This window comes from Benincasa hispida, chromosome 6 (assembly GCF_009727055.1).
Source record: "Benincasa hispida cultivar B227 chromosome 6, ASM972705v1, whole genome shotgun sequence".
Lineage (NCBI taxonomy): Eukaryota > Viridiplantae > Streptophyta > Magnoliopsida > Cucurbitales > Cucurbitaceae > Benincasa > Benincasa hispida.
In genome coordinates, this window is record NC_052354.1 from 41,642,984 (window position 1) to 41,707,049 (window position 64,066).

Below are 64,066 nucleotides of genomic sequence, written 5' to 3' on the forward strand. Positions count from 1 at the left end.
CAAGTGAAGTATAATCAATTTATTAGTATATTCAATTCTTACCTATCCTAAGTTTGAGATTGAAGTGGAGAGTTTAAAAGCTTGCATTAGAAAATTGTATGCAATGAACATAATATAGCCTACTTTTCGAGCCATTTAGGGCCCATTTTGATAATGTTCTCGTTTTCTATTTTCTGTTTCTCGTTACTTATATAACATCCTGAATTTTTCAAATAATTTTCATTGAATTATCTTGAAATATTTGGGCGTTATTTTGATAAATTGGGGCTAAAAGTTCAATTTGGGAGGCAAGATAATTAATTTAAAAGATATTTGTAAATAATTGAAATTTTAATTCAATTTAAAGAAAATTTTGATTAATTTACTTGGGGAAAGTGTGATTTTAAATTCATTAAATATTTGGAATAGTGTAATTTATATAGACTATTGGATTGTATATTCCATTTAATTTTGGTTTGGAGCCAAAATTAAGTTAATTAGAGAAGTTAATTGGTTTGAGTTTATTTTGAGAAGAGATTTGGAATTTTTGAATTATTTTGGATAAAGATTTGAATTTTTTTAAAAAAGGGAGAGATTTGGAAAAGATTTGATAAGAGTTTCTAATTCAATTAGAATATGGATTCCTAAATTAATTAGATTATGAATTTTCTAATTAATTAAAATATGAATTTCCTAATCAGAGAAAATGTCTCATTCAAAAAGAAATCTTATCTATCTAGTATCTACTATTTCAAGTTATGGAATCCCAAATAATCTAGGATTAGGATTATTTTCCCTCTACTTCATTCAAAAGGGAGGTCAGTTATAGAGAAATTTTTTTGTTACTTTCATATTTTTTTTAGCTCTTCACTGTTTACGTTTGCCGGTCACTGTCGCTTGTTGGATTTTATTTGGTGTGGATTAGTTATTAAAGTTGAAAATTGGATTTTAAATCCTAAATTATGGTTTAGGTGTAGATTTAAATCTTTGAATGAAGTTTAAAATAAATTTGGAGCAAACAAAACGTTTGGAACGTTAATTCAAGTTTCAGTTGGAGATTGATTTTTTGGATTAATTTTGGAATTTCAATCCGAGGTAAGTGACTTTCTAGTGATTCGCCTTCGAACCAGTCGTCCATACCATTTGGACGATTTAAGACTATTTGGACGGTTTCTTGAGACTGTTAAGATTGATTTGACTGATTATTCTAGATTGTCTGGATTGATAATTTATGACTGAGTGAACTGCATAATTTAATGACATTGACTAATTGGACTGTACTATTTTGACCACGATGAATGTACTGTTGGCTGAGGGTATACTGAAAAATTTTACCCCTAAAATCAACGACCGTAAAATATAACACAAAGTTATATGAAAACTGATGCATGCTAAGTTATAGAGTTTTTGTTAGTTTTAATTATCTAGGTAGGTATACATATATGATTGTATATGTGCACATTTATGATTGACCATGGACTTTCAGGTTACATTCCAGATCACTACAACTGAAATGATATGGGTGTATACTGGTACCTAAATAAACTAGCTAACAGGTAACCTAGAGGGCCTAGTAGCGGGTCATTTACTGGGTATTGTTATACTCATCATGTCCTCTTTCATGTTTTCTTTTAGGCAATGACAGGAATGGACTGATAAAGGATAAATGAGATCCATGATAGAGCCATATGAGACATTAGAAAACGCTTTTGCACATTTTTTTTACATGATTTTTGTAACACCCCGCACATTTTTTTTTTAGTAATAATGTAATTTCAGTAACTTTATTATTTGGAATTTCAGTAATTGTTATTAGTTGGAGGGAATTTTTGGGATTTTGGACTTCAAGTGTAAGTGCGGGAATTTAATAATTTAATAGTATAAAATGGAATAATGAAAGGAATAAAATATAATTATACTTATTTCCTTTTTTGTTATTATTTATTATTTTATATAAAAATCAAGTCCCTTCTTCCTCACGCATCCGGCGCCCCCCCTCAATTTCTTCTTCTTCACCAAGCCCTACCTCCCGCCGCCGACCTCGACCAGCAGCCGATCTCCTCAGCCCGTCGTCCAGACGCCGCCGATCTGACCCTAGCCGCTTGCCGCCGAGGTTTTGCCCAGCCGATGCCCACCGTTCGACGAGGCCCAAAGGCGTTCAAAGCCCCCTCTCAGCGCGCTACGTTCTGCGCTCGCCGTTCGCTGCTGACTGTCAAGCCGTTTGTCCCGTCATCCAGCCCAATCCGTCCAGCCTAGGTTCGCTTCACCTCACTGTCAAATCCGCGTCATCACGCCGGATTTGCTGCCTAGCCGTCGGTTTCTTCTGTCGCCGCCACCGTTGCTTATGCCAGAATATCGAAGTCCTTTGGGTAAGATAAAGTTTTTAGAATTTTCTTGGGGATTTTAGAATACTCGATTGGTTTTGGCTAAAATTGTGAATGGCCATCATGTTTGGGCCATAGATTTGAGCGTTGGAAGAGTTTCAAGGTCGAAAGCGATCGTGCGGCGTTGCAAAAGTTTTTTCGGGTTGGTCAATCAAACATTTGGTTGTGGATTTGATCTTGGACCAAGCCACACTTTGCTAAGTTAAATTGGGGTTCATTGGATTAAATGTGTTATGTTTTAGTTTTGGCTCCAAAGATTGAATTCTAGTGTTTGTGTTTTGTGCTAGGGGAATTAATTCGAGAGTTACTTGTGGAGATTAATTGCTTGGGTTAATTTGGCATTTAACTTTGATGTAAAAATCTTACTACTGGAACTGCTCACGGGCTAGGCATTAGATGTATGCTAGCATGATAAATGTATGACTGACAGTATAATATATGATCAAAGTATGTTCTGGTACGAAATCTGAATTATTTATTTATGCACATAGACACTTGAATGCTAGTATGAGATGGTATGTGCTTCCATATGGTTGTATTTGATCTGATGATGTTAAGGTATACATGTATGTTGTAGAACCATGATGTTGAGGTATATGTGTATGTTGTAGAGCCATGATGTTGAGGTTATATGTATGTCATAGATTCGTACAGTGATGATTATGATGTTGAGACTGTGCAAATGTCTTTACTGATTAATTAGATGCCCATTAGATTTTGTGTTTCCTTTGGGATTCACCAGTTTGTGTTTCCTTTGGGATTCACCAGTTTGTGTTTCCTTTGGGATTCACCAGTTTGTGTTTCCTTCGGGATTCACCAGTTTGTGTCTCCTTCGGAATTCACTAGAGGTAGTGGGCATACTTAACTACAGTAGGATAAAACTCAGTCTCCTTCTTGTTTCATGTGTATATGTGTCCCATGAGAACTACAGCAGTGTATATGTGTCCCATGAGAACTACAGCAGTGTATATGTTTCACCAGAGGTGGGTATCTAGAAGACATAGATACCCAGTCTGACCCTAGTAGTGGGGTTACTTACTGAGTATTTTATACTCATTCTTTCTCATGTTGTTGTTTCAGGTAAAGGTGGAGATGCACCGGCGATGGACAAGTGGAATTCGTGATCGAGCCACTGGGACTAGTTTTTACGCTTCCGCATGGAAGCACCATCCGTATTGAATTTTAGTTTTGATGTTTAAAACTTACTTTTAAGAATCGTTTTTCAGACTTATTATTATCCTCTATGATTTCTAGGTACCCTACTATTGTTTTAATATTTGAATTTAATGAAAGTTTTTTGAACTTACCTTATTTAATTAGCATTTATTTCGCCATAATCGAGTGTCGTTTTGAGTCCCATGCATGCATGTATTTAGTAACGACCTAACTTAAGTCCTAGGGAGTCGGGTTGTTACAGTTGGTATCAGAGCCCATGTTTTGGGTTCTGTAGATTGACTTACTACGTAAGTCTAGATAGTCCCTGTGACCCAGTAACGGATCCCTCGTCATCGTCAGGTACGTTATACTAATGAAAGTTTCAATGCATATATGAGAACAGTGATGTAGTGTTTTAAATGCATGATGTTTGAGAAGGACCCAGAAATAGCTAGTTAAGTGTGAATTTATGACAGAACATGGCACCTAAACCTAGAACAAGAAAGACAGTTAAAGAAGAAATGCAAGCAGAGAGAGTTGAGAGTAGCCAGACTGTTCCGGCAGCTCCAAATCCGCCTGTGACCCAAATTGATGAAAAGGCGATGGAAGCTAGAATTAGTGAAGCCGTTGCATCCTCTCTAATGGGGAAGCTGTAGGAACTGATTCGTAGCATGATGACAGGACAGACTGCTCAGACCCAGGCTCAGGAGGAACCGGTGCCACCCGAGCAGTTGCAACAGACCCGACCGCAGGATAGAGACATGCAAGGCCTGTCTCTTGAGGCTAAACATCTGAGGGATTTTCGAAAGTATGACCCTTGCCCTTTGATGGATCTGTCTCTTATACACATCTAGATGTGTATAAGAGACAGATACAGGAGGTTGCTCGGGATTAGGACCTCCGCAGGTCAGAAAAGGAAGGCTGAACACAGGGTTTCTGAGCATCAGTAGAGGAGCCAGAACACAGTGAATGCTCCATGTCAGTGGGGACAGCAGGGTTCCCAGGTTGTGACTGGTAGGGAGGATAGGCCGATATGTACCACTTGTGGTAAGCCACACTTGGGACGTTGTCTAGCCGGCTCTGGGATCTGTTTTCGATGTGGCCAGAAGGGGCATATGTCAGATAGATGCCCGAGGAGGAACGCGCCTGAACACTCTTATACACATCTAGATGTGTATAAGAGACAGGGCCGATATGTACCACTTGTGGTAAGCGACACTGGGGACGTTGTCTAGCCGGCTCTGGGATCTGTTTTCGATGTGGCCAGAAGGGGCATATGTCAGATAGATGCCCGAGGAGGAACGCGCCTGAACACAGAGGCCAGCCCGTAAGTTCGTTTTAGGGAGGTTCGAGTCGTCAGCAACAGCAGGGTAGGGTGTTTTCTACTACTCGGCATGAGGCCGAGAAGTTAGACACAGTGGTGACAGGTACACTTCCCATTTTGGGGCACTATGCTTTAGTTTTATTTGACTCTTGCTTTTCGCATTTGTTTATATATGCTGTATTTGTGAGGCATGCCATGTTAGACTCAGAACCTTTGCCTTTTGCATTGTCCATTTTCACTCCACCAGGAGAGATCATGTTAGCTACAGAAAAGATTCATGTCAGGTAGAGGTAGCCAATCACGCATTAGATGTAACCTTGATAATTTTAGATATGCGCGATTTTACATTGGACATGGATTGGTTAGCTGCTAATCATGCCAGCATAGATTGCTCCCGTAAGGAGGTCATCTTGAACCCTCCTACAGGAGCTAGTTTTAAGTTTAAAGGGGTTGGGACTGTAGTCCTACCCAAAGTGATTTCTGCATTGAAGGCCAGTAGACTATTTGACCAAGGAGCCGGGGGCTTTATGGCCAGTGTGGTGGACACTAGAGAAACCGAAGTCACCTTGACTTCGGAGCCAGTAGTGAGGGATTTTTCAGACATTTTTCCAGAGGATCTTCCCCGACTGCCCCCGCAGCGGGAGATAGATTTTGTTATTGAGTTGGAGCCAGGCACAACCCCTATTTTGAAGGCTCCATACAGAATGGGCTCGGTAGAGCTGAAGGAACTGAAGGTCCAATTGCAGAAGTTGTTGGACAAGGGTTTCATACGCTCTTGGTGTCACCATGGGGTACACATGTTTTGTTTGTGAAAAAGAAGGACGAATCATTACTTCTGTGCATTGATTACAGAGAGCTGAACAAGATGACCGTAAAAAACAAGTATCCTTTTTCCAGGATTGATGATTTGTTTGACTAGTTGCTGGGAGCTACGGTATTCTATATGATTGATCTCTGGTCAGGATGCCACCAATTGAGAATAAAGGACAGTGACATACCCAAGACAGCTTTTCGTTCGAGGTATGGACATTATGAGTTCATAGTGATGTCATTCGGTCTAACGAATGCACCAGCAGTATTCATGGATTTGATGAATAGTGTGTTCTAGGAATTCCTCGACACCTTTGTGATTGTTTTTATTGATGACATCTTGGTTTATTCCAAGAAAGAGGCCGAGCATGAGGAGCATTTACGGAAAGTTTTGAAGACGTTGAGGGCCAATAAGTTGTATGCTAAGTTTTCTAAATGTGAATTTTGATTGAGGCAGGTGTTCTTTCTAGGTCATGTAGTATCGAAGGAAGGTGTCTCTGTGGATCCTGCAAAGATTGAGGCAGTTACGAGTTGGGTTCGTCTAACCACAGTCAGTGAGGTACGTAGTTTCTTGGGGTTAGCAGGCTACTATAGATGATTTGTAAAGGACTTTTCTCGCATAGCCGCCCCATTGACTCAGTTGACCCAGAAGAGAGCAGCATTTGTTTGGAATGAGGCTTGTGAAAATAGTTTCCAAGACCTCAAGCAGAGGTTGGTTTCAGCCCCAATTCTTACAGTACTGGATGGATCAGGTGGTTTTGTCATTTATAGTGATACGTCCAAAAAGGGGTTGGGATGCATAGTGATGCAGCAAGGCAGAATAGTTGTTTACGCTTCATATCGGCTAAAGAAGCATGAACAGAATTATCCCACTCACGACTTGGAGTTAGCAACAGTGGTTTTTGCCCTCAAGATCTTGAGGCATTACTTATATGGAGAGAAGATACAGATCTTCACTGACCATAATAGTTTGAAGTACTTTTTCACTCAGAAAGAGTTAACACATGAGGCAAAGAAAGTGGTTGGAGCTGATGAAAGATTATGACTGTGAAATTTTGTACCACCTGAGAAAAGCAAATGTAGTGGCAGATGCTCTAAGTAGAAAGGTGGCTCATTTAGCAGCCCTCATTACCAAACAGACTCACTTGTGTAGGGAACTGGAGAGGGCAGAGATTGCAGTGGCTGTGGGAAAGGTCACGGCATAGTTAGCACAGTTGTCGATGCGACCGAGTCTAAGGCAGAAGATTATTGATGCGCAGCGAGACGACCCTTATCTGGAAGAGAGAGTTCGTAGGGTGGAGTCAGGCTAGGATGGCGAATTCTCAGTTTCAGCGGAAGATGGCCTTCTTTATCAGGGACGTTTGTGTGTGCCATCAGTTAGTGATATTAAAGATGAGTTGTTGTCAGAGGCTCATAGTTCCTTATTTTCGCATTCTCACATCTATACCTAATATATACATATTTTAAAGATGAAATGTTAGAAAACTAGAAAAAAAAAATCTCTTTATTTCTATAATTAATTTCTAGAACTTATGAATTTATCTTTAAGTATATTTATTGATGAGATTTTAAATGTTTTATTTCTCTCTTCTACTTTCTGTGTTGCAATGTTAATATTTTGTAATTTTAAAAAATAATTGAAGATATGCAAATAGGTTGGAGTGCTTGAAAATGATATAACGTCAATTGAAGTCAAGTCAAAAAAATGTTTTGGGTTAAGTATATATATAAATAATCTCTCTGATGTATTTATTTTTTAAATAATAATAGTAAGTAATATAAAATAATGATTGTTATTATTACTATTATTATGAAATTGAATGAATTCTACTATTTTTAAATTTAATTTGTGGTAAAGATTGTCAAATTAGTTCTAAAACTTTTGATTTTATAATCAACCATTTTTCAAAACTAGAAAAAGGAGTTACATTGAAAATAATATTTTCAATTTACTCAAAAGTGAAAATATAAAATGCAAACAACTTGTAAGAGAGCGCTTTATCAATTCGGAGTGAATCACTAAATCTAAGATTTATAACTTTACTTATGACTTCTAAAAAAATAAAAATAAAAAACTTTACCTATAATTATATTTAATAATAATGGATTTAAAAGTTACTAAATTTTATTAGTTAGTTTTTAAAAATAAGAGGTCTAAAAGTACGTTGGCACCAATCATTTAAATGACATGCATAAAAATAAGAAAGGAGAAGGATGTTTTAATAATTTTTAACTTTTTACAACCGTATAAATAACTATTTTTCCAAATAAAAAACTAACCAGCATTGGATTCTTACTCAAATTTTTTTAATAAAAATTATTCCTAATAAACGGTAAAATAAAATGAAAATTTTATCAATATGATAATATAATTGAAAATATCATGTGCATTTGCACGTGTTAAAAAACTAGTCACTATAAATACGTTTTTAAGCACTTAAAATTATTAAATGCAATTTTTAATTGAAGGATTAGAGAATATGTTTCATAGTGATTTTGAAATAACAAAAATGATTTTAATCATTTTAGATCCACTCTAATATGCCCTATGTATAGTGGAAAAGTAAGATAAAAAAAAAAGTTGAAAGATTAGAATAAATATGAAGTTAGTAAAAAGTCTTATTGTAATGACTTTTAAGTACTTAAAGTATTTTTTTTACATAAAACTTTTTTTTAAGCATTTGAAAAGTCATTTCAAACTAAATTTCTTTAATTATGTTAAATTATATTTTAGTTAAACACTTAAAAAGTCATTCTAAATCGATAAAACGAAGGTTAAATTGCAAATTTGATTTCTGTGGAAGGTGAAAGTTAGAATTTATTTCTTATAGTTTTAAAAATTGAAATTCAGTCCTTAATATAGTCTTAAAAAATGTCAAAAATAGTAATTATGATTTGATAACATCTCTGATTTTATCCAATCATCATGCACATCGTTCGCTGATAATTCTCTCTAAACCTAATATACATTCGTTTATGTGTTATATTAGAAGGGCGAGCTATAAATAAATCTTCTAATTCTAAAGACATTTATGCAATCTGTATTTAGAATATTTCTCTCTAATAATAAACTACTCTTTACTTCTAGACATAGTTAACATGTTATTAGTGAATTTGTGAATTCATGTATTGATTTATTTACTATTTACGTTTTTCTTGTTTTTTTTTCTTTCAAAATCATCAATTTCATAACAATAATTAAAAAAAAAAAAAAGAAAGAAAGAAAGAGGACAAAGAAGAGAGGACGAAGAAGAAGATGAATGCACAAGTTAAAAACTAGGTTTAAATACTATTTTTGTTCCTCAACTTTAAGGTTTGTCCTATTTTAGTGCCTAAACTTTCAAAATGTCTATTTTAGTCTCCAAACTTTTTTAAAAAAAATGCTCATATTAGTCCTTACTATTTATATTCTATTAAAAACTTAACGGGATGATTATTTGACATTTTTTCTTAGATACTAGACATCCATGTCAAATAAACAAGTTGGGTATTTGATTGAATATGCAAAAATACGAAAACCCATCACTAGAAAGTCTTATGGCTTCAATTAGATGAGAAGGAAGCTATAAAAAAAATGGCAAAAAGAACTTTAAAAAATTTGCCGCTTGAACAAAATGGCTGAAATAGCTTGCGAGATGCACAATTTTCTGTAATTAATGGTAAATTACAAGCTACAAATCTAAAAATTATTTTTACCACTTCGTTTTCTTTTTTGGATTTAGTTTTTCTGCTCTTTTCTAACTTTTTTTTCAATTCACGCTTAAAGAGGAAGCGAAAGCCGACAAAAAATATTGTAGTCATGAGATTGAGAATAAACGTTATCTCAAATATAAATCAGAGAAGAAAGATAGATATAACACATTGCAGAGAGAATCAAGAGAGTGAAAAAGTAGTGGTAGAAATCAATAGAAATTGGTTATTGATGTATCGGGACTTGAAATGTTACTACTGGTGGAATGATATGAAAAGAGGGTTGCAGAGTTCATCAGTAAGTGCTTGGTGTGCTAGCAGGTGAAAGCCTCGAGGCAGAAACCAGCAGGTTTGTTACAGTCATTGAGTGTACCAGAATGGAAGTGGAAGCATGTGTCTATGGACTTCATCGTGGGGTTGCCTCAGACAATCAAAGATTTCAATGTGATATGGGTTGTGGTAGACAGACTTATGAAGTTAGCACATTTCATACCTGGGAAGTCCACTTTCTCAGTGAATAAGTAGGCACAAATATACATGAAGAAGGTGGTGAGATTGCATGGAGTGTCCGTGTCCATCGTGTCGGACAAAGACCCTCGTTTCACGTATAACTTCTAGAAAAGTCTTCAGGCAACTTTGGGGACCCGGTTAGACTTCAGTACAACTTTCCACCCTCAGACTGATGGCCAGACAGAGAGATTGAATCAGATACTGGAAGATATGTTGCGTGTCTGTGCCATAGAGTTTTCAGAAAGCTGGGATGCTCACTTGCACTTAATGGAGTTTGCTTATAATAACAACTACCAGTCCATTATTGGGATGCCACCATTTGAGGCCCTATATGGGAAGAGTTGCAGGTCCCCTGTGTTGTGATGAGGTAGGAGAGAGGAAATTGTTAGGACCTGAATTGGTGCAGACCACGAATGAGGCAATACAGAAGATCAGGGCTCGTATGCAAACAGTTCAGAGTAGACAGAAGAGCTATGCCGATGTAAGACGTAAGGACCTGGAATTTGAGACTGGTATAAAAGTGTTCTTAAAAGTAGCACCCATGAAAGGTATTCTGAGGTTTGGCAGGAAGGTAAAGTTGAGTATGAGATTCATTAGACCTTTCAAGGTCCTGGAACGAGTTGGCCCCGTAGCTTACCATTTGGCATTGCCTCCAGCACTGTCTTCAGTTCATAATGTCTTCCATGTTTCGATGCTAAGGAAGTATGTGATAGACCCATCCCATGTAGTTGACTACGAGCCCTTACAGTTGAATGACAACTTGAGCTACGAGGAGAAGCCTATAGAGATCCTTGCCAGAGAGATAAAAACATTTCGCCGCCAGAAAATTGCTTTTGTGAAAGTCCTGTGGCAGAATCACCAGTTCAAGGAGGCTACCTGGGAGCGAGAGGATGAGATGAAGGCCCAGTACCCGGAGCTTTTTCAAGAATGAACTTTCGATGACGGAAGTTCTTTGAGGAGGAAAGAATGTAACACCCGCACATTTTTTTTATTAATAATGTAATTTCAGTAACTTTATTATTTGGAATTTCAGTAATTGTTATTAGTTTAAGGGAATTTTTGGGATTTTGGACTTCAAGTGTAAGTGCGGAAATTTAATTGTTGGCGTGAAATTATTCAATTTGAAAATTAATGACAGAAATTAATTTTCTTTTGAAAAGGAAATGAACTTTATAATATAAAGAATAAGGAAATTGAATAAATATAATTATACTTACTTTCCTTGTTTTTTTTTATTATTATTATTTTTATAAAAAATCAATTCCCTTTCTTCCTCACGCATCCGGCGCCACCTCCCCTCCCCCCCCAATTTCTTCTTCCTTCACTGAGCGCCCTACCTCCCACCGCCAACCTCGACAGCAGACGATCTCCTCAGCCCGTCGTCCAGACGCCGCCGGTCTCGACCTTAGCACGCTCGCCGCCGAGGTTTTTGCCCAGCCGACGCCCACCGTTTCGGCGAGGCCCGACAAACGTTCGAAGCGCTCTCTTAGCGCGCTTACGTTCCGCACTAGCCAACCGCCTTTGTCAATCCAGCCCCGATCCGTCCAGCCTTAGTTCGTTTCACACTCACTGTCAGACCGCGTCGTCACGCCGGATTTGCTGACCTAGCCGTCGGATTTTTTCTTCGCCCGTCACCGTTGCTTGTGCCAGAATATCGAAGTCCCTTGGGTAAGATAAAAGTTTTTTAGAATTTTCTCTTTGGGGATATTTTAGAATACACTGGTTGATTTTGGCTAAAAATTGTGAATGACCATCATCGTTTGGCCATAGATTTGAGTGTTGGAAGAGTTTCAAGGTCGACAAGCGGAACGTGCGGCGTTGCAAAAGTTGTTTCGGGTTGGTCAATCAAACTTTTGGTTGTGGATTTGATCTTAGACCAAGCCACAACTTTGGCAAGTTAAATTGAGGTTCGTTGGATTAAATGTGGTATGTTTTGGTTTTGGCTCCAAAGATTGAATTCTAGTGTTTGTGTTTTGTGCTAGGGAAATTAAATCGAGAGTTGCTTTGTTGGAGATTAATTGCTTAGGTTAATTTTGAATTTAACTCTGAGGTAAGTAATCTTACTACTGGAACTGCCCACGGGCCAGGCATTATATGTATGCTAGCATGATACATGTATGACTAACAGTATGATCAAAGTATTTTCTGGTACGAGATCTGAATTATTTATTTATGCACATAGACACTTGAATGTTAGTATGAGACCATATGTGCTTCCATATGGTTGTATTTGATTTGATGATATTGAGATATACATGTATGTTATAGAACCATGATGTTGAGGTATATGTGTATGTTGTAGAACCATGATGTTGAGGTATATGTGTATGTTGTAGAGCCATGATGTTGAGGTTATATGTATGTCATAGATTCGTACAATGATGATTATGATGTTGAGACTGTGCAATGTCCTTACTGATTAGTTAGATGCCCATTAGATTTTGTGTTTCCTTTGAGATTCACCCGTTTGTGTTTCCTTCGGGATTCACCAATTTGTGTCTTCTTCGGGATTCACCAGAGGTAGTGGGCATATTTAACTACAGTAGGATAAGACTCGGCCTCCTTGTTTCATGTGTATACGTGTCCCATGAGGACTAGAGTAGTATATATGTTTCACCAAAGGTGGGTATCTAGAGGACATAAATGCCCAGCCTGACCCTAGTAGCGGGGTTACTTACTGAGTATTTTATACTCATTCTTTCTCATGTTGTTGTTTCAGGTAAGGGTAGAGATGCACCGGCGATGGACAAGCAGAATTCGTGATCGAGCCACTGGGACTAGTTTTTACGCTTCCGCATCATGAAATTTAGAGTTCTTTTCATATTTATCTTAACTTTTAGTTTTGATGTTTAAAACTTACTTTTAATAATCGTTTTTCAGACTTTTTTACTATCCTATATGATTTCTGGGTACTATTGTTTTAATATTTGAATTTAATGAAAGTCTTTTGAACTTACCTTATTTAATTAGCATTTATTTCGCCATAACCGAGTGTCATTTTGAGTCCCATGCATGCATGTATTTAGTAACGGCCTAACTTAAGTTCTAGGGGGTTGGGTCGTTACAGTTTTTGTTCATTTCATTTGAGTATGTTGTCAGATGACATGTTTTCGCTGATTTGCTTTGAATCATTTTTCTTTGTAAACGTTTTACTTAGGATCCCAAATAAATGTTTTGGTTATTAGATTTATTATTAAATAAATGTTTCAATTTAGAATGGTCATTTATGTTTTCACTGAATTTACGTTATGATGGTCAAAATGTTTGAATGAAAATGTGCATTATGTCATAACGGTCCTTGTCTGACTACTCGAAAGGTAGGGTCGTTACACCTTATTTCTTGTTTCTCGTTTCTTCTTATGTTTGATAAGTATTCATCTTTTCCGTTTCTTGAAAATAAAAAATTGAAATAGAAATATAAATTTGTTTGATAACTATTTCTTGTTTCTTGTTTTTTTTTCTTTTTGTTTGTAACAATATAATAAAAATAAACAAGATATGACATAATTAAACATCGAAAAAGATATTATCAAAAGTTTATGTAATTTAACACAAGTAAGTCTTGATGACCACTAAATATAATCACAAACTTGATGTGTGTATATATATATATATTGTAACTTATAACTATTATAACACATATATAATTTTATGATGTTTGTATGAAGTTTGTAATAGATATCTTGGATTTTGATATTTAATATTTGAGCTCTATGAAATTTTAATTATTAGTATGTGTTGTACAATAACCGAACAACCCAATCAATTAAATAGCAAATTTAATATTTGGGTTGTTGGGTTGTAACCTTATTTAGGTCATTCCCACGAGAGAAATAGCAAATTTTAAAGTTTTATTTGGAAAAATGGTAAAAAGGTTTCAAAATCAGAAAAATAACAAAAAAATTTAAATAATAGAAAATTATAATTAGTCAATGACTAAACTACCTAAAAACAATTAAATTAAGTGCAAATAATAATTCAAATATACAATGCTTAAAAAACAACTCAAATATTACAAATACATCGTATCTAAACATTCCATAAGCAATAATTAAAAATCACCTCATATAGTTCATAATTTTGGTTGTCAATAGGACATGTGTGTGCGAGGGAAGCCTACGACCAGGCGACAATGGTTGTTAAAAGTTTATGGATGTCTACAATGATGAACTTCCTCCAAGGTGAGAGGAGGGTTGATTGTGTAAGTAAAGTTGTTGCTGGTAAGTGAGTATTTGAAGAAAATGCAACCTTTGGATGATGTGACTAGACAAAGAGAATCCGTCAAAGGACAAGTTTAGAAACCCTATTAGATTTAAGATTGTGTGTGACATCAATCCCAGAACATCATTGTCGAAAACGAAAAAATAAGAAACACGCGTGCAAGCGACCAAGGTCAACCTAATAGGAATGAGAGTTTTTTTAAAAAATAATGTTATTTTAAAATTTATTGACAAAAATAGGTTGGTTTGAAACTTTTGACAAAAATAGGGTTAGTGAAATCGTGGACCCGTCTACGAGTTTTGAGTCAGCACATAAATCGTGTACCCGTTAAGGTCAACCACGAATTAAGGCTAAATCTTTTTCTTTTTTTTTTTCACATTTTTTCCCGATTTCTATCTTCTTCCTTTATTATTTTTTTTTTTGTATTTTCGGAGAATTTTTACTTTGAAATTAAAATTTTTAAAGGTTAAAATAAAAATTGAATCGAATTTCTAGCCATGAATTAATTCTAAATCTATTTTTTATTTTCACATTTCCCCCCAACTTCTGTTTCTTCTTTTATTTTTTAGTGTTTTTCATTTTTGCATTTTTGGAGAATCTTTTATTGTAAAATTTAAATTCTTAAAGGCCTACGATAAAATAAAAATTAATCGACGAATTAAAACTAAATCTTTTTTTCCACATTTTCCCTCAACTTTTGTCTTCTTCTTTTATTTTTCTGTCTTATTCTTTTATTTTTTTATTTTTTATTTTTTTTTTTTTTGCATATTTGGAGAATCTTTTACCGTGAAATTCAAATTCTTAAAAGCTTGCGGTAAAATAAAAATTGAATCGAATTAATTAATTATAAATCTATTTTTTTTTCACATTTTCCCCCAACTTTTGTCTTTTCTTTTATTTTTTAGTGTTTTTTTTTTCATTTTCAGAATTTCACAATAAAATAAAAATTGAATCGAATTTCTAGCCCTAAATCTATTTTTTTTCACATTTTCCCCCAACTTTTGTCTCTTCTTTTATTCTTTAGTTTTTTTTTTTATATATTTTTGTAGAAATCTATTTTTTCACGTAGATTTGTTCCTGTCATAAAAATCGTGTACGTTTTGCTACCCTATTTTTGTCAATATTTTTTCGAATGATTGTCCAAAGCTAGTTGAGACGATGGAATCCAAGGTAAGGTAGCTGAACCAATTGTGGTATGCATAAGATTGAGGAGGAGAGACAGAGATTTGGGGAAGGGGGCAACAACTAATAAAAGAGAAAAAGAATATGAGATTTATGGGTTTTTGTTATTTTATTTTATTTAGATTGTTGAATAATATATATATTATTGTAAGAAATTACAAACGACCGATCTTTGATATTGAAGATGTATAGTAAGATTATATTTTCTTTAAATTTTTTTATTAATTCAAATTCTATTAAAGTTTATAAGATTTTAAAAGGAAATCTAGAATTTAAAATCCTATTAAAATTTATTTTGATGCATGGGTTTTAAAAAAAAAATCTAATTTTTCTTTTAATTCTCTTATATATATATACTTTTTAATCCTTTTCTATCTCTTTACAAATTCCATATTTTTATCAACATAGATTAAAAAATTTTAAATCCAAAAATTTCAACCCATAAGAAAATGTATAAAAAAAAATTGAAAAGAATTACATGAAACCGAATCCAATCGAAAGAAGTTACAACATGATAATAAAATATATAAACAAGTTGAAAAAATAAAAGCAAATCAAATTTGATTAACAAAAGATATATTTGAATATATTGGTGGAAAAAAATCAGGAAAATAATACAATTATGTTATAATTCGAGATCACAAAAATAATGGCTTATAACTTCACATTACAATTATCATGTATGTGTAAATGTATATTGTTATAACCAAGAATTGCGAAAAATGTGGGTTAAAACCTCATAATTTTACATCACAATTACAATATATGTTGGTAAAAATCTTATAACTATGCATTACAATTGCACAATGTGTAAATGTAACTTAATTAATTTTTTTTAACAAGGCACATGCATTTTTTTTTAAAAAAAATAAAATGAATCTAATAATACATACATACATATATGTATATACACGTACAAAAACTTAAAAAAAAAAAGTGAAAATTTTGAAAAATATGAAAAAAATTTACAATTAATTTCATAACAATATGTATAGAATAATGAAAAAGATTAAGATACAATTAAATATGGTCACGAACATTTAAAATAATGATTGATTAGTAAGATAAAATCAAATTTGATCGATAAATTTAAAATTGGAAGAGAAAAATAAGGAAGAGATTGATTTATTTTGAATCAATTTGAAAAATAGTTATTAAAATCTAATTTGATAATAAAATATAAATTTGAATTTCAAAAGGGGCAAAAAATTCAAAATGGTGTTCATTTTCTATTTTGGCAAATCTATTAGGTTATAATTATAATATTTTAACTTATGTTGAACCAATCACACTGTATTTTTATCTCAGTTACTAATCAATCTCTTCATGTATTTTTATCTAAGTTATTGATACTAATGGTTTTGATTTTCCACCAAATCTAAAGATATATTATAAATAAAAATAAAAATGGTGATTAAAGATATATTATAAATAAAAATAAAAATGGTGATAAATAAAGTAAAATTTTAATTATGAATATTTTTTAAAATTGGTTAAATCAAATCAAATCGAATATGAAACTCCAATTCAAATTTCAAAATGAGATCAAAATCTGTACATTTATCTCATGAGCCCGTTAGGTTGAATCTCATAAACAACTATTCCAATTATATTGTATTTCTATTGAGAATTGATACACGGTCTCATAACCGAATACTCCATTTATATTATATTTTCATTGAGAATGGATATACGGTATAGCAATTACACAGTAATTTAAAAAGTTGTTATCTAGGGGCAATTTGGAGATTAAAAAAATATATGTCATATTTACAATACGCTTTTGCCAACAATTTTATTAATTTCTTTTTTTTTTTTTGACAAAAATTAAGAGGATCCCTCCAATTTTACTATTTCCTTCAACTTCTCTTCCGGTAGCTAATCCACTCATCTGAATTTTTGGGTTGGTCTAAAAATCTCCCAACCCAATCCAACCAAATCCATGTACATGTCTATTATTTTTGTAAATAAAAAAATAAAATATAAAAGATGGAAATAAATATAAAAGAATTTTTTTAGAAAAAATGTCAATCTTAGAACTTGAAATTTGAAATATAAAAACAATTAATATACATATTGAAATACAAAATAATATATAAATTTAAATATAGGAGAATTTTAAATTTAAAATTGCAATAAAATATAAATATTGGAGAATTATTTTTTAATTAACGAAATTAATAAGAAAGAATAAAAATAAAGAGATGTAATGAAAAAAAACAAAAAAAAAACAAAATCTTCAAAAAAAAAAAAAAAAAAAATCGAAAATGTCCAAAACAAATAAACGATTTCAGTGGGATTTGAACCCATGATTGGTAGAATGACTAATTACCATAGGTGCCTGAGGCTGAGGGAATGGTAAAATAAAAATAGAAAAAACTGCTTTTTGTTGTTTCTACCTTTTGTTTAGAAATATTTCTTAAAATTTTGAAACAAGAAATGAGATTAGTTATCAAATAAGTTTATTTTTTAAAAAGTGAGAAACATTAAATAGAAAATGGTAAGATGTACATGGATTGGATTTAGAGTATTTTTCATACCAACAAAAAAAAATTAAGTTGGTTGGATTAACAATCCAGAAGACCTAGGATCTCTAACCCAACCCAATATAACCTTGCTATAACTTATTTTTTTATTTTTATTTAAAAACATGTAAATTTATCTTCAACATATGTCTAATAGCTAAATTTTCATAAAATTCAAATGTTAAATACCAAATATCTATTGTATTTATTACAAACTTTAAACAAATACAAATATCATAACATTTTAAAAAAAATATATTAAAATTTTATAAATTAATCAATATAAAGTAACTAAACTTTAAACAAAGATATATATATATATATAATTTCGTTTGGGTTGAGTCAACCCAACCCAACCCAATCCTTATATTTTGGGTTGGTAGTCCGGATTGTTTGGGTTGTTGAGTTATTTGGACACTCTATAAAAAACGAAAACGTTATCAAATGGACCCTTAATTTCTCCAAACAAATTCAAGCTTCGACTCTTTCCTCCAAACATATGTTTGGTCTAAGAAGCCAAATCTACCCTTAGCCCAACAGACCTCTCAATCATTTTTTAAAGAAAGGTTAAAAGGAAAAAATATCAATTTTCATCCATAAATTTATTAAGTCGTATTATTTATTAGACACTTTCAATTTCATCCTATCGAATTCGAAACTTAAACTTGTTTGGAGTTGTTTTTTAAATGCTTAAAAAATAATTTTAAGTAAAAATAAATATTTTAAAGCATATTCCAAAGAAGCTTTTAAATAAGTGTTATGATTTTTACCATATGTTGAATTTTATTTAGTTCATACACTACTTTTAAAGAAATGCAATGTAAAAACTCCATAAACCCATATACCATTTTCAACAATCTTTTAAACGAATACTTATTGGGCGGTTAAACCTGTGAGTTGTAATACTTGATCAAGTTAAAAGGTTGTAATACTTATTTAAATTTGAGATACAATTTTACTAAATTAAAAGTTTGGAGTAAAATATCAAAATAAGCACAGTTCAATTGACGTATGAGTGTTTTAGTAATAATAAGTTTTATGGCTTGATTCTCCTACTCCCAATTGTACTTTAAAAAAAAATTAAGAGTAAAATTACAACTCAATTTTTTTTTTAAAAAAAAGGACAAAATACCCCCTCTCGTTCGCATGAATTATGTGAACGATGTTAGAAAATATGGAAATCATGGATCACAATGTTAATTTTATCTTAAACTTGTTACACTACATCAATTTTACATTAACTTTTAATTTCATCAAATTAGACCCTCAACTTAGTTAAATGTTGCAATTTCTACTAATTTAGAATTAATTTTAACAAAATGTCATGAAATAGCTATGGTTAAACTCACTCATTTCAACAATATCAAATTTTGCACAAATTTAAGTTGGATTGATTTACAAATTAACCAATAAATAAAGCTTCTAATCCTCACAAATATTAACAAAATATAACTCCGGTATAATTTTCTTTCGAAATCTTATCAATATTATACCAAATTTATGTTTAATATTTCATTAAGACCATGTTTACTATATAAACGTAATCAACCAATCATAATATGAAAAGTAGAACCCATTTAAATAAGTTTATATAAAACTAGTTAAAAATATTTTGTGAATTATGAATAATAAATCAATTCATTATGATTGTAACAATTTGATTATGGAGTTAGTAAATATATCCTAAATGCATGAAATAATTTTTCTACTTACTTTAAAATAAAATTATAAGAGTAAAAATGAAAAAAACACCTATCAAAGGTTCTATTTGAATTAACAAGAGAAGAAAAAATTTCACAAAAATCATTTTTATTTAAACTATTTTGTAAAAACAATTTAAAATACACTTTATAAAACTCAATGCATTGGACAAAAATTGATAGACATAAGACATGTATAGAAATAAAAATATAGAAATTCCTTCCCAAATAAGTAAAAGAAAAGCTTTGAATGTTATTAAGGTCTTTATACTTTGAAATTTGTTCAAGTTTAGTCTTATAATTTCAATTGTCTAATTTTAATTTAAATATTTTTAATAAATTTAAAATTTAATCCTTCATAATTAAATTTTACTGAATTGATTAAATAATAATAATAATTTTATGTAAATTTACCATATGAATATGTTTTCAAAATTTTATAATAAATATTCTAATAGATAAAAGAAAAAAAATTAAAAATCAGCAATAAATTAGTAGCGAGGATTAAATAGAAGACTATCGAAAACACATAGACTAAAATTGGACAATTGAAAGTATATGAATTAAAATTAAAAAAAAATCAAACTATTAAGACTAAGGCCATGTTTACTCGAGTGAAATCTTAATGTAATGTGAAAAGTAGATCCCACTTTTGGTGTTGTTTACTAGTTTCCTGCACCGATCCTGAGACCCACTTCCAAATATGCAATACAAAAATGAAATTGATCGAAGAGTGAAGGATGCTCAAATCAATTGTGCTAAAAATTATGTCGTATTGTCACCATTACCATTACAACTACTATTATTGTTACTATTTTCAAAGGAAAAATATGAATTTTGACACATTTACTTTTATGTTACCGTTATGGTTTGACCCTCATAAGTAAAGATAAAAGTAAAAGTGACATAATTCATAATTCTAGGTAAACATGATAAAAAAAAAATCTAATTATGTTTGCAATTGCTGTCTACGACGATTAATCTGTCAATGAAATTTTATTACGATTACATCAATTTTCATTAAGAATCGGTAAATGTGGCTAAATGATATTTAATAATAATAATTAAAAAAAAAAAAAAAAAAAAAAAAAAAAACGTTACCGTTTGCGCCGTCGGCTCGATGGCTGGCTGAGCTGGCGTGCGGTCCATTTTTAAAATTTATTTTTCAATGTTAAGAATTTGTGTATTTGCCTCAAATAAATAAAACGCGGAGACAAATTTGGACTTCCATTCCCTTGTTCTTCTTTTTTCTTGTAGGAATTCTTCTTCTTTCTCATAAAATTTTCCTTTAGATCTTTTTTTTTTCTTTTTAATTTAATTTCTCCTTCTGTAGTTTGTTTTTTGATTTAGATTTTCGAGAAAGGTAGCGTTTACAGGTTCGTTTCTTCTCGTCCTCGTTTTTTCCGATTGATTCATTTCCTGTATTTTCATTTTTGGATCGGAACTGTTACGATTTATGTTTAAATCTTGTTTGATCTATGCCCTAGGTTGATTTTTTCGCTGTAATTACACATCGTGGAAGGTTTTCTCGTTTGTGGATTTTTTTTCTTTGTTTCTGGATGATGTCTTCCTCGATTTGATAATTAATTTGCTCGTTCGGTAGAATCGACATGATTTAAGATTTGTATGTTTGGTTGCTTATGAAAATGATGATTTGGTCAGAGTTTTTCTCAACTATTTCTGTTGCTTTGTTTCATTTTGCTCCCTTTTCTAAAGATGTTTTTAGATTCTAGTTGTTTTCGACCTTTCGATTACATTATTATTTTCATGTAGTAGGAAATCACTATGATTTCAGACAATCGGGTTGGTTGCATTGAGATTTTAGGATTGGAAGTTCGGCACCCTAGAATTTTGCAGCGAGAATGATTTGGGTGAAATCTTGGAAAATCACAATTAAGCTCTTTCCTTGTCAGAGTTTCCTCCTCAATGTAACAGCGGCCCTAATATCTCTATACCCGCTTTATCGGCATCTTCCCTGTCGCCGTTGAGTTGGTGTGCAGTTCTTCCTCTGTTTGTGCACTCATTCTTCAGTCACGTCAGCCATGGTGCTATATTGCTTTTTGAAGTCTTGGAAATTTGTAGCTTTGAGCTCGTGTTTAGTTCGCAAATGAAGCTTCGAGGAGAAAAATATTTCTTTTGATTTTATAAAGGGGGAAAAAGGAAGTAATTCTACCAAAATTCTCTTTATGAACTTGTTTCTTTTAGATCACAACATTGTTATTTGGTTAGCTGACATTCTAGACTATCTTGTTTTCGTTCCACATAACTCAAAGGTTTTAAGAGTATACTCAATATGGGAATGGTTCCATTAGGATTGTGGAGGGACAAGAGAGGTTGCTTCACTCAAGTTACATACTTTATATCCTTAGGGAGAAAAGCCAGTATCGTCATTGTTCAAGGAAAAGATCAATTTGGTTGGAAAGATTTATTGTCCTTTTGGTCTTTAGGTTGTTTAATGGTTTGTAATAACGAAAGTTTCTTATTTGCTTCAAAATAGAAGCTTTTCCCTGGGAGTGATGTTGTACGTCCTGGTCTTTTATTTTGTGATTTCGAAGCAAATAGTGATTTATTGGATGAACTACAGTTAACTTCTAAATCCATTAATTATTCTAGAATCCATGTTATATCAACTGAAGAAAGTTCCATTAAAGTATTAAATGAATGTGTTTATTTGCAGGGTGTTTTAAATAGATCAAGATGTTAGAGCAGTTGCTGATATTCACTAGGGGGGGTTTAATCCTATGGACTTGTAAGGAGCTTGGAAATGCCCTTAGAGGCTCTCCTATTGACACTTTAATCAGATCCTGTCTTTTAGAGGAACGATCAGGTGCAGCATCTTATAATTATGATGCTCCAGGTGCTGCTTACACCCTCAAGTGGACCTTCCACAATGAGCTTGGCCTTGTATTTGTGGCGGTGTATCAAAGGATTCTTCATTTATTGTATGTGGATGATTTGCTTGCAATGGTGAAGCAGGGGTTTTCTGAGATATATGATCCAAAGCGGATGGTCTATGATGATTTTGATGAAACTTTTAGGCAACTTAGAATGGAGGCTGAGGCTCGTGCTAATGAGTTGAAAAAAACAAAGCAGGTGGGAAAGCCATTGAACAATGCCAGGAAGCAAGGGCAGGATAAAAAAACTGGATTTGGAGAAAACAAGAAAAGCAACAGTGGTTTGGCAGAAGATGGTGAGGCTGAGCGTACAAAAGGACATAAGTTGGAGAATGGTTACTCCAATGGCAATCATGTTGTAGAATCTAAACTGACTGCTGTCGTTAATGGAAAAGAAAATGCAAGTTCCAATGTTGGGGCTTTTGATGTAAATAAACTTCAGAAGCTTAGGTCTAAAGGTGGGAAGAAAACTGATACTGTTGCTAACAAGGGCTCCAAGGAAGAGCCAAAGAAAAAGGTAACAAAGAAGAATAGAGTTTGGGATGAGAAACCTACTGAGGCAAAATTAGACTTCACAGATCCTGTGGGTGAGAATGGGGATAACAACATCGAAGTTTTGGCAGCAGATCAGGGCCAAAGTATGATGGACAAAGAAGAGGTATTTAGTAGTGACAGTGAGGATGAAGAAGATGAGGATGGTGACAAGGGCGGTAAGCCCGATGCTAAGAAGAAAGGATGGTTTTCAACCATGTTCCAGAGGTAAACTTTTTATTTCATGTATGTTCTGCATTCATAACTTCATCTTTCTTGACCAGTTTATTGACAATGTAAAAAAAAAGGTTTTGCATTATGGTCAACTTACACTCTTTAGTTTTTTTAGCTTTATTTTATGCAGTAGGTCAATTATGTTTCCCTTCAAATTCTCTTATGCATGAATCTGGCATTTTTTTCATCCACCATTTTTGTTTCTACTTTCTTTTCCCCCATATTTCTAATTTCTTCGTTGTTTTGATGTGTTCAAAACGGTCCTGGTGAAATTATTAAATTTATATTAGACTCATTACCTGAGCATTTTATGTATTTTAGCTGGATGGTTGCATTGGGTTTTGTAGTTGAGTTCAAATCTTGTGACTTACATTTTCAATGACCTAACAGCCCTTTAATACTGCCATTTAGTAACAAAAGTTATATTGTATGGAAATTCTTTTGAAGTTATGATATTAAGATCAACCTATGTGTACCTACGGATCTTTTTTTTTCATTGCATTTTGAGCAATAGTCTCTTTTTATTATATCAATGAAAGGTTCCGTTTCCATTTAAAAAAAAAATAAACCTATGTGTATGTGTTATATAGAACTTTTGAGATGAAAGTGGGGTCTGGGGAGTTTATCTTATTATTTGTGTTCTCCGTAAAGCGAGAGCTATCATAAACTGACAACCAGAAATGCCATCTTGTTCTTATGACATGACTTGTGATTACTTTGACGTGTTAATTTAGTGTAGGATTATTGATTTTTTTTTATTTTTTATTATTTTTTTTAAATTCTGGGTATTTTCGTATTTCTAGTATCTCAGGCAAGGCAAGTTTGGACAAGGCAGACCTGGAACCCGCTCTGAAGGCTCTCAAGGACAGGCTTATGACAAAGAATGTGGTATGTTATCACACCATATTTATCTCATCATCTCTTGTCTGTGACTTTTGGCTGCAAGTTAACAAGATATTTCCTGGTTGGATTTTAGGCTGAGGAGATAGCCGAGAAACTTTGTGAATCAGTAGCAGCTAGTCTCGAGGGAAAAAAGTTAGCTTCTTTCACGAGGATTTCTTCAACTGTGCAGGTACATCTTTGAATAGCCAAGTGTCCAGTGTTTATTCTCACCTACTTCATTTCTAATCTAATTTTGTAAGTGACCAAGAACCTTGCTTTAATTTCCCATTACAGGCTGCAATGGAAGAAGCCCTAGTCCGTATACTGACTCCTAGACGCTCCATCGACATTCTGAGGGATGTGCATGCTGCAAAAGAACAAAAGAAGCCTTATGTGGTAGTGTTCGTTGGGGTCAATGGAGTTGGAAAATCTACTAATCTTGCCAAGGTCAGGCCTCCTCCTTCCTGCATAAGTTTGTTCCACGTGTTTTGACATGACTTTTGATGATTAGAGAGTTAAATGCTTCAACTTTTATATACAGGTGGCCTATTGGCTTCTGCAGCATAAAGTTAGTGTCATGATGGCCGCTTGTGATACATTTAGATCTGGAGCCGTGGAACAGCTTAGAACTCATGCTCGTAGACTTCAGGTATATATGATTTCAGATTGATATTCTAATTTTTCATTAATCATGATTTTGTTAATCAGGACTCACTCAGTCGCCTGTATTTATCCTCAATCATTTTCAGATCCCTATATTTGAGAAGGGCTATGAGAAAGATCCTGCGGTTGTAGCTAAAGAAGCAATCCAAGAAGCATCCCGCAATGGATCAGATGTGGTTCTTGTTGATACAGCTGGGAGAATGCAGGTTTGTAACTTTTCTTATTATCCAAAATTGGAGTGTGGATCTCTTGTATATTTTGTAAGATTATTCATATGATCAACCAAATATCTGTATCTCATCAAGAGAGAACAAAATTGAAGCGATTGTATTCTAAAATAGTTGGTAGTTTTCTAAATATTGGATGCAAATTTGTGTGAGCATAACTTACGTTAATTAACATGTACACCTTCTCTTGAGGTATGAACCTTGTCGTATCCGAAAATTTATTGTATTAGTCTTCAAATTTATTATCCATTCATATCTAACATGTTGCAACTGTCAGGATAATGAACCACTCATGAGAGCTCTCTCAAAGCTTATCAACCTTAACAGTCCGGATCTGGTCTTGTTTGTCGGGGAGGCCCTCGTTGGGAATGATGCCGTCGATCAACTTTCGAAGTTCAATCAGGTTTTGTTTCTGTACACATGGATTTTTCACAAGCTTACCTTTCGACGGTATTGATTTTCGACTAGCTCTTATCTTTACTCTCTTTGGTTCTTGTCACTGCAGAAACTAGCTGACCTCTCAACTTCACCCCAACCTAGACTGATTGATGGTATCTTGCTCACAAAGTTTGACACCATCGACGACAAGGTAAATAAATTTAGGAACATTCCTAGCTTATTACGGGAATCCTAACTAGTCATTTATTGGTCAATATAACGCGTCGAGGTTACTTGCAGGTTGGAGCAGCATTGTCTATGGTTTACATATCTGGAGCACCGGTAATGTTTGTCGGCTGTGGACAGTCGTATACCGACCTCAAGAAGCTCAATGTCAAATCAATCGTCAAAACGCTTATCAAATGAGGCCTATGCCAGTACAAACACTCCCTTAGATGTATTTGATCATGAGATTTATGAGTTTGTTTGTGTTGTTTGATTGTCCCCTATGACCACCCAATTCCCACACACATATATATAACTTCAAGTATATGGACTCAGTGGTGTAATGTTTATCCTCTTTAGCTTGTTGGATTGTGGATTGTTTTTTCCCCTTCTCTTCCCATGGCTTCTCTGTATATGATGAGGTTGGCTTTTTTGGCCATTTTAATTATGTGGAGTTTTTTGTTTTTTGTTATTCTCTGAGTATAACATTACTAATGTAGGATCAAATATATTTGGACATATAAAGGAAGGTACATGCAACTTTTTCAAGTATGAGAATTTATTTTTTAGAAATTCACTTATTATTATTCTGTTTTATTTTTTAAATATTAGAGGTTTATTTTAGTTAATGGCTCCTTTGACCGGGTTCGTTTGGAAACATGAGTGACTTTTTTAATTTTAGGTTAAATTGTTATAACTAAAAGAAAACACACTCTTGAATTTTGGGTTGGTTCGATTTGATATTTTCAACGTTTGAAAAGTTTTGTTTCAATACTTGGAAGTTTGAGGTTGTTAAATTTGTAAATGAAAAAGTGTATTTGTGTGTTAGTCTAGTGAATAAATCTAGACACAAAAGTAAATTTGATGGTTAGAGGCGGAAAAAAAAAATCATAAACAAAAGAACCTAAAATTAGGAGTATAGGGCTGAAATTAGGAAGGTCAAGTTTGGGTCTCAATTCTCAAATACACCATATATTTTAATTTTTTTCTTTGTTCACATATACAGATCTTTTCATCTATAAATTTAACAGCAAAAGCCTATAAAATCTACCAAAAGTTGTTTTTAACAAAATTTAACTTGTTAAAATGAAACGTTACAAAGTTCAAGAGTAGGATTGAAACCAAACTCATAGTTCAAGGGCATTCTTTTATAGTTTAACCTAAACTCTATTTATCTTGTTAATGTGAAACACAAGTAATGATTAGAAGTAATAAGAAATATTAAATTTCAAGTTTAGTTCCTAAATTTTGAAATTGCATCTATTGAGTCATTAAATTTTAAAAGTATTTAATAAATTTTTAAACTTTTAATTTTTATCTAACAAGACTTTGAACTTTAAAAAATGTCTAACAAAATTTTAAACATCTAACATCTTGAAATTTCAGAACTTTTGCAAGTGAAAATATATTAAAAAATTGACATTCTCAAAAATTGATAAAGAAAAATATAAAATAGACCATCCACTACAAATCCCCACATCAAAACAAATAAAGAGAAGAGGAAAAAAGAGAAGAACAATCTCTCTATGCAACTCTAGCAGAGTGGTTTTTCCTCCCAATTGAAGCATTGGATCTCAGCATTAGCGATGAGTGGAAGAGATATTCATAAAGGAGGAGAATTAGTAAAATTAGAACGCCTGCAATCACAACTACATATACTTCTCGATTCTTTTACCACGCGTTGGGATCTCCTTGTATGAAGCTTTATATTCACCAACTTACCAGCAATCTGCAACACAGCAAACCAAATTCAATCACAAATTCCATCTCGATATTCACATTCGTATCTACAATATCATTATTAACGGATATTTTTGTAAATAATTTTTTTTAAAAAAAAACTACTTACATTGATTATACTTTCAAACTAATATTAAGACATTATTAGTATTCGTATTTCATATTGGAATTTATAGAAGATATTTTTTATGTTTTATGTGTATAGATAAAAGATAACAAAGATATTGATTAATCTTTAGTATTGATGTCCAGCTTCTCGATTTACAGATATGACGTATCGACGGATATTTCAGTCCCCATCACAATTACATTCATTTACTTCACCTAATTTGCACAAACCGTACCAGCCACCAAATTTCATTGCTCAGAATTGGAATGACAGAAAGTTAATGAATCACCTCCAGCAGTTTCTTTGATTTTTTCGACTCCTTTTGTCTTGGATTTTTTCTTTGTGAACTATTTTATTTCTCCTCAATAAAAGTTAGTTTCTTCGTAAAAGAAAAAAGAACCAATGCCGTTAATTTGACCGAGATGAGATATTTTAACAAACTCTTTTGCCATGCCACCAAAATCCAACCATGCCGTTAATTTGACCGAGATGAGATATTTGCCAACAGACAAATTGTTAATATCACAAGATCAGGACAAGTAGAGATGAAAGACAAGGAGGAACTAACCATTTTCCAAGCCAAGTCTTCCGGACCCATGGGTTGAGCAGGACTGGAATAAAGGAAATGTTTTGAGAACTGACAAATGCCACGAAATAAGAGAAGAAGTTAGTTTCAGTTGCTCTAATTTTGTATGAGAAAAGAGATATTGTGAAATTTACAAAGAGATGGGAAGAGAGCCAAGCAAGCTAAGGAAGTTAACATAAAAAAAATTCTTCCAATGGGCACAAAGATAACACAGATTGCAAATGTGAGCACTGAGCATGATAAAAGTAACATGATGCTAAAATTAATCCATTGCTGTTTCAGAAACTCGAATGTTGTTGTATTATAATTCAAAAAAGACCCCCCAAAAAATAACCATAATCTATATTAATCAGAAAGAATCTAAGAAGAACAGACACTTTAGTTTGGTTAGTGTGTCGTGTCTAACACGTGTTGGACACTTGGACACTCCAACACTTGTTAGACACGTATCGAACATTTGTTAGTGCAATAGATGTGTTAGACATTATTTGTACAAAATCAAAATAGGACCAACGTTTAGTATACGTGCATCAAACCTTCTTACATATACTAAGTCAACTTATATATGACAAAAATAATAAAATTGGATAGTGAAATACATCAAACTAATTTTTTAATCATAGAAATGAATAAACTCATTAACTTTGAATTTCCTTTTTGTTTAAAAATAACATATAGTTTAAAAAATATATGTTTTTAATAAACGTGTCCTTGTCGTATCCGTATCCTAAATTTTTTTTAAAAAAATAATATGTCATCATGTCAGTGTCATGTCATATCCGTGTCTTGTATTTGTATCCATGCTTCTTAAGAAAGAAAGAATCAACCAAATTGACTAGTATATCTCAGTTGAGGAACCAAGAGCATTCAAGATGTAAACACCAAGCATTAGAATGATACGTGATCCTCCTCCCTATATACTGCATGCCCAAGAAGTAATAGGTAGAAGTAATGCATAAAAATTGTTCATACCAAACACTTTGACAAAGCAAGCAATAACACTATAGAGGTAGTAGAATCATTCAAATTTTGGAGGAGCTACACACCTTGGCGAGATTTTGTTGCAATCTTCTGATATCAGCAGCACTAAAACTCCTCAAATATGTTAAAAGCCATCCCGCTTTTAGAGCATCACCAGAGGAAATAAATAAGGCAAACTGCATGAGGAAATAACCATTTGAGCTCAGGAGATCATAGAGAAACACTCCACAAGTTCTCGTATACTTCTTTTTCAACTTCTTGTTCAGTAAGATGAAATCATGCTATTGATCATGCAGATAAACATAGAATTTAGAAATGATCTTTCCTTTTTCTACTTTCAAGATATTTTTTTGTATGATGTTGATTGACCGATGAAATTCAATTTCAAATTTATATAATCAAAGATTATATCAATTGCAATATTCTTAATGTAACGAATGTCTCAAATTCATTAATGTAACTGAAAATTAAATATGTTTACCAACTTTGCTTCAAGGTAAATATTAAAAAGAAAGCGATACTAATACATCATTTTACCTTCCTGTAATCAAGTATTCCTTCAAATGGAAGCTCCAATTCGTCACTAACAATGACAGGAATGCACCCGCTGACAATAGCATCAAACAATCTGGCAGATGATGGAGTGTCGCCAGCAGGACTTAAGCAAAAGGTGGACCTGGGGATGGAAGAAGAAATTTGACAATCTGAAATTTGCAATGGTTACAAAAGAAAATGCAGAGGGTAAAATAAAAACTTATATATTACTTGCGCATTCCAGTCTGAGCTGCTGCTTTCCCTCCTTCTCCAGCCGTTCCCTCTTCTATTGCTACATCATCTGCACCACTTAGCTCTGCAACAAGTTTTGCCCGTATCTTTCCTCCCTAAGAGTAAGTAGAATAGTCTATCAAGAGCTACGTCATGAATTATGATTCTAGTCTATTACCAAAGCACTCATCCACCGCCAGCTGAATTTTAAATTTTATATGGCTGAATTTGGTTCCTTTTTAAGAAATCAACACATATCATACCAAAGAAAGCTCATGTATTTCACTAAAGAAAGTTCATGCATCTTATTATACATTAAACAAATGCATAAATAAACAGTATGAAGTGGAGTAAATTCCACTGATATTTACCTAAACTTACCGCATTTCTTTTGAGCCGACCACGAAAGAAGAGCAGTATGCTTCTCTTTGATTGCCCATCTGATAAGCATTTGCTGTCACATAAATCAACATTTGGAACATAGGGAAGAATAAGGTCCTTTTCCAGATAGACTTGCCCGGGCTTGTACCTAAAATATTAGTACATGTCATTTAATCAAGCTTCACAGCACATTCAATATCTTCTAAGAGGTTCTAACATCTTGATGCCTACCAGTTTCCTGTCGAGTCCATATCTGGCAGCAGCCAAATGGCATTCTTCATAAATTTTCTAACGGTTTTAAAAGACCATGGATGATGAACTGGAAGTATGTGATCCCTGCCTTCAGATCTTTTCCATGCAGGTTGATCTGTCACCCACTTTAATGCCTCCTGGATCCACATGTAAAAGTCCATCAATGCTTTATGGAGCACAAACAAAACCACTGTATTTTGAACAAAAATAACATTCTGAAATAATCATATCCATGCTCCAGCCTCCAGGAAATAGAACGCATTGATACAACCGATCTTCAAATTTTGTTTAGGAACTTTTTCTTCCCAGTAAACCCTAAAGTTTTGAGACATTAAAATGAAAGAACAATAACTCTATCTACCAAAGCAATGATCAGATAAGCTACCCTCTACTGACTGGACCAAGTCAAACCTCCATTGGCGAGTGAGAAAAGCAAATTCAAATCATTAGTGGGATAAACGAATCCCTGCGTACTCCTTATTCCTCTACCACTAAGATTCTCAAAAGTACACCTCCACATTGCACCACCGTAACCCATCAACAACAGTTTCAAATGCCACAAAAGTCATTTCCCTTAGGCTGTTTTCTTCTAGGTATAGGGATATGGTGAACTAAGCCTGTTAATTGAATACCTTGGTCATTGTAACCATTGATTTCCACAGTATTTAGTTCCATAACCAACGGGATCTCTTCCTATCCTAAAGAAGGACTGGGAGTCAGATTGGAAACCCAATCCTCCCTTAGAACTACTACCTGCTACTTCTAGATTAAAAGAAATGGTCTCCTAATATTATGTCCTCTCCTGATTGATTAAAGAAATCCACTTCTGCCTTCAAAGAAATTGACATAAATTAGTTCAGCAGTACAAAGTACTAGAAATGGTCCCCTAATATTATAGCCAGCTGTTCGCCTTTAATTAGAAGTAGAAGTAGAGGGTGCTAATCAAGTAATTGGGCACATAATCAAACTAACCAATCAACTCACACAACAAGTGCGAAATAAAGCCGATGCTTTAAAAAACCTTATCAAATCCTTTCATGACTATGAATAAAACAAAGAAAAAAAAGATCTTCCTTCAAAAAATTTGATAATGAGAGAAAGACTAATATCGATATAGGCATGTCCTGCATAACAATTGAAAGAATAATAAAAGAAAACCTTGGAAGCTCACTCACACCCTGTAAAGTGCTTTGCACTGTTGTTTCTCCAACAAGAAGAAGCTGATAGTTGTGAAGAAGGGAATATAGAAGAGATCTGCTTCCTCCTGCCGATAAACCCTCACCACACCTTTTAGTAGTCTCTCTGACTCTGGAGCAATTAAGTCAGCCCACAGCCAGTAATCAATAGAATGCTACAAAAGAAACCCATTTTTTTGGCAATTTAGTTACGACAAATAGAAACATGTAATTATGATATAAATACTGAAGTAAGATCTATATACACCAAAGCAATAAGCTACGCATCAACTTCTATATGACTTTGCCCATCCCTTCATAACATCAACAAGGAATGAGATAAACGTATCCATATGAAAATGCCATAAAAATAATCCACACATTGAAACAGTAGAATACCTGAATTGCCGTACATTTTCCGGAATTTATAATAAAATAATTCAACCTTTTTTTTAAAAAAAATGGAAAGTTCATAATTCATAAAACACCATTTTCAATCCATGTAAGAAATGCGATTCAAACTAGTTCACTTGTTAAGTGTATATATAGTAGATTAAACAGTCCTAATCTATAAATAAAACTTCGAGTCGATATTAGAGCTTCTTGCATACGGATTAATAATGGCATTTTCTCTAAATTAATATTGATAATCACACAACAATGTCCTCTTCTCTCAAGTAATATTGGAAATCACTCGAGTATAGTGTAAATTCTCGAAGCCACAAGTAAGGTGAGCGTAAATACATAACCTACACTAAGAAACTTTCGATTATATGTAAATACCTGTTCAATAAGGCGGTGGACAGGGCTGCCATTGGAGGTGAGATTAGAGGTCTCTCTGTAGGTATTCCTAAACGTCCAAAGCAAATCGTAAGTGAACTTCCACGGCATTTCATAAACATAAACTCTAATCGGCGACGCCAACGGATAATACGGATCTCGAACCACCCGCTCCATTTCTGCCTCCGAAAGTGCCTCATCGAGCTTCCTTGAGGCCTCTTCAACATCTCCGGCTACAGGAGCCGTATCATCGCGTGGCGGAGGGGATTTTGGAGCCTTGTGAGTGAGGAAGTGCTCGAGTGAAAGGACGAAGGAAGTTTCGGGTTTGAGAGAGGAAATTGGAAGGTGGAAGGGAGTGGGATTGGGATTGGAAGGGGAGAGGAAAACAAGGATGAAGAGGACTGAAAGTGCGAGAAGAGAGAGTGTGAAGAGTAGAAGTGGAGATCGATTGGATCTTTGGATCTGAGCAGCCATTGATGAAGAAAATGGAAGGTTTCTCCCTCGCATGGCGTTGTTGAATTCAACTTCTTCCAAATTTCTGTTTCCGCTAAGTAGAATTGTGAATTCCGAAGAAGAAGATATGAATTACATAGCCAATCACCTTTTTCTTTTCTCATTTTAATTACAATTTTGTTCCTCTACACTTTTTTTTAAGTTAAAATTTAATCGCTATAATTTATAATTAGAATTTAGTCTAACTTAAAATTTAAGATTATTTTTTGGTAATATTCTGTATTTTGTAATTAGTCCGTGAAAATTAAGTATATTTACTTTCCATTTCTTACCATCATTTACATTTTTTTAATACAATATTTTAATTTTTAGTCAAATTTTAAAAACAAAAGCAAGTTTTCAAAAAAGTTACTTTTTTTTAGTTTTCAAAATTTGACTTAAAAATAGATAACAAATGAAGAAATTTTAATATGAAAGCAATGTTGTTAGGCTTATTTTTCATTAAATTGTTTCATTTAAAAACATTATTAGGTATTTAAATTAATAACAAAAATACCTAATTCATGTATTAAATGAAAATATGGACCTATTAGATTTATTCTTTAAAATCAGGGGACTAAATTGACCAAATTGAAAGTTTGAGGAACAAATACATCCACTCCTAAAAACTCAGAGACTACAAAAGTAGTTTTTCCTTTATCTTAATGGACTGTTTGGAAATGATATAGGATATGGGAAGTTTTAATGTCTGAGGGAGTTCTGATCGAGTATGATCGAATATATTCAAGCATTGAGATAATATACGATACACGGAAGGAAAATGACGGTGAGATACAAAACACGTTCTCAAAATGGGTCCACAAACAATTAAAATCGGTGAGATAGGATAATGGGCCTCCAAATACTGAGATAATATAGGATGTGGGGATATACTATCTCAGGTTGGACTCTCAAATATTCCCTAAGTGAGTTTTGATCAAAAGAAAGAGAATATTAAGTCTAGTGAAATATTGCAAGGACAAACTCTCTTAAAATGCAACTTTTATTATATTTGACTTAATGAACATAATTGAACCTTTAAAAAAATTTAAAACTACAATCAATAGTACATATGAAAATTCAATAGATAAGTAGAGGTTATTTAAAAAGTTGAAATGTAATCAGGATTAATGAGAATCAGAAAAGAATTGGAATGCGTGAAAAATTGAAGGTAAAATGAAAATGAGATTGTGAAACGTGAAAACAATGAGAAAGAGGGTTGGGTTAAAAACTACATGAACGAATTGAGTTAAATATTACAAATCGAGCCCAAATCGCTCAATCTAAACATGGATTTTAGATTATATTACAATCCAAACTCATTCCAATACGATCCCCAAATAGCTCCTTAGAGTGAGCATGTCTTGGTGATAATTGATATATACTCATTTTTTTGAGTGATAATTGACATGTACTCATTTCTTTGAGAACATAGGTTCAAATCTCCGTAGCCCATTTGATGTATGAAAAAAGAAACTAATAAAATAATATCAATTACGGTAGAATATGCTCACATTGAAAATAATAATCTGAACTTACAAGCAAACAAATTATTATTATATTTATAGAGGACGTTTGGGGTAAGGACTATCCTAAGACCATAATAACCACATCTTATTACAATAAATACTATTTCAAACCCCCTATTTGTTACGGTATTATTATTTGCTTCAGCTTTTACTATTTTACATTCATAACTTTTTTATTTTTTTACTACAATTTTACTATTTCTTTCTCAAACTAAAATAGTTTACATCCTAAACACATACTATTATAATTCAACTATAATAACTGGGACTATAATAATCAATTCTTTGTCCCAAACACCCCATATAAATTATTATAATTTAATGAACAATTTATCATAACTAAAAGTACTTCTAACAAACAAATGAAGAAACTATTATATTTGTTTTTCTTTTCAAATATTTTTTTTTAGTAATTCGATAGATTGGCCTAAAAAGTTGAATCAAAATGTTAATTGGTCTAATTTTTCAATATAAGATTACTCCTTTTCAAACTTGTTTTCTCTCTCTCTAAAACTCCCTTCTCTAGTATGTGCAGAGTTGTTTCTTCTATCTTCAACAAAGTGTGATGACAACAAATGAAAATTTTCCAAATATAAAACAAACCAAATGCAGAGGACAAGAGTGAGAAAATAAAATAAAATAAGCAAGAGCAAGATAGTGAACTAAAACGAGAACAAGATCGAGGAAAGAAAAAGAAGTCTAAAAAGTGGCTTGGTAACACCAACAAAGATTAGAAAACTTTTTTTAAAAAAAAATCAGCCTTATTTCGATACTATAATAATACTTTTTTACAGTGCAACAAAGGTTGGAATGAAAAATCGAACATTCGATCTCTAAAGACAAAATCATATCAATTACCATTAAACTAAGATCACTTGGATAGCAATAATACATCATATACATCACCCAATGAAAATCCAACGAGTACCTACTTCCAAATGAACCCTAATGTGAACGAAAGAAAAGAAAGTTGTATTATTTATAAATGATAAATCTCATGGTGTGTATAATAATAATATATACGCACACGCCATCATACGGTATCAAATCCAAATATCAGAAACTTGAAAAACGTGCAGAAGTTTAATGTAGAAGTTTACAAGATGCATCTAAACATGTAATGTACGAAGAGGTTACATAACCATTTTTTTTTCAACATCAATTAAATCTTTCTAGATTGACACGGTGAATTATCATCTGTTCAAACCAAGCTCAAAAGGAAATCAGATCATTGTTTTTTGATGAATCGGGCTTCTTCGATTCGTGTCCCCGATCAGATCCACTTCCACCTTTCTTGCCAAATATCATTTCGTCGAGATCATCCATCATGTCATCACTGCTTCCACCAAGAGATCGACTGCGAGAAGTAGCCGGTTTTCTAACCAGAGCGTCTTCCTTGGCATGACGGGGAGATTCATCAGGTTCCACAGCAACAGGTATCATGGCAGGTTCTGGTTCACGCTGCAAAGTTGAAGGCTTCTTCATATCTTGATACTTGGTAAGGACTTTCTGAATCTCGTCGTTCACATTCAATGCCTCAAAAAGTAGGGCCTCGTTGTCTCCAGCAGTCTCGATAATTCGTTGGACAGTTAATTGCGACTGACGACATTGTAGTACAAGTGTGCTAGTCAGATCATCCTGCAGAGGGAGAGAAACAAGGTAGGATCATTCTGTTCGTGATCGAATTGAAAGGATAATCAACTTGAACATCTACCGATATCTCCAGATCATGTACTTCGGGAGGGGGGGGACATACGTTGAGCGACACAAGAAGAATCCCACGGATCACAGGCACTCTTTTTATGGGAAATTTAAGCACAAAGCAAAAATAGGGAGTCTAAGGCCAAAGTCCTAATGAACTAATATATCAAAGTTCAATCTCTACTCTTAAGTCTTACTTAAAGAAATGTCTGAATCTATCTAGGAGAGGAACGAAAGAAAAAAGTGTTCAACTCCCTCAAATGGATTCCGCGATGGAATGATATTATAATCTGATCAACTGATGTAAGCCTTTGTCTGATTCGTTAGAATGATTGGCTCCGTTTTCGGATCCAGGAGTTTCAGTATAGTAGGCGAGTACAATGGGAATCAATCAAGGTTCTTTTATGGCAGTCCAGCTATTTGACTCGGAAACCGCAGTGTTGTAAAATAATTTGCACCTTCTGGTTACTCGAAAGGCCAGGATGATCCCTACTCTAGAGTCCATCATTTTACAAAATTTCTAGCAAAAAGAACCCAGAAAGTGAATATTCTTAACACCAAGCTCTCAAGACAATATTCAATGTGGGATTGTCGAGTTCCAATTTTATTTAAAGTATCTATGTCTGGGAAGGGGTACCCCTCTACTGCCCGGCCTTGCCTTAGGCTGTTCTTATTCTTCTTTTGAATCAATTTATTCTAATGTTTTTTGTCAAAAAAATAAGAAAATAAATCTGATTTCAAAATATCCTTTTGTCATGGTTCTCACCAACGTAAATTTCCAAGCACCTTTAACCAATCCCTTCATAACCATGAACCTCAATAAAAGTTGTGCAGTTGTGAAGTTCAAATTTCAGGAGGAAAGAAGGGGGCGGAATTGGCTATAATGGTTTTATATATGGCAGTTAAGAAAAAAAAAGTTAAAACTTCAACCAAGGGGCAAGAACTAAAAGGAGGTGTTTTTGTACTCTATTTCTTACATGTACCTTTAGTAAACCTTATTAGGATATTTGACTACGAAAAGAGTTCATGTTTCGAGCTGATGCCAGATCATGAACAAGGTCCAAGCATCCATTTATAATTTAGTATCACATATTGAAAAGTTTAAGGTATGTACATATTGAGTGAGAGAGAGAGAGAGAGAGAGAGAAATCAGAACACTATGAAAGAGATGCATTACCTCCGAATTATCCTGAGGGGGTGATGAGGATAACACTGTGGAAAGAAGCTCAATACTGTTCCTTGCAACGTCAAATGCTTCCTTTGTTTCTTCAGCTGTAAAGGTATGCATGGGAATGTCATGATGAAACTGTTCTGTATAACTGGCTTCCGTCTCCGAAACTGAAACTGTGCGAGCAGGGGTAAAAATGGGTGCAAGACTCTCATTGTCCCGACCAGGGAATCGAATGCCTCTTGATTTTAAACTCTTGACAGATATAAACAGAAGAGAGTAATTATAAATCAATTTTCTGCCCCTCGACCCACAGGGAAAGCATCTAAAAGAAAAACTAGCAAAATAAATCCCAAATTGTTAACTCTCCAACTTTTCATGCATGGAAGGAACTGAGAAAAAGTCCAAAACTAGAGAAAAATACTGTTTCCGTATTAGGGGGCATTGAAGATTCGAGAATGATATCAATTTTCATATATAACAAAATTTTAGAACCTAGGGGCTTTCTCATTTAATAATTAAGCAGGTGTTTCTACGCATGAGATAATGATGCTTTTAAATTTTCAACAATTTCAATGGAAAGATTCACTTTCTTTTGCAAAAGAAATGGGATGCCTCAAAAGGGATAGGAGTACATTTAGGAAGTGCGCTCCTGGACTTTGTCCTAAGTGATATACAGGAATGGATAAAACTTCCTCCCTTTTGGGAGATTAGGTCGATCCATCCCACTTCACTTTAACACCGGAGTGGACCTTTCATCCTTGGGTGAAACTGAGTGGATTTGTAAGGGATTCTTACGACATGGACCCACTACACTAAGATCTAAAGTTTGGTCTTTGATGATGTATTAAAGTCATGGGGTTAGAAATCCCACCATATATATATCTCTTTTTTTTTTTCAATCCGTACAGCCAAAGACCTCCATCCTAGTTCAGCTTCAGCCTTACCATCCACAGAGTTAAAAAGGTAAAGGAGAGACAAAGGTTAGAATACCTTTGTGAAGAACAACATGAGCACACATTCTTTGGGGCAAAAGACCCATTTCATTTCCTAGAGAGGATTAAAAAATTCTCCCTATCAGAACACTTGAGAAGTCCCTACACAATTCGTAGTTTCACCTTTATATAGGGGAAGAAGGAAGGGAGAGAATATGCCATATGTAATTCTTCTCATACTGCTTCCACGTGTACAACTTTATGCACGAAGTACTAGTGCTTCCTATTTGTGCATTCAGCCAAACCACTCCACATGTACAACTTTAAGTACAAGGTACATGCTATTTGTGCATTTAGTCAAACCACTTCCAAGTTCATTAAGATGAAGAAAAACACATCAAATGCCCTATATTGCTACACTTCAGAGAAGTCGTTGCATGTCCATTCACTCAAGGGGATAACCAGATTATAAATAAAATAAAATAAAAAATTGATAAGTTTAAAACCTCCTTTTGGAATGAAAATCCAGTCTTTGGAATAATATTGTTTGCCCGGTTCACTTTTCCAAATAATGTTGCTTTAAGGACTGCGACTCCAAAGTGAGCATGAGCATGAGGTTAGAGACCGCGTGATAATTCAGAATTGTTAAAAAGAGTTATTGTGTCAATACATTTCCCAGTTTCTCATTCCAATTGGTTTAATGTTTGTTGCTTCACAAACAGTCTGAAGGCTTCCTATATTATTACTTAGTTAGGAACATACTGAGCTCTTTTCTAATGTCCCATATACTTCATCTGTACCCAAAAAATAAAACAAATTCAAGTCCAGACAAAATCAAACCAACCTTGATACCAAGGCTAAAACCCTAACTCAATTTGAAATACATTTAAAGGAACTCCAACAAGCATATACATAGCAGGAGAGAACTCGTTGCCCCCCTCCACACAACTCGTTGTGCAGGCGGGGACACATGTTGGCCTCCCGTGCGCACCGTCGTGCGGATGGCTTAAATTCGAGTCCTCGGTGCACGTCGTCGCGACACTACGGTATATACATAGCAGGAGAGTAAATACAAAAGCATTTGGAAAGAACACACCAAGAAGCTACTTCCCTTTTAATTAAATAAAGCTTTTCTTCCCAAGATAAGCTTGTTCCACACTTCATCTATCCAAGCATTAAACATAGTTTGTTGCCAAGTTACTACAATTTGCGTAAATTTCTTTAAAAAAAATATTTAAGATACTCACTATACGCATAGTATCTATCATTCTATGTGTAAGCTTAGAAAATGGAAACACCGGCAGATGAAAGATTCATTACGAGAGGAAAAAAAACCATCCTTCTAAACTTAATCCACTGAGATCATGCAAAGCCCTAAATCTTCTTCATAATCAAATTCCAGATGTTTAGAAAAGAAAGTGGGTACAGAAATATACGGATTACCTGTAGTCAAAAAGAAAAAGTAATAAATAGCAGAAAACAAGAAATATAAGAAATATACAGATACCTTGTATGTTTCTTCATAAACAGGCAAATATCGAAGCTCACTAGTTGATTCTCCCCATGCTTCAATCAACATTAAAGCCTTGTTCCGATTATTAACAACAGTTTGTGGATCATCAATTAACTTCACCATCTCATCAAGAACTCTCTCAGCTGCCACCTCGGAGAAAGACTTCTCACAATTTTTAACACACGTCTCAAGCAGCACCAATGCCAAATACTGGATCCTGGGATTTTTCAACATTATACGTTTTTTAATCCCGCGAATCAAGTCAATGCTGTTGATTTTCTCAGAATTAACCATGTCACATATTTCAAGATTCAGGGCCCAATCCGGCTCTTCCAGAGTCTCTGATGTGGCATCCTCAGCAAGCTTATCACCCTGGTTTGGACCTTGAAAAAGTTCCTTCATTTTGAAACTCATAGAGCTGACACCTGCACTCATCTTTCGGCTCATCTCTGTCCCACTAATCTTTAGCCGTTCGCCCAAGGCATTTACTTTATCCATCAAGTTGTCACTCATCTTTCCTACTGAACAATATCAAGACAGATGCTAAATAGAATCCCTGGACACACGCAACTCTTCGGAAGTTAGAAGAAATGACGTTTCATTTCTAAGTTCTGTAAATCAAAACGTCAAAATAACAAATACAGTATAGAAACGGAAGGCAGCAGATCATACAGCAGGCATTAAGTTTCACATGGTTGTCAGCTTGTCGGCAAGCAGAATAAAGTATACGAGTAAAAACTCTTTTTTTTTATAAGAATATACAAGTAAAATCTCAATACTTCAGAGATCCGAAACTCAAAAACCTACAAGATAACAGTTGAGAGAGAGCATATCGTCCTGATTTGATCATTGAAAGTGGTATGGGGTTACAAAAACCATCAAAATCTCTTAAACCGATCAATATCCTAAATTGAGAATCAAATTAAAACTTCCAATACTTCAATAAACCCAAAGTGTTATGCATAAATGCCACCTTTGCACATGCAAACCACCTCAAAGAAAAACCCTTCCCACCTCGTAGAAACCAAAAAATTGAAAGGCAGATAGCATATTATGCACAAAGAGTCATCAAAATCCCAAAACCTACTTCAATCCCCTAAATCCAAACAAATTTTGAACAACCCCTCCAACCGAAATCACCCAGCAAAAAGAATATTAACAAAAATCAGAACAGCCCCTTTTTTTCAAACGGCAATCGAGCTCCCAACTCCGACCGCCAAATTCTCACAAATTATTAAGGAATCACCAAAAAATATATAAAATAAAAACCGACGGAAGAACCAGTAAACGATGAGATTCTTTCGAACGTTTTCCTCACATACCCTTTCCCTGAAACTTTACCAGCAATCGAGCAGAGTCAACCAAGCCATCAGATCAAGAATTCCTAAGCTACGATCTCTTTAATTGACCAAAATCTAGGGCAAATAGAAGAAACAATAGAAAATTTTCTTGCCCAAATAAGGGAGAATGGTACGTACCTTTGAAGTTTTGGTGGAGACGACGGTGCAACGACTCCCGAAGTGAAGCTTTCTTTTTCAGTCTCTCTCGCTTGCGTTGTCAACGGTTCCTGAAACTCTATTTATTGTTTTATTTTATTTTTAGAATTGAAACCTCTATTTATTTATTATTATTATTATTAGGAATAATACGCTTGAAAGGTATATTTAGGATTAATTTTTCAAAAACAAATATTTAGCAACCATTTTAAAATGATTAAAATCATTTTTATCATTTTTATCAAAATGATTATGGTTTGGTGGTATTGACATGTGTTCTATTCTTAGAAGTCGGAGGTTTCAATCCTCGGTTATGCCATTGTTGTACTCAAATTACTCAAAAAAATATTTATAATCATTCAAAATCAATTTTAATAGTAGAAAAAAATCGGTTTGTAAGGACTTGTTTAATTTCAAATTTTTTATTGAAAGTTCGTAGTTTTTTAATGCATAACTTCTATGCCTTGAATCTTGGTCAATCTTCATCTTTTCATTGTTAGGCTAGAGATTTATATTCGATATGTGACATATAATCTTGCATGAATCGAATCGCTGTGGAGCAAAAATCAAAGCATACTTGTATGCAGATTGATTGATTGTTTAGGATAACTCGTTTATAATATTGCATGATTGATTTGATTTGAGAATGAAATCGATTAATAACTTAGACTATCCAAGTCTAGTTGTCTAACTTAGTGAAATCTCCTAGTTGTGGATGTTTGATTTTTGTGGATGCTATCAAACCCAATTAATTGAGCATCTAATTTTAAAAAAAAAATTAATTAATCAATTTGGACACCTGTGGCTGCCATTGCAGCAAATAGATTAACCACATGCATGCATAAAAAAAATTATCTTTAGAAGTTTTATGATTAATCGAACAAGTGAATGAGTCCTAATTCTTAAACTAGGCCTCTTTTATATTTATTGCACGCTTAACTCATTTTACTTTAATGCACTTTCATTCTCAAACCACCACAATTCCCCCTCTCATTTACCGTTTTAGCTAGAAACTTGACCTTTTCGAAACTATATTCATGTTTCTTGTGGATCGACTCGATCTTGCTACTAATATTACCCAACAATATAATATCTTTTTATTGATAATTATACATATTATTTGATTGTAAGAACCCTCAACGAGTTATTGCCTTCAAATTGGCGCTTAGGAGTATTGAAAATTGTATTATTAAGCATGAATTGATTTTGAGTGATTGAAAAATATGTTTTAACATGATTTTAAGCATGACAAAAGTCATTTCAAAATCAGTGACTTTCGGGTCTAGTTTATATTTAGTCATATAAAATGGTATACTTTTAATCTTTAGTTTTGAGTTTGAAATTAATTAATTTAAACTGATTACGCGTGATATTTGAAATTTTGAATATTAATAAAGAAAATAGTTAACTTAATTAATCATAATTCTTTTAGATTAACTAATAGACATTACCACTAAATACAGAAAGTGAATATTTAGTACAAATTTAAATATAAAAGTATAAATCATGAAATTAAAATATAGCTCAAATTGATGATAAAATTGTAATATTTTAAAATTTATGGACTAAATTGAAATTAAAATAAAAATTTAATGATTAAAAATATAACATTTTAAAATTTAAAAGGCTAAATAGAAACTATATAAAAAACTAGAAGGGAAAAAAAATGGTTTCTATTATTATTGTTATTTATTTCACTTTCCTAAAGAAATCTACATACATTGCGTGTGAAACAAAAGTATGGTCTAATTCCAATGATTGGTTGGTCGGTCGGCTAAAGTTTATTTGTTTGTGCGTAATATATAAAAATATTCCTTACCTTCGGGAAAGGGAATGGAGATATTTTATTTCTCAACTATACTAAATTTGCAATTTGAAATTATAAATTTTATTTTAGTGTTCAAAATATCTTTTGTTAAGACTTTTTTACTTTCAAGTACTCAAATATATTAATCAGATATAATATAGTTTAACTACCATTGATATGTTTTAGTAATTACAAAATCTATAATTCAAATCTCTCACCCTCTATTATACTAAAAAAATCTCAATATACTAACATTGTATAATGAAATCTATGATATCTACTCTAATTTGGGAAATCTAAAAACTTCTTTCCAGACATCATTGAAGTGGGATGGGGATGAAGAAGCTTCTATGTTGTAGCCCTTATTTTGTCCATTGTCTTCCATGAAATTCTTCATTCAACTTGGTGAAATCTCCAACTCATAAATGTTTCTCTTTTAATATGTAAATAGTTAATTTCATCGTCTTCCTCTTTCATCTATTATGAAGGCTGCCTATTGTAACGCAAAAATTGATCTAAGCTACAAGCTCATGTCCCCGTTACCAATTCTCCGGCAACGGCGCCATAAACTTGTAACACAAAAACTATACAATGATGCACGCAAGGTACAAATCCATGTGATACTACTTCTAGATATGCGTTAATTAACAATGTTCTTGTAGTATGCTGTGCGTGGTCACAAGTTTCCTTGCGTTGAAACCAAGTATAATTTTACCGCAAGTTTCTCGGTGTGATCCGAGGTCAAACATAGGGACTGTTTGAGGTTATTGCGTTATGCTTGTGATACATGCGACCAGGGGTTTTTAATTAATAAAAGTTGTTGTATACAAGAATATAAACATGCGATAAAGTAAAGTAAAGCGGTAAAGATGCGATAATAAAATAAATTGCGTGAAAGTAAATTGCATTAAAGTAAATCTAATCTAAGATGATACAAAATACAGGATTCATGATACAAGATACTGAGGTCAAGGCTGGCTGTGAAGCTATACAAAAATCGTGTTATGTGGTGGTAAATCTTATGTGTGAAACAGAAACAGAAAAGATAATTAGTACAAACATCGCAAGTTCCTTAATTGCGTTAAAGGCATAAATACGGTTCCGCTTTTCCCTTGACGTACACCTCTCGGTGATCGGTCGCGCTCCCACATATCTGTGGTGAAACAGGGACAAACATAATGAACGCAAAGTTGCTTCCATCTCTGGAAGTACTTCTTGTTTTAGTTAATGCATTCTTCTAACCTTCTCTCTACAGATCAGAATGGCATATTCACTTCTGCTCTCACAGGTGAAGATGTCGTCTAGCATGCTTTAGCTAAACGTTCTTATTTCTTTAGCACAGAGTAAGTTACTTGTTTAATTCATATCAATTACCAAGGGATTAAGAAGATTCTATGAAGAAAGCGATAAACGGAGGAACGGAAATAGACAAAGAAGGAGATATGAAAACGATCNGGATTAAAAAGACTTTATGAAGAAAGCGATAAACGGAGGAACGGAAATAGACAGAGAAGGGGGTATGAAATCGATCGAGACATTCAACATTTCTATTCAGCGTCTGATACATGATGTGTGAATGAAGAGATTAAGAAGGTGAAATACACTTGATGAAAATAGAGTTAGAAACAATTACAAATGAACGCCAACGTCTTAACGCCGATCTGGATGGAGATTTGCTTGCCGGTGTGGATGGATCGTGCGGAAGGATGAACTTCCCTTTCAGGCTTGCTCAACCGGTAGTAGGGATCTAAGCACAGAGCTTCGCGACGGGGATCTGGCAAGTTTGCACTGAGACTCACCTCTCGGGCTTGTCTCTTTTCTTCCTGAATTTCTTCCGATCAGTACTCAGCTCAGCCTCTCTTTCAGTAATTTAGCAGCAATTAGCCCTCGTATCAATTATATCTATATCCAGTATATTTTTTGTGAATTCTATGGGGGTATTTATAGGTGAAAAGCTTTGACTCTTGGCTGTAGACCCCACTTCTTGTTATAGAAATTATGAAGATGGAGGAATAAATATTCCTTCTGTTATGCAATCAAACCGTCAAATCTGCACAACGGTTAGTTGTACACATGTCGCAATCCTCCGCCTTTGCGTTACTCAGTTGCATCTTTCGATCGATTGCTCGCATGCAGTGTTGTTTTTATTACCGCATGTGGTTGAAATTCAGCTCAGGATCGACTGTAGCATTGCGCCATCATTGCGTTAATCGTCTCTTCATTGTTGATTGACGGGTGCAATGTAACAGAGATGCGTTATTCAGTTTCTCGTTGAGCCTTGATCGCAAGCGATGACTTGGTTTCCTGCAAAACAAAGTAAAAACATCATCTTCTACCATCTTAACGATGTAAGTGGGTGTAATTGCGTTAATTCATAATTATTGTATTTCTGAGCTAATTTTCATACAATCAATGCATATTTTCTCTCTTTTGGCCGCAATATCTAAATAATGCACTATAAATAACTTGTATTTCTACAAGTTATCACACCCCCAAATTTAAATATATGCTTGTCCTTAAGCATATCTTCTAGTAAGGCAATAATGCTAAATCCCTCACCTATATTTTTACGTCGATTGGCTGCTCCGAATTTTACACTCAAACACATTTCTTAACAATGCAATTTCCTTCTATCCTTGCTAATTATGAACAAAGCCCTACTTTATTCTTCTACATAACAAAATTCTGCTCAAAGATGCTTTTCTAGTTTTGAAAATAGAATGTTTATCTCTTCTTTATCAAAACAATTTGATATGTCTATATGCAATGGTCAAACTTTGTGTTATTTATTAGAGACTGTTGGTCATGGTTACACTCTTCGTTTTGGTTTGTTCCCACAGGTTTCATGCGAACATCCAACTACGGTTGTATGCCAATTTCAACTTTAACTCATGATATTCAGAGGAGTTGTCTCTTACACTATTTTATTTTTTCTTTTATTGCGTTGTTCTTGGAAACCCACCTTCGTTTTGGTTTGCTTCTACGGGTATCATATGAACATCCAACTACGAGCAGACTCCTTTCACAACTAAACTCTTATCAGGTTGGAAACATTTTTTAGGTTTTCCCTAGCACTGACATTGGAGTTTTGTATAAGAATATATATATATATATATATATGAAACGAAAAAACTAACGCATTTTCTTAATCATCGCATATTCTTGATCTTATCTGCTCAGACATTCCCCACTCCTAAATTTAAAGATAAGCAAGGTCCTCATTGCATTGATAGACTAGACAAACACTTAGAATAAAAATTTCAAAAAGAAGGTTTGAGCAGAACTTTGAAAGATAAAAGGTAAAGTACTGCTGAACTAGGAATTAACTAAGTGTTGGTTAGAATTTACAAAGTATGGGAAATGTTTCTAAGTACAAACATATATTACATCATGGCAACGCAATGAATAACGCAATAATAAAAGACCAGAACATCGCAAATATTGACAAAGGATGATAAAGAAAAAGGCACAGACAGAAAGGAGTGAATATGTACTCAATTGTATTGAATATTAACAAAGTATACAAAGAATTAAAAATTAACGCAATACAAAAATTTCTGCCTATACAAAGAATCAAAGAATTTCATTAACTTAGAAAAATAATGAATTGTATAAAAATATAGAGTGGCCGCAAAAAATATAAAACTTATTGTTGAGGAGCCGGAGGAGCCGGAGGAAGGTTCTGAGGTGGTGCTGTAGGAGCTTCTTCAAAATTCAATTACTACCTGAGATGCGAAGGAACCATGGGACCATGAAGATAAGTTGTGAGAAAGTTAAAGTACTCATGGTTTCACTCCGCAATCTGTCTTTGATGGTGATGGACTTTAAAAATATTGCGCTAAATATTGATCAACGCCTCCCTTGATGTGGCAGCACTGCACTGTATATCATCAATTTGCTCTATTACCACCTCAAATATTTGGTTGAAGAAAGCTTGTTGTTGAGTAAAGGGTTGTTGTTGTTGGGAAAAGAGGGACCGCATTTTACCTAATTCTGCAGCCAAGGAAGGGATAGAAGGTTGCGCCTGCGATGTCTCGTCAGCATCGTGTTGGGACTGGACAAAGGTGCCTTCACCCAAATCGTGTGGGTCATCAATATGCGGTGGTGGAATGGAAAGTTGCGGTGATGAAGTTACAGGTGAGTAAATTGGTGGGTATGCAGTTGGAGAATTTGGAGTGAGGAGAAAGTTGGTGAAATGCTTATGGAGTGGAGAAGAAGGTTGTGCGGGTGAGCTCGAAGGGCTTAAAGGGCGGATAACTAAGGGTAAAGGGTCCAAAGGTTCCGGATCTTGCGTTGTTTCTTCTTGGACTTTCCCTTTCCCTGATCATGTTCTGGCAACTGTCTCTTTGGGCTGGTTTATGCAGGCGCGTTGGAGAAATCAATTGTGGGCCTCTTTAAAGGGATCTGGTAATGCAAGGAGTCTTTGAGGAGCAGCCTTAGGATTTGATATTGATGAGGCCATGGACTTCTTGCATGGGTTATTCCTCAATGCCTATCCCCACTGACGGCACAAACTGAGATAGTCCATAGAAAGAAATATTCGTCCTCTAATGTGCCCCCAAAAGCCTCGAATTGACTTGCGATCAACCAACCCACATCGATTGGAATGTCGTGCACAATGCAGTATGCCATAATTCGATCCTTTGAAATGGTCTTGTCATGGAGATTGGAATCAATCGCTTCTTAACCAGATAACCCAAAGCCTTGGTCTCCGGTAGCAGAGTCTTGGACGCCAAGGGTCTTGATGACTTTTAAAGAAACTGACCACTTCGTGGCTTCGGTTACGTTAATACTCACAACGCATCTTCCAACTGTTGTTCTGTGGGATCATCAATGATTTTGTTACTCGATGCATCCGGGTTATCTTTCATTTGGTATAGTTCATTGATGTCCTTGCGCTGAAAGGAACCACTTGCCCTTTTATGGTCACTGCATCCCTGATGCTATGTAGCCGCCCATGGTAAAAGTCACGCACTACCTTGAGAACAACAATGGTTGGACACTGGCAAAATGTGTCCCAGCCATGCTCCACAATCACGCTCGTGATGAGATCAGGTAGTGGCGTTGGTGCAGGATAAAAGCCCATCTCCATTAACAAGTCGTCATCTTCTTTCTTTCTGGATGGACGTGTTTTTGCCAACGCGGGCTTGCTACTTTCTTCAACCGTTTTGCCCTTTCCTTTGGTTAACGTAAGGCGGGATTGTTGTCTTTGTTTTCTTTCCTGTTCCTTGTGTTGTTCCTCCTTCTCTCGCTCGGCAAGTTCCTTGCCCTTCTTCTTCTGTAAGCGTCTTCTATTAGCTTCACGCTTCTTCTCCTTCTCTTCTTCCTTCTTATTTTTCTCTTCCTCTTCTTCTTCTCTTTCTTCTCTCTTAAACTCCTCCACAAACTTCTCAGAGGCCAACAAAAGGCATTGTTCCTCTTCAATCCGCCTTATTTCTTCAAGCCTTGAGATCTCGTTATTGCGGCAAACTTTCTCATCATGCAATTTTCTTTTTCTATCACCTTATGCAGTGATGAGTTTTGCCCTCTCCATTTTCTCCTACTTCTCCTCTTCTTCTTTTCTTCTTCTTTCTTTTTCTTTCTTTTTCTTCTAATGCGATTATTAATCTTTGAGGGTCATCAGGGGGGTATCTTCTCCTTCTTCGCCTTCCTTCGTCGCAACCATTTGCGTTGTTTCAAGTTGCACCGGTTCCATCAATTGATCCCCCCTGTCCTCCCTTATAGAGGTTGATTCTCCATCCTTTTCAGGGCTCGCAACCCTCTGCTTCTTTTCTTCTTCCTTTTTTAGGCGCTTTTCTTCATGCTGGCGCATTCTTCTTTCTTCTTTCTCCTTCTTCTTCCCTTCCTTCTTCTCTTCTTCATCTTCTTCATCTTCATCATCATTCTTCTTCTCTTTATTCTTTTTCTCCTTGCGATGATGAGATGACTCAGCTTTTCCAGCCTTTCTACCTTTGCTTTTCTTCTTCAACTACTTCTGGTTGCGTCTCCACTGCAACCTCCTCCATCGCAACTTCAGCCACCACCGTAATCTCTTCCATCGCAACTCTGGAGGGACTGTCATAGGTTTCTGCGTTGGCAGTTACCTCAGGAGTCTTTAAGGTCAGAGTGTCTCTTCCTGTCTCTTCTTCAATCACCACTGCCTTCGCTACTACCATTTCTTTAGCCACCGCCATTTCTTCAGCCACTACCGCCGCCACCTCCTCCGTGGACAGTGGTTAGTTTACAACCCCTGCCTTGGGTAATCCTCATCCTTGCTCCAAATGACTTAGAATGTTACCAAATACTTCTTGTCATCACGCCTCTTCTTCTCGCTCTCAGTTGAGACGACAGAAGTTGGAATTGGGGTATTTTCAATGTTGTGCCCCCTCTTGAACTGAAGAGGCCAGACGGACAGTGGGTTCTTTCGGGTTCTACTGGTGATTCTTGGGATGGTATGGGGTTGGGCAACAAGCCGACGACTGGCAGCAAGGAATGCTACCTCTCGCATGACGATTTGGTCAGATGAAGAGGTTGAGGGTGAAGCAGAAGACTGGGAAGCTTGGTCAGCCATGGGAGCTTGGTTGAAAGAGCTGGAAAATCGTTAGGGTTTTGGGAAGAAGAAGGTTTCATATGCTGATGCTAGGGTTTTTCAAAGTGCAAATGAGGTAAAAAACTTACAGACGGGGGAAGGGTTTTCTATTTATAGGGTTGGGCCACAGTGGGCCCAACGCGATTTTTTTTGGCGACAGGCCTCGAGAAGCTCAAAAGGCCCGTCGTTCGACTTCCCTCATTTTATGAAATTTCAGAAAAGCGTCTTTTCGTTTGCAGAATCATCATTGCTTTAGATAACAAATGATTGGACTTCTTAAGTGCAAAAAGAATTTTCTTTATATTTTATTCGAATGGACACAATGTAAAGATTAACACAATGTGCTCATCAACGCAAATGCATCTTCGCAGAGGACGGAGCAACATCGTATACATCCCACAAAACAACCCCTTAACTAACATTTTCTGGAGGATACCTCAACATAGTGCATTTAGTTAAGGACGGACAAAGGACATATATGCGCACAACCCCTCAGTTTCAATGCATTTGAGTTAGATGAACGCAAAGCGCATCTCTGCTTTTCAAGAGCGTCCATTATCGGCTTGCATAGTTGTTGTTAATTGTTTGATTTTATTTATTATATTATTTTTTTTTCATCAACGCAAGTTGCTATGACTTGCGGTAATAAATTCTCTTATATTTCCCATTCATTCACCATTTAAAGAATAACACATTATGACAGAAAAGTTCAAAAGAATTAAAGATGGTAAAAAAAAATAAATACAAAGGAAATAAATGAAGAGTTAAATTCATAAGGTCATGGAATGAATTAAATGCAGAAGTAAAGACAAAATTCAAGAATTCAAATAAGTCATAGTTTAAAGAAAGCATTAAACATAGTTGTGAATATGGACCGGAAGATGCGTTTCTTCGAATGAGCGCAATCCACATCCCTGCAGGCAGTCCGGCTTGCCTCCCAATATCTTAGGACATTGTTCCTTTCCATTGGATCCCGGGCTTCTGAGTTGCTGGCAACATTCTTGGAACTTATTTCTCACTCAGATGCCAGTTGGCCCACTTGGATCTCCAAGTTTCGAATTGAGACGCCTGCGCTTGCATACTGCATCATTTTTATCTATATCTTGTTTCAGCAGGGTCTCCAATGAGCTTCTAGAGGTGTTTGATGATGAGGGTTGCTGGTTAATGCGATTGCCCTTGGTTGCCCCTGGTTTAAGTTATGGTGAAAAAGAGGATTCCCTCGGCTGCCACTCTAATGGTGATTGGCCCCCCTAGGTTTGGAATTGCCACCCCAATCAAAGTTAGGATGGCTCATCTAGCCAAGATGTAGGTGTTGCTGAAGGGGTTGTTCTGGATGGCGCATACTTGCTGGAGATTTGATGGGCAGCACTTTTTGCTACATGAGCCCCTCCACAATTAATGCAACTTATTGCGGCCCACTTGAGCCGGTGTAGCGGGTTGTGCTGATATTGGGAGATGGCTCCTTGATTGATTCATCAATTGCAGATCGAGGTCACTGTGGCCATCTGAGCACCAACGTGGTCATTGTCTCCGCAGGGACAATGGCAGTTCATTCTTTCTTCTTTCGGCGCCTCGGCCTCCATAAGCCATCATCAATCCAGTCATCCATGTTCCGCGATATACGGTCAAGGATGACCTTTAGCCTCAGTATACGTTTTGTCCATAAAAACCTCCTGTCGCGGAGGATCAAAGCAACAGCCTGCGTTGATCTGTTCAGGCCGTTATAAAAGGTCTCTATCAAAACGTAATCGAGTATCCTGATATGCAGGTATTTTTTCACCAATCGTCTAAATCGCACCCAAGTGGTGCTCAGGGTCTCATTTTCCATCTGCTCGAAGTTTAGCACGTCCTTCCGTCACCTTGTGTTGACAGCCGGCGGGAAGAACTTCATGAATCGCTCCACCAGTTGATCTCATGATGTGATCTCGTTTGGCTCCAGTGAGTGAGCCCACCTCTTGGCTTCGTTCCTCAAGGTGTAAGGAACAAATACAGTCTAATACTCTCCGGAGTTACGCCAGGTGATGAGAAGTTGCCGCATATTTCGACAAAGCTTGTCAAGTGGGCATGCATTTTGGATCATTTGTAGCATGACTGACTTTATTTCGAACCTTGCATTCTTCTCGAAAATAGGCCTCGAAATCCTAGGCAAAAAATCAAACAGGTTGGGTGCCACATAATTCCTCATGGGGATGTTGCGTCAACAGCCAGTAAAACAGGATCCTGCACTGGCCTAACAGCCTCTTGATTTACTACGGGAACCACATTGTCGTTATTATCTATCATACTCGCTGCTTTCTTTCGCCTTATCCGACTCTAACGTACTCGTGCGCGAAAGGTATGCTCGATCTCAGGGTCAGCTTCGAATTCTGGTTCATCACCAGTGCTCATAAACTGTCAAGCTGCTCTCTGCATCGAACAACCAGTACAATGAGATTTGTTCTGCAAATACCACAAATACACTCAAACAATAAATTGTTAACCAATCCCTGGCAACGACGCCATAAACTTATAATGAAAAAATTGATCTAAGCTACAAGCTCAAGTCCCCATTACCAGTTCCCCAGTAACGGCGCCATAAATTTGTAACGCAAAAACTATACAATGATGCACGCAAGGTATAAATCCATGTGATATTACTTCTAGATATGCGTTAATTAACAATGTTCTTGTAGTATGTTGTGCGTGGTCACAAGTTTTCTTGCGTTGAAACCAAGTATAATTTCACCGCAAGTTTCTCGGTGTGATCCGAGGTCAAACACAGAGACTGTTTGAGGTTATTGCGTTATGCTTGTGATACATGCGACCAAGGGTTTTTAATTAATAAAAGTTGTTGTGTACAAGAATATAAACATGCGATAAAGTAAAGTAAAGCGGTAAAGATGCGATAATAAAATAAATTGCGTGAAAGTAAATTGCGTTAAAGTAAATCTAATCTAAGATGATACAAAATATAGGTTTCATGATAAAGATACTGAGGTCAAGGCTGGCTGTGAAGCTATACAAAAATGGTGTTATGTGGTGGCAAGTCTTATGTGTGAAACAGAAAAAAAAAAAGATAATTAGTACAAACATCGCAAGTTCCTCAATTGCGTTAAAGGCATAAATACAGTTCCGCTTTTTCCTTGACGTACACCTCTCGGTGATCGACCGCGCTCCCACATCTCTGTGGTGAGGGACAAATGTAATGAATGCAAGGTTGCTTCCATCTCTTGAAGTACTTCTTGCTTTAGTTAACGCATTCTTCTAACCTTCTCTTGACAGATCAGAATGACATCTTCACTTCTGCTCTCACAGGTGAAGATGCCGTCTAGCATGCTTTAGCTAAACGTTCTTATTTATTTAGCACAGAGTAAGTTATTTGTTTAATTCATATCAATTACCAAGGGATTAAGAAGACTTTATGAAGAAAGCGATGAATGGAGGAACGGAAATAGACAGAGAATGGGATATGAAAACGATCGAGACATTCAATTTCTATTCAGCGTCTGATACATGATTTGTGAATGAAGAGATTAAGAAAATGAAATACAGTGATGAATAAAGTTAGAAACAAAAACAAATAAACGCCAACGTTTTGGTGCCGATCTGAATAGAGATTTGCTTGTCAATGTGGATGGATCGTGCGGATGGATGAGCTTCCCTCTTAGGCTTGCTCAACTGGTAACAGGGATATGAGTATAGAGCTTCGCGACGGGGATCTGGCAGAATAGCATTGAGACTCACCTCTCGACCTTGTCTCTTTTCTTCCCGGATTTCTTCTGATCAGTACTTAGCTCAGCCTCCCTCTCAGTAATTTAGCAGCAATTAGCCCTCATATCAAGTATATCTTCTCTGAATTCTATAGGGTATTTATAGGTGAAAAGTTTTGACTCTTGGCTTGTGGACCCCACTTCTTGTTATGAAAATTCTGCAGATGGAGGAATAAATATTCTTTCTGTTATGCAATCAGACCGTCAAATCTGCACAACGGTTAGTTGTACACGTGTTGCAATCCTCCGCCTTTGCGTTGCTCAGCTGCATCTTTCGATCGGTTGCTCGCATGCGGTGTTGTTTTTATTACTGCATGCGGTTGAAATTCAGCTCGGGATCGACTGTCGCATTGCGCCGTCATTGCATTAATCGTCTCTTCATTGTTGATTGACGGGCGCAATGTAACAAAGATGCATTATTCAGTTTCTCGTTGAGCCTTGATCGCAAGCGGTGACTTGGTTCCTGAAAAATAGAGTAAAAATATCCTCTACTACTATCTGAGCTAATTTTAATATAATCAATGTATATTAGTGGGTGTAATTGCATTAATTCATAATTATTGTATTTCTGAGCTAATTTTAATATAATCAATGTATATTTTCTCTCTTTTGGCCGTAATATCTGAATTAGACAGTATAAATAACTTGTATTTCTACAAGTTATCACCTACGCTTTTGTTTAATTGTGTTTTATAATTTTTCTATATTTTATATATAAGGATGCACATGTTTCAATTGAAAATCGATCCAACCAACAACTGTCAATCAAACATTTTACATTACAGTCGAGTCAATTTTGACTTATTTACTAAGGTTACTGAAAATTGATTGACCAACCAATAACAAGATGAGTACTATACTAGAGTCAAATTTATTTTATTTATGTAATTAACCACGTATAATTTATTTGATTGGATTCTAACACAAAACAATCCAACTTTCATATAAAGTTGTTAATTAGGACATAGTATAGGAGATTAAGTATTGTGTGCTCAATCATGTTTCGTTAATGCAATATTAATCTCTAAGAATTCACATAAGTTTACTTCTAAACAATTCAAGTATAAACCATATAGGAGATAGTATCGATGATGGTTGAGGTCGAACATGGGGATTTTGATTAAAGTAAGAACAAATTTAGTTAATGAATCTATATGATTGAACGCAAGAGTGGTTTATAAATTAATGATGTAATGAGTTGTGTAACGCATAAACTAATCAAATGCAAGTAAAGTTGTTGAGAGAGTGTAGATGAAAATGTGATTATGAACACATAGTACCATCGATGGATCCACGTAGGGGCTGGGGGGACACTGCCTCCCGACTTATCGGTTTTTGCATTTTTAATATAAATTTTAAGTACTTTTAAAGCTTTAAGATGGAAGTAGGTCGAGTATAGGGCTTTCTCGATCAGAGTCCAGACGGATTTGATTGCTTATTTCATTTCATCCCCACTTCTGAAAACAAATCAAGGATGTTAAAATGACAGAGTCAACCGGTAGATCAAAGAGTCACAAACCTTGCCGCCACATAATCGATGAATCTTGTTCCCCCTTTTGTGGCTTTAGCCCGCTTCTTGTTACCTTGTTACTAAACAAATTGCGTGCATATATAATGGGTCAAGACCAGTGGGTCGGTTCTCTCCCGAGTCTCATTAGTGGGTTGTAACCACAACACACATTTTTTTTATTAAAAAAAAAAAAAATGATAGGTCTGGGGTCTCCTCATATAATATAATTGGATCACTCCTCTCATGCCTTGGATAGATCTTATTCAATGTCAATCGCTCAGTTTCTTTGTTTAACGAAGGCCCATTCCTTCTAAGTGAGACCATTTCTTTATTTTAACTCTGGCTGAAAAGGTAAATTAGCCAAAGCATCTACCTTTCTATTTCAAAGAGACTTAATTTCACTCTTTTCGACTTCAAGCTACTTGCCCCTATCTATTGTTTATTGGTCCAATGGCCTCATCGCTGGCTGTCCCTCTATTAAAATAAATAATATTTAGAGTTTTCTCCCTTTCTCTCACTCAATAGATGTATTTGGTCTGATACAGCTTAGTAAAGCAATATGAGACGATGGTATGAATTATCCTTTTCGAGTTACCGATGGTTCGATATTCACTGTATCACCAGGGACCAATCCCCAGTCTCTTCTTTTGATGCTTGGACGGTCAGTGTGTTTGTTGTTATTTGAATGCTTGAGTGTTTTTGTTGGTTTGTTTTGGCAGGTATGTTGGAATGAAGATATTCAGAGAGAGTATGAGCTTGAGTTAACCACTTACCCTGTTGTGCCAAAAGAATCTATAAACAGACATTTCTCTTAATCTGCTAGCCATTTACCAGTATATTTCCTTTTATGCTTCTATTTTTGGGTTTTCTCACTGATGTGTACTTCTTGTCTTTGAAGATACAAAGAAGGCTAGTTTAGGAGTTACATTTTGTCGACTGATTCATTCAAAGAATAAGAGCGTATGATAAGAAACAGTTGTTACTTATTGCAGAAATTCAAGTAGCATTTTACAAAATTTTTTATTGATGTTGATGAAAACTTCACGCGGGACATCAAGTACATGTATATTTCTTAGTCTATGATTTATGAGTTTGACTAGGCCTCCATATGTTTGTCTCTGTGTGGTTTCTGAGCTAGGAGCGCTTGGAATTTATTCCCAGCCCATATACTATCCAATGGTAGCTCTCATTCTCTCCTCTTATGAGAGATAGGCACTATATGACCATTTCTCTTTAGACAAATGACTGTCCCATTCCATTACTGGAAAACCAAGAGTAGGATTCAGTTGCACGGTGAATGAAACAACATTCATTAAATGAGTCGACGCTAAACCTTCTGCTCTTTAAGATGAAAAGTTAACACACTTACCTAAATATTAAGATAGTAGCGATAGGGGGCACACTCATATCTTATTGGTTGTGGGTTTGAATCCTCCCTGATACATTTTTAGAATTCAATTTATTTTAAAATTGAATTCTTCAAATTCTGTGTTGCTTTATTGTCGTGTAGTAGCTACCTGCTCCATTCTATTTTAATGAATTTAGGATAATAATAAAAAAGGAATTTAAGTTTTTTTTTTCTAAAAAAATTAATTTTAACTTAAATTTTCTAGTAGACACCTTAACAAAAATTTAAAAGAAGAAAAAACGAGTAATAATTTCTTTTACTCGATATTTTCTTCAACCTATATTTTTACTCTCAATCATAACAACATTCTATTGAAAAAGTATTGTTCATCTTTTTTACATAATTTTGAAGTTTACATTACTTAATATATATTTATTTTAATTTAGAGTTAACGTTACAAGATAATTTTTCTTTCATCGTCAAGATATATGTATCATAGCATTCATATGTAAATTTCAAATTATATTCAATCTTTTTAGTTTTTAATATTACGACTAATAAATATCTAAACTTTCAATTTAAACTTTAGTAAGCCTACTAAAAATATCTAATAGATATTTAACCTTTCAATTTAACATCCAAAAATATCATAAAATATAAAAAATGCTTAAAAATTAACCATTGTATTAGACAAAAAAAATATTTTTATTTCTAATTGAATTTTTAATTTTGAAATAGTCAATAGTTATATTTTTTCTTTTAGAAAAAAACGTTTGGTATTGCATATTAGACACACAATAGAGATGTTGTGATCTACTATATATTTTTTAAAGTTTAGGAACTATATATTTCACAAATTGAGACGTTAATTGGCTAAAATTTCAATCTTATATAAAGTTGTGTCCTTAACATGAAATTGGATGTGCCACTATCCATATGTCAGTTAGTTTTGCTCGTTTTGGCGATATTATATGATTTTAGCATTATATCGATGTGTTTAAAATTATATTTATATAACTTGTGCTCCCCCTTACGTAAAATTATGAATCCGCCACTGTATAGCACAAAAGTAGATTAAAAAAGAAATAGATGAGAGAACGGAGTTGGAACAAGCAATCCTCAGATCTTTGAACTTAATGATAAGATTATGTTCATGTTCATAACCTTTAGGACTCCACCTCTCGGTGAGTTAGCCACATAAATCATGTCTACATGATGCATGATTAGGTTACTTGGAACGTAAGAAAATGTTCATCTCTAAACAATACACTTACTCGTGTCAATGAAATCCACAATCACTTGCTCTCTCAAGTAGTTAATTATTATCTCATGATTCCAATGGTTAAAAGGAGTCACAAGTTGGATTTAAAGTTTCATTATTGGAACAAACATTTTCTTAATCACTAAACTCGCTGGAATGAGGATTAGCTCATCCCAACTCACTAAGAATTTAGCTACTCGTGGTAAGAAAAATAAAAGTTGAAGAAATAGATGGAGAAATCATGATGTAGACACTAAAACAGAATAATTTTGTTACAAGATCAAATAGAAGTGTTTAGAAATGTAAATACAGCAAGTGATGAAATAAGAGAAAATAAAAGATGAATGGCTAGAGATGATGATCGTCGATAGCCTTCTCTTACTTCCATTTATCTGAAATAGATGTGAACTTGTGCTCTATGGTGGACTATTGAGAATATTCTCTCGAGCTTTATTCTCTAACAACGGTGATGGATGTTCTCCAAGGAAGATTACCTCATGAATAGGGGAGGAAGGAGGTTCTTTGGAAATTCTCTCGAATTCCAAAGAATGCTCTTCTTTCTCGAAAAATGGTGTGTCCATTCTTTTCGATTCTTTTTTCGCAATTGATTAATCTTCTTCTTCTTTGAGTAGTGATATTTATAGAGTTAGACGCGGAAACCACTTCTGCCAAATAGGATAATGGCAGGCGCGTCAGGTAACTTTTACACGTTCATTTCTACAATCGAAAGTCGGTGGTCTCCCTCGGATGCGTTTGGCTCTCAAGTTTGTTTCTCAAGCAGCTTCGCCGCATGACTTGCCTTAGAATTTCTCATTCTTTTTGCTTTCTAAACTTCTTGGCCACATCGTTTGATTTCATTTCTCGTTTTGTCTGTTGAACCTTTAGACATCTTTGCTTCATGAGCCTTTGACCACATGACTTTACTTTACTTTAACTCTAACACATGGTTTGTTTTTTCTCTTTATTTTCGTTTGTATTCCTGCATATTCAACTGATTAGTGGTGCAAATTTAGCTTTCATTTGAAGTCATTGAACACATAAGAATGAATTTTACACTATTCTCTTATGATTTCAACTGATTTCATCTCAGTTACTTCTAAATATTCTAACTGTAAAATATAATAACTTGTATAAATATAAGTTATCAATAAGTTATTTTATATTAAAGATCAATCCATTACTTTGTACTTTAAAAAAATTCACTACACTATGAAAAATGTTGGTTGAAACACAATTTTGGACATTATAATATAAGTTCTATTACATTTTCAATTGTTTAAATTTGGTCTCGTACTTTCAGTAGATTTTAAATTTAGTTATCGTATTTTAATAACTTTTTAATTTAATCATTTGAAGAATTTCTTTTGAAATTGATTAGATAATAATAATAATAATTTTCATAAAAAAAAAACACGTGGATACATTTTTAAACTGTAATAGGGGATGCTAATACGAACTACGTATTTTTATATAAAGAAAAACACAATAATAAAATAACAACGTGTATTAAATTTAATATAAAAATACTTAGGTACATTGCAACTTATGCTTATCTTTGTGTAACCCATCAAATTGTCTGATCTTAATTTGCCATGTGCAAATCTTCTTACTTCTCTCTTTAAATATTTTTTTTTTATTATTATTATTAGTATTAGTATTAGTATTATTATTTTATTTATTTATTTTTTATCTATGATGAGAATGTAATGCATAGAGATAGATGCTTAGATGCACCCAAGTATTGCTCTATTAAGTATATGGACTAATTTAAGACATTTAAAGATTGAGAGTATAAATATAAATGTAAAATGAAATTCAAAATAGGGATCCTTAAATATAGAAAATGGGCAAAATTATCTATCTATACTATCTAAAAGGGCTATGGAGGTAGAAACATTTGATTTTTCATTTTGCCTCTTTTAGTTAATGATCATAGGGTTATATAATGTAATTTCACATTAAAATCATTAAAAAAAAATTCTCCCCTATTTTTGTCCAACACGATAAAAATAGAGATTCTTTTAAATAAAACGAATCATATTTTATTTCTATAATCTCATATTCATGTTAAAAAAGTCTAAAATCTTAAGTCCACATTAAATAAAAGAAAAAATAGAAATATTACATCTTATCTAAAAAATCTCAAATTCATGGTAAAATAAAGAAAAAAATTATAATTTTAAATTATATTTCATTGATTTAAAATCTATACTATCTAAAGGGTAGGGAAGAAATATTTGAAGTCTCATTTTGCCCCTTTTAGTTAATGATATATAATGTAATTTCACGTTAAAATTATTAAATAAAAAAATTCTCCCCTTTTTGTCCATACACATTAAAAATAGGGATTTTTTTTTATTAAAAAAACCATATTTTATTCCTAAAATCTCATATTTGAAGTATAAAATCTCAATTTCACATTAAATAAAAGAAAAAAAAGATTATATCTTATCTACAAAATCTCAAATTCACGGTAAAATAAGGAAAGATTATAATTTTAAATTATATTTCATTGATTTAAAATCTAAATTTTCTAAACTCAACGAGATATCTCCTCTCCTCTCATTGAAAATTTTAAAGTCTCGTATTTTTTTTTTAGGAATTTTGTTGTAGCATTTTGTTATTTATTTTAATTTTGTTTATAGTAACGAATGTTTCTTTTTCTTCAATCTTAAGAAGGGTTAATTGTTCTATTTCACCTATCTCGTTTAGGTCTATATGAAATATCATCTCTCTCTTTTTAATGAGTATCCTCTTTTTCAATTTTTTCACTCTTCAAATTTGTAAAATCATATAAAGTGATTTAATGTATTTTTTTATATGTTTTTTTTTGTAGTTTTTTTCCCTATACATACCGATTTACCTACCAATCTTCAAATATTGAGGAGGGTGGAAAAGAAGGCAAAGATTTAATAAAGTTCAAGCAATTTAGAGATTCACCAAGTGACAAGAAGAGAAAATCAGCCAATCATTCTCTTCTTGTCACTTTGTGAATCTCTAAATTGCTTGAACTTTATTAAATCTTTGCCTTCTTTTCCACCCTCCTCAATATTGAAGATTGGTAGGTAAATCGGTATGTATAGGGAAAAAAACTACAAAAAAAAACATATAAAAAAATACATTAAATCACTTTATATGATTTTACAAATTTGAAGAGTGAAAAATTGAAAAAGAGGATACTCATTAAAAAGAGAGAGATGATATTTCATATAGACCTAAACGAGATAGGTGAAATAGAACATTAACCCTTCTTAAGATTGAAGAAAAAGAAACATTCGTTACTATAAACAAAATTAAAATAAATAACAAAATGCTACAACAAAATTCCTAAAAAAAAAATACGAGACTTTAAAATTTTCAATGAGAGGAGAGGAGATATCTCGTTGAGTTTAGAAAATTTAGATTTTAAATCAATGAAATATAATTTAAAATTATAATCTTTCCTTATTTTACCGTGAATTTGAGATTTTGTAGATAAGATATAATCTTTTTTTTCTTTTATTTTTTTTTCACTTTTTAATTTTTGTAGATGCACATCAATTAGGTTAATAATACTTTTTACTATTTATATGCTTTTGCTTTTTTTTTTCTCCCTATTTTCACATTATTTTGAAATAAAGTTTAAGAGTCTTTGCAAATCAAAATAGATCTTAAAATTAAAATAAAAAAAATAAAAAAATAGAAATATACAACCAAAAGTTTGCTTTTTTATTTGATTGCGAAGTATTTTAATTTTAATTATAAATATAAAATCATTCGTGACCAACCTCTATTTATCATTTTAAAATCTTAATTTTTATTGTTTTAAATAATTTTTAGATTTAATTTTCAATCTTTCACATTAATTTGATATTAAATTATTTTATCAATCATCACATTAACCAATTCAAAAGATTTGACTTATCAAACTCACCAATTCAAAATAAAGTCAGCTTAGTATTTGAAATCTAGATTGACTAAACTAAACCATAACTTTTCGTCCCCATCTCATCTCAACTTCTTCTATTAATTTTTGGTTTTTTCCTTTGACCCTTTTAATAGATGGTTATAGAGATATCAACTTCTACGTTTAACATTCTCCCTTCTCCCTATTTCTTTTGGCATTCATTGGTTAAATAAAAAAAAAATCCTATCTTTTTTTTTTGGCATGCACACATCATATGATAGTAGAATTAAGAAGAAAAAAAAAATATATTTTATCCTTTATTATCTAATTTATTTTAAATAAAAGAGGAAAGTTTGAAAAAGAATAACAATTTATTTTATCTTATCCGAGAGGAGTTATGGGTTTTGGATAGCGGATAGAAATTTTTTACTTCCCTTTTGGCCATTTTAATTGATGGTTATATGATAATTTTACATTTAAATTATTAAATAAATTTCCCTTTTGTGCCATTCAAAGGTTAAGTTAAAAGAATTCCTTATCTTTTGCATTCACCCATAAAAAAATTTAAAAAAATCCTCCTATTTTTTTCAATATGTTCACACGAGGTTTCCGAAGAAACGTGTTTCGTGGAGTTGAACTTGAGTTGGTGTTGATGTTGGAGTTGATTTGATGCGATGTGGTTCGATCTCTAATACTTGATCCTTTGGATCTCTCTCAGTTGGGTGAATATGCTTGACTTAGAGAAGGAAAGCACCAAACGTTCTTGAAGTAGAAGTCTTGGAAGCTTGGAGTAGAAGTTCTTGGAAGAGTATTTGTATCTTCAAAGGTCTTCTGCCTTATAGGAGTGCAACTTTAGGAGTCTTGGAAGCTTGAAGTAGAAGTATTGGAAGAGTATTTGTATCTTCAAAGGTCTTCTGCCTTATAGAAGTGTAGCTTTAGGAGTCTTGAAAGCTTGAAGTAGAAGTCTTGAAAGAGTATTTGTATCTTCAAAGTCTTCTGCCTTATAGAAGTACAGCTTTAGGAGTCTTGGAAGCTTGAAGTAGAAGTCTTGGAAGAGTATTTGTGTCTTCAAAGGTCTTCTGCCTTATAGGAGTGCAGCTTAGGAGTCTTGGAAGCTTGAGTAGAAGTCTTGAAAGAGTATTTGTGTCTTCAAGGGTCTTCTGCCTTATAGGAGTGCAGCTTCAGGAGTCTTGGAGCTTGAAGTAGAAGTCTTAGAGAGTATTTGTATCCTCAAAGGTCTTCTTCCTTATAGGATGCAGGAGTGCAGCTTCAGGAGTCTTGGAAGCTTGAAGTAGAAGTTTGAAAGAGTATTTGTATCTTCAAAGGTCTTCTACTTATAGGAGTGTAACTTCAGAAGTCTTGGAAGTCTTGGAAGAGTATAAGGTCTTCTGCCTTAGAAGTGCAGCGTTAGAGTCTTGGGAGTCATCTGCTTGTTAGTGAATTCTCTGCCTTCTGAGTGTAGAAAATGCTGCCCTTACAAATGAAGAGAACTTCTCCATTTATAGAGTTCTCAGGTGGGCTTCGTGGCTTGGTTGGTCCATGGGCCTGACCCTTGGGCCCAATTAGTTGGTTTTGGGCCTGATTTGAAATTTTGGTCTAATTCAACTATTTTTGTAGTTTGGACTTTAAGCCCAAACAGTAATATCAAATTGGACCAATTTAATCTCATCTGATTCATCCACGTGACGTCATAAAAACTTGTCTTCAATTTAATTCGGGACATGTGTCAACTTCTAATTGGACCCAAAGTTAATGATTTAGAAATTCGTCGTTAATTTAACAATGAGTGATGATTGTGATTGGTCGGAAATTTCTCATTCAAAAAATGCCCCATTTTCGAGATTTACGCTTGTCGGAAAGTTCGCGCACAAAATTTGGGCCCCGAGGCACCCCGCGAGGCCCGATAGCCATTTGGGCACCAAACGAGCTCCGTTCCCAAAGTGTCCTGCGCACGACTTTTCTCATCGTTTTGAATCCTTATGTACGTTTTCAAATTTTTGCCCGTCGGAAAGTTCGCGCCCAAAAATTGGGCCCCGGGGCATCCTCGCCGGCCGATAGCCATTTGGGACACCAAATGAGCTCCGTTCCCAAACCATCTACGCTTACGACTTTTTCTCATCGTTTTGAACCCCTAGGTCCGTTTTCAAATTTTCGCACGTCGGAAAGTTCGCGCACAAAAATTGGGACTCGGTGCACCCCCGTCGAGCCCGATAGCTATTTGGGCACCAAAAGAGCTCCGTTCCCAAAATCGTTTGCGCGCACGGTTTTTTCTCATTGTCCTGAACCCCTGGGTTTGTTTTCAGATTTTCGCTCGCCGGAAAGTTCGCGCACAAAAATTGGGCCTGGGCCCGATAGCCAATTGGGGACCAAACGAGCTCCGTTTCTAAAACCGCTACGCACACGACTTTTTCTCATCGTTCTGAACCCTCGGGTCTATTTTAAGATTTCGCCCGTCAAAAGTTCGCGCACAAAATTGGCCACGGGGAACCGTGGGCGCGATAGACATTTGGGGCACAAAACGAGCTTTTGTTCCCAAAACAATCTATCGCACGGCTTTTCTCTCATCGGTTTTGAACCCTGGGTCTGTTTCCAGAATTTCTGCCGCCAGAAGTTCGCGCACAAAAAATTGGGCACGGGGCACCCCCGCGGGTCTCGATAAGCCATTTAAAGGCACCAAACGAGCTCTGTTCCCAAAACCGTCTACTCGCATCGACAACTTTTTCTCTATCTTCTGAACCCTTGGGTCCATTTTCAAATTTTCTCCCGCCGACGTTCGCCACAATTGGCCCGGGCATCCCGCCGGGCCCGATAGCATTTTGG

General features: G+C 34.4%; 3 protein-coding genes across 5 annotated transcripts; 1 reads left to right on the forward strand and 2 right to left on the reverse strand.

The window, feature by feature from the left end:
• Positions 1-20,700: 20,700 nt before the first annotated feature.
• LOC120079821 (signal recognition particle receptor subunit alpha) lies at positions 20,701-25,986 on the forward strand. Of its 2 annotated transcripts, XM_039034235.1 has the most exons (10): positions 20,701-20,856; positions 22,158-23,133; positions 23,943-24,027; positions 24,116-24,211; positions 24,316-24,468; positions 24,563-24,670; positions 24,771-24,890; positions 25,189-25,314; positions 25,417-25,500; positions 25,590-25,715. In XM_039034235.1, exons 2-10 carry the CDS (start codon positions 22,178-22,180, stop codon positions 25,713-25,715), a joined length of 1,854 nt encoding a protein of 617 aa, XP_038890163.1. In that variant the 5' UTR covers positions 20,701-20,856; positions 22,158-22,177. The 2 variants fall into 2 exon arrangements, with proteins under 2 accessions (XP_038890163.1, XP_038890162.1); XM_039034234.1 differs by lacking the exon at positions 20,701-20,856 and having other exon boundaries at positions 22,178-23,133; positions 25,590-25,986.
• Positions 25,987-26,920: 934 nt separating this feature from the next.
• LOC120079441 (probable arabinosyltransferase ARAD1) lies at positions 26,921-32,862 on the reverse strand. Its single transcript, XM_039033619.1, has 9 exons — positions 32,287-32,862; positions 31,506-31,679; positions 30,308-30,465; positions 30,077-30,224; positions 29,696-29,811; positions 29,468-29,606; positions 28,996-29,106; positions 27,932-28,000; positions 26,921-27,243 (listed from the first exon to the last, which is right to left on the reverse strand). The coding sequence occupies exons 1-9, from the start codon at positions 32,788-32,790 to the stop codon at positions 27,118-27,120; spliced, it is 1,545 nt and encodes a 514-aa protein (XP_038889547.1). The 5' UTR covers positions 32,791-32,862; the 3' UTR covers positions 26,921-27,117.
• A 2,393-nt stretch (positions 32,863-35,255) lies between these two features.
• LOC120079713 (TOM1-like protein 1) lies at positions 35,256-41,223 on the reverse strand. Of its 2 annotated transcripts, none has more exons than XM_039034040.1 (4): positions 41,100-41,223; positions 39,616-40,177; positions 37,183-37,428; positions 35,256-35,942 (listed from the first exon to the last, which is right to left on the reverse strand). In XM_039034040.1, exons 2-4 carry the CDS (start codon positions 40,132-40,134, stop codon positions 35,517-35,519), a joined length of 1,191 nt encoding a protein of 396 aa, XP_038889968.1. In that variant the 5' UTR covers positions 40,135-40,177; positions 41,100-41,223; the 3' UTR covers positions 35,256-35,516. The 2 variants fall into 2 exon arrangements, with proteins under 2 accessions (XP_038889968.1, XP_038889969.1); XM_039034041.1 differs by lacking the exon at positions 41,100-41,223 and adding an exon at positions 40,944-41,093.
• Positions 41,224-64,066: the final 22,843 nt, after the last annotated feature.

Bases quoted from the DNA above. Each gene is read 5' to 3' on its own strand.
- LOC120079821 (XM_039034235.1), top strand. From the start codon at position 22,178: ATGTTAGAGCAGTTGCTGATATTCACTAGGGGGGGTTTAATCCTATGG. The intron at 24,028-24,115 runs GTATGTTATCAC...GTTGGATTTTAG, and splicing joins GGCTTATGACAAAGAATGTG to GCTGAGGAGATAGCCGAGAA. The intron at 24,891-25,188 runs GTTTGTAACTTT...TGCAACTGTCAG, and splicing joins ATACAGCTGGGAGAATGCAG to GATAATGAACCACTCATGAG.
- LOC120079441 (XM_039033619.1), bottom strand. From the start codon at position 32,790: ATGCGAGGGAGAAACCTTCCATTTTCTTCATCAATGGCTGCTCAGATC. The intron at 28,001-28,995 runs GTGTGTAGCTCC...GGCATTTGTCAG, and splicing joins TGCAACAAAATCTCGCCAAG to TTCTCAAAACATTTCCTTTA. The intron at 27,244-27,931 runs GTTAGTTCCTCC...GCTGTGTTGCAG, and splicing joins AAGACTTGGCTTGGAAAATG to ATTGCTGGTAAGTTGGTGAA.
- LOC120079713 (XM_039034040.1), bottom strand. From the start codon at position 40,134: ATGAGTGACAACTTGATGGATAAAGTAAATGCCTTGGGCGAACGGCTA. The intron at 37,429-39,615 runs GTATCTGTATAT...ATATCTGTCAAG, and splicing joins TTTATGAAGAAACATACAAG to AGTTTAAAATCAAGAGGCAT. The intron at 35,943-37,182 runs GTAATGCATCTC...CTCCCTCTGCAG, and splicing joins CCCCTCAGGATAATTCGGAG to GATGATCTGACTAGCACACT.